We start from the raw sequence: 71,796 nt of genomic DNA on the forward strand, positions 1-71,796 counted from the left end.
GCAGAATCATTCAGGAGAGTGAAGATGAGGGCTGAAGAAGAGTTGTGAGGATCTCATATTACTGAGACACGGCGAGACAAAACGGCAAGGTGAAATTCAGCGTCTGTAAGTGAAAAGTAACTCATCCTGGGAGAAACTGTCACACAAAGAGAAACTGAGAGAGCTGGGATTGTTTACCCTGGAGAAGAGAAAGCTCAGGGTGGATCTTAGCAAAGTGTATTGATACCTGATGGAAGTGAGTAAAGAAGATACAGCCAGACTCTTCTCAGCAGTGCACAGTGACAGGACAAGTGGCAATGGGCACAAATTAAAATGCAAGAAATTCTGTCCTTCCATTCTGTGATTTTGTTTAAAAAATATCCTGAAAGTACATTTGTAATGAAGAGGACTGCCCTTGCTGTTACCACTCCAGAATGAATGAGAGAGCAGGATTTCAAACAGAAAATACAGGTTACAATGTAGGAGAAAAAGGACAGAAATAAATAAGCAAAGGAAGGAAGTAGAAAAAATTGTAATACATTGTTCTATGAAAACACCAGCTCAGGGCTAACTGGTGACCAATAAAACAAATAGACTGTTAGAAAATATTAGAAAACACTCATAGAATAAACCAGAAAACACCCCATTCTCAGCCCTAGGGGCACTCATTTTTTGTGTGCTTTGTGTAGTCCTAGTCTGCTCATCTGAAAAAGGATACAGCAGGAAAGCACTGTGCAGCAAAGTGGAAACAGGATAATTAAAATTGTAATGGCTTCCGTATGAGGAATGATTAAATAGATCACGATTCCTCCGGCTGATAAAATTAAAACTATAGGAGGATATGATGGAGATCTACAAAACCCATGTGTGGCATAGACTAAGCAAATAGGCAGTTGCTCACGGTGGTGTCTAATCTGAGAAGGGAAATCAAATGAAGGCAGCAGGCGGAAAGTATGAAACAAAAATAAGGATGGTATGTAGTTAACCTGTGCAACTCTCTGCCACAGGAGGCTCTATATGTTATTTTGGGTTCAAAATACATGGAAGAGAAATTTTCTTCTATGAAGAGAAATATTGCTACTATGTAAGAGAAATAAAGCTATTACATATGAAGACACTGTCACTATGGGCTCAAAAAGCCCTGGGTCATAAACGGCTGAAGTCTGCAGTAACATTCTGAGCAAGCACCGTTATATGCTTGTCTCGTTCGTACGCTGTTGCCTGGGGAAAGCTACTCACTGTCACTGGTGACAGACGGACTTTGCTCTGCGGTGATAAAACTGGTTGCCACAGTAGGCCTTGATTTGCCCCCATTTCGATTTACATTTCTGCGTGTGTCCTGGTTTCATTAAACCATGACAGTGTGCATTTCTTCCAGTGGTTGTTACAGATTTAATACAGGCTGTTGTTTGGCTTACTTGGCAATCCCGCCTTGATACCATGTCTCTGTCCTTTGCCCACCAGATCCTCTGATTTATCAGGATTGCTTCACACAATGTTGTGCAAAGGGCGAGATACTGATGACAGCAGTTACTTAATCCACCCCGTCCCATTCTAACAGCTAATCCTGCAGGCACATGCAATCTAATGCTAGATGAGGTAGGTTATCCCTTCAGAGGGGATTATAGACAAGATGGTCTCACAGTAGGGAAGGGGTTATTCCTTCCCTTCCCCCCTTAACATTAACCATGCTCAGTATTGAAAGCAACTGGAGAAGGAGAAATGAATGTCCTTTATTAAATGCAAAGTCACTCCATTCCAGATTTTCCCTCCTTGAAATGATCATTTAAAGTACACCCTCTTTGGAAATGGGAACAGTTCTTTCAGAACAGCTGCTTTCTGAGAAGGAACTTGGGTTGCCTTGCTTGTGAGAAATACAGATTTTGCTAAAACAGAAAGGTGCTGCATGCAGATGCATGCCTACTGTGTGTCCTTTAGCAAATTTATTCATAAAACACATAAAACACATCTTTAGCTCTCCCACCAGGAAGTGGGAAGTGGCCTTTGAAAAACTGAGGAAATAGCAAGCTTTGGAAATGTATTACTACTTTTTATTTCATTGAGACTGAGAGGAAAGACTTCCTATCAACCTGGTCTGCCAAATATTCTGTGATTTTTTTCTGTCTTCTAATCTCAGTGGTAGATACATTATGTACTATGCTGCACTGGATACAAATATACTTGTCATGAAAAAACCACAATTCACAGCACCCACTGTTCAGTATGTTCAAGAAGTGCACATGAAATGCAACTGTGCAAAAACTCTAATGTCCAAACTTTGTTGTTCTTACTGTGCTCTTTGAAAACTGTTGTCTCACCCTTTTCATTGTTGATGTGCAGTAGATGATAGAAGTACTTCAAATATCAAAGCTGTTTTCTTGTTATTTAAAATGTAATTAATGTTTTGTAAGGAATCCAATAATCCTAAACAGGAATCTGTATCATTATTGTTTACATATTTCAATGGTTGCTTTAGAGACATTTAAAAAAGAGTGTTTAGGCCATCCAGTCTTAAAAGCTGTCCTTAGTTTAAAGGTTCATGACACGATGCAGAAAGATAAGCTGTCATTTTTAAGACTACTGCTTGCATTAGTTGGGATTAAATGATTAATCAATTTATCTGAACAACATTCGATGTAAGTAGGAGGTGGCTAACCGTTTTCACCATTTTCCAGCGGAGAAGTAAGATGTGGCATCTCTTGAGTGTTTCAAAGCATGCAAGTAAGTTTTTCGTATTATCTTGCAAGCAAATTACTCTAGCACAAAATCAAGAATCTCCTCATGATCTCCTCTTGATCATGAACTGATCAAGACTCAGTTAATGACCTTCGAAATACATGTTGGTGTTCTCCGAAAAATACTGGTGTATCACTCTCATATACAAACATAGCTTTTTTAGTGGCTGAAACGCTCTCTTTCTTGTTGTTCTTCCCCAGATAGCTGATTCCTGTCTGTTACAACCACAATGCTGGGCGTAATCCACTTTTTTTAAACTGTGTTGTCTATAAGCAGTGTATTTTAATTGCCCAGAGCCAACGGACTTATAGTCTTAAATCCCCCTTACTGTTCACAGAAACCGAGCAGGCACTGCGAGGATCAACAGATGGGAGTGCCCAGTGCTGCTGCCGCTGGAAGCAGGGAAAGAAACATTATTATGTAGTTGCTTCATAAAAATAGGCTGAATTCTTTAGAAAAGGAGTGGTCAGCCTCAGCAGGATCATTTACATTGTGGTGTGGTCCCCAGAGAAATCCTGCCCAGAGTACTGGGACTTATGCAGCACTTTCACTGCTTGCTATTAGTTGCTGAATGTGAAATCATATGGATGTGATGAGTGTGTTTAAGGATGTCACACAGAAAAGGAACCTCTCTGAATCTGACACACATGCTGATAGTCGCTTTTACAAACTTTGCAAATTACTGCATGAAGAAGACAAAAAGAATGAGCATGTGTCCATGTGTCATTTCTGCTAGGAGGGACTGGTGAGCTTAGCGATCATGCTTGTTTCACTGTGAATCACAACTCCTGACTCACTGCCATGACAACGTATGGGTCAGCCTTGTAATCTGGAAATGGGAGAGCAGGATTAGTCTTTGTAACACAAGACCTGTAGATTGCTGTCAATTTCTCTCTGAAGTGGCTGAACTTCTCATCTTCTGCTGAACATTGTACATAGATGGCATAACTGAGAAAATCTTTGAAAGTACCAGTGAATTAAGGACTTTGACACCTGGAAACAAGCATCCTCCTGAGACTTTTGTGTACCTAAACAACCTAAACATAACCTATACATTTCAAGGCCTCTTTTTACTTGTGATGGCATTGGTGAAGGGAGAGAGAGGAGGATAGCCATACAGTTGTATAGTCACCCTCCCATCACGAATTTCACAGCTCATGCTGAACTAGGCAGTGCTGGCAGGGAAAACAAACCTTTTGCTCCCTTGGCATGTCAGGCCTTGCTATTTCTGCAGTCTTCTGCAGCAAATACCATTATCCCCATGTTTAAGCTGTGGAAGCTGAGGCAGATGGTTCAAGTGAACTTACCAAAGGCTCCCAGGTGCCTTTCAGACACAGAATGAGACTGAGGAAGCCTTTTTGTTGTTTATTCCAGGTTGTGTCTCACCTTACTGACTCATTACTGACACACTCATCTCTGTTGCTAAGGTTATGCTGCAGCTAGTTCAGCAGGAATGGATGGAGGTCCCTCTAGCCTCTACTTGCTCCCAGTGGCTGCCTAAGGGCACCAGACTATGCAACTGGTCTAGGATTCCCTGAGGACACATGAAGTGCAATGGCCCTTTTATTAAAGAGCTTAACCCTAAGGGAGGGACTCTAAATAATTCCTCATCTTTTGAGAAAGATAATCACAGTTATTCAGTCCCAATGACCTGTTTTCGTGGTCAAGGATACAACCAAGTCTATAACACAGTGGACAGGGAATTTTGATGCTGAGAATACAGGAGCTATCATTGTTAAGATGTTTTTCCTTCTTTGTTACATCCCTGAAGTAATCAAAACCTCGGGAACACTGATCACATGAGATGGAGCTGACATTTTTCTACTTCTTCAAGCACTGTATCAGGCCAGGAACCAGGCAGCCTTCATGCAAGACTGCAAAGGCACGAAGGGAAACTCTGAAGTGCAAATTTAATCTCTTTCTCTATATATACATCTCCATACGTGGCAGGAAGGTGCCTTGGAACCAGTTATGCTAGTTTTCTACCATCAGACTGCTTCCCTTAGAAAGGTATAAAAATAAGAAAAGTATACGCATTATTATTTACAAATATTATATGCGGACAAGTTGATCTGCTTGGTGCTATTCTGCCAGAAATTCAGAGATCACTGAAAAGAAGCTGTTATGGCTTAACCCTCCCACATCTGAGGCTGGGATCACATAGGACAGTAAACGATAAAAAGAAAAAAAAACCTCCAGCCTTCTTAAAGAAAGGGATTGGGTTAGTTGTCACGAGTAACCAAGGACTCCTGATGACCAGTGAAAAGCAGGCAAGAAAACACGCAGACACCTGTGAATCACAGCAGGCTAGATGTCTCTTCCAACATAGAGATGGCTTCACTGAAGAAACCCTACAAAAGCTTGATAAAAAATAAGTACATATTTTGCCCTGATTGTTGTGTGTCTTTCAGTGAATAAATAATACTCTCATTTTGAACGAGCTAGGTCTGAGCTACTTTAATTTACAGAATCACAGAATGTTAGGGGTTGGAAGGGACCTTGAAAGATCATCTAGTCCAACACCCTGCCAGAGCAGGACCACCTAGAGTAGGTCACACAGGAACACGTCCAGGCAGGTTTTGAATGTCTCCAGAGACGGAGACTCCACAACCTCCCTGAGCAGCCTGTTCCAGGGCTCTGTCACCCTCGCAGTGAAAAAGTTTTTCCTGACGTTAATGTGGAACATCCTGTGCTCCAGCTTGCACCCGTTGCCCCTTGTCTTGTCATTGGCCATCCCTGAGAAAAACCTGGCTCCATCCTCCTGACACTCGCCCTTTACGTATTTTTAAACATTAATGAGGTCACCCCTCAGTCTCCTCTTCTCCAAGCTAAAGAGACCCAGATCACTACCACTGGCTCCCGTAACAGGGATGAAAAATACACAACATGGGCTGGCTTTCCAGAGTTAAAAGAGATACACAGACAGCAAACAGGCTGACTGCAGCAGCCATATCCAATCTCAGAGCGAGAGGACTACATAGTCCCACCTGAAGGAGGACAACACGGAGAAACACCTATTCTCAAAAGGCATGATCAGGAAGGTCTAAAGCACCACATCCATAAGCATGAGCTATGGGACTGTTCATTTAGGACAGGTTTTGCCTCCTTTCTTGTGTCTGCTTATCATTAAGGTCAAGGATCTGAATGCCATCTTGGCCAACCCTTCATTCTGAGTGAGGTATAGAATTATAACCTGAATCAGGACTAATATCCATATTGAATAGCTTGAGTCTATGGCTACAATGGAAAAAAATCAAATCCCAGGATACAAACACTCTCTGACTTCAAGAGATTCAGTATCCTTAGTAGAATACTTGTCTGTTTGGGTCTACCTTCCAAATTCAAATTCTCATCCTGTTCCACACTAAGATCCCATAGCTTCTACACATTTCAACAAAAACTACAGAGTACAGACATACTGCTTTCTTGTATAACTGCAAAGCACAATCCAAACCATAAAAACTAAGTCACACCTTCAACAAATCTCAGATTATTACTAATAAGCAGGAACAGTCTTGGTGTAAACACAGACAGCCATTTGCACATGTTTAATTATGGAATATGCCTCCACAATTTAATAGCATAATTATTGTTGTTGTACTCATCCTGGGAGTTAGTTTTCTGAGGTAAAAGAGGCAGGAGAGCAGATCCTGAGAGTGAAAGGAGAAAGGCACTAGGGATGTTTACCACACAAACACAAAAGAACGGTTTCTGTGTTGACCCTGTAACTCAGTTGAAGGCAACCGCCCAGCAAAATCAGGGCTCTGCTAGAACTGTGCCCTCTGCAGCCAGCATTCTGACAAAAACCAGTGGTCTCACAAGTACACCTGCCTTGTGCAAACTGCGGACAGGGCTTGATCTCTTTCGTTCTGTGTGACTACAGAAGAGCCTGAGGCCATTTGTGTGTGTTAGAGTCAGGCTGTGGAGGTGAACAGAGGCTGCCTAGCTGGCCCACGGACTGTAGCACAGGCCCAGGGCAATTTCAGATCCACATCACGTATGCACTTGAATCATTTGAAAAGAGTTGCAGTTGCTAACATGTGTTCTGAAGTAGGTTTTGACCCACAACAGCAGGTTAGCTGAATGGGTTATAAAGACGCTTTCTTGCTGCAATCAGTTTTAGAAGAACATTAGGGCTTTTAATGGAGGATGGAGGATTCTGCTGGCATAAAGGTACATAGTGTCACATTATCAACTGGCCTACACTGCTTGCCATAGAGCGGTTTGTGATCAAACGAGCGCATTTTTTTGGCGGTGGGTTCCTGACTAGCTGTTCTTCACCTCGAGAGGTGGCCGCTCGCTCTGCTTCAGCACAGGGAGCTGGCTAGCTACCCGTGCGCGGCTGAAGCCTTCTCCTTCCCCTCTGCCGTGTCAGCCGGTTTCTTTTCTCCGCCGACCCCGGTTCCTGACGCCAACCAAAACTGAAAACCCAAGAGCAGCCCCCACTCCCCCGAGGCCTGGCAAGGACCGGACCTCGCCTCGGCGGAGCCGGCTCCCCTCAGCCCGCGGCCCTCAGCCCGTGCCCTGCCGCGCAGGCGCCCACACACACACCGCCCCCAGTGCGCACGCGCCCACTGACACCATAAGCGGACCCTTCCCCGCCCTCCGTAAACAAGCGCCGAGCAGTTCCGCTCCCATCCCTCTGCGCATGCGCCACTCGCAGGGGCGGTGGTGTTTTTCTCCCTCTCACCCCGCCGCTGGCACACCTGAGGCTCCTGAGGCGCATGCGCGGGGCAGGAGGCGAGGGGGCGAGTGAAAAGGGGTGGCCGGTCGCGCAGGCGCAGGCGGTGCGGCCGCAGCTGCGCAGGGAGCGTCGATCGGGGTCGGGCTCGGGGTCGGGCTGGGCTGGGCTGGGCAGGGCCGGGCCGGGCGCGGTGACGGGATGGACGAGGACGTGCTGACTACCCTGAAGATCCTCATCATCGGCGAAAGCGGCGTCGGCAAGTCCAGGTGAGGGGGCGCCCGCCTCCCTAGCCTCTCAAGCCACGATGTGAGGCACTGGTCGGGCCCGGCCTAGTCCCCCGCGGCGCCGCGTTGGACAACCCCACCTGTGCCTTGGCGGCCGTCAGGCCTGGGCGCGGCCTGCGCCAAGGAGGGCTAGGCCCCGCGGGGGAGCTTCCTCGCCCCTTCTTGGCAAGCTCTCCTGCAGGCGAGAGGCTGCCCCTGCTCGGGCTGCCTGCCTCTTCCGCAGCCGCCCCCCAGCCGCCGGCGCCGCGGCGGGGAGGGGAGAGCCGGTGTCTGCCTGACCCAGTTGGAAACTGAGACGGAGCAGAGCTCTGCCGGCCTGGCCAGGGGAGTCTGGGCCTCCCTGTGTCCTATGCAGCCTTATGTCGTATGAAGATAAGTGTGCTTGTACAGCTTCATAGCACTTTGGGGTTAATCTGGCCCATAGTACGTACATATAGATTGACAAATGACCCAGCATTCGGGTGTAGGGGGGAATGACAGGGTATATAAGGTAGACAGTGAAGTAGCTCTACCACTGTTTTTTCTGCTGACCGATTATACTCCTGTACTCAAGACTGACACCTCCCCCCGCCCCCCCATCCCCTGGCCCTTTCATGGCTTTTGTCTAAGCTACCTTTTTTCTCTTTTAGTACTTCTTTCTTTAACTTTTTTTTTGTTAGTGCAGTAGATCTTAATAAAGGAAGTGGGATATAAATGCAGGAGGACATCTGGGAAACTACCACACTAGTTGTGTTAGATTTGATGTTTTTATGGCAGTAATCCAAGTCTTCTGCTGTGACCCTAAATAACATAAGTTGCTAATGAGAAAAACCATATTTGTTAAAAATCTGTCAGTCACTCCTTTGAGTTAGCTACTGAATTGATAATCTAGTACAGTAGGACTCTGGTGACAGACATGATCTGAGCAAATTTATTTTAGTTGAGGTCACGTCTTTTATATGTGGCCGTACGTAAGAATTTTTGGTGAGACAGATGGTGTGCACAGTGTTTTTGTATACCTACTTATGTGCTTATTTCTTCACATCAGAAAAGTTGTTCAAAGAGACTTTATGTGGAGAAAATAAAATTGCTAAAATAACACTAAAGTTGTTCAGGTACAGAAATTTAATATTGAACTATTCCTGAATTTGTGTCACTTTCCTATTGCTTGAATAGGAAAGGTTAGATGTTAAACTTGTATTAGCATGGTGGAGTACGTGGTTGGAGTCCTGACTTCTTAAACCTGGTCCCTGTGAGTGTGCTGTACTTTGTAGAAGAGAATATCTGCATATGAAAGAAAGGTGGGGAAAGTAGAAGTTGGCTGGGCTTAGCACTCAAGACTTGTAAACTGATGTGTTTATTCTGGTGGCAGTATGAGGGTTCCATTTTTTTGCCTGTTTTGAGTCAGACCAGTTTTGGTTGTAACTAAAACTAGCTGCTTTTAAGTAGGATCCTGGTACAACTGTCTGAAGGTAAAAGTAAAAAATGGTGTGCTGACAATTTTTTTTTTAATTTTAATTATTCTGTGGTAAATAAAGCTACCATTTGGTTTTGGGGTTCTGGAGTAAAGGGCATGAGGAAAAGGTTGGTCTATGGTTAACTTCTCAGTGGTCACCCAGCCTTACTGAAGTGAAGGAACTTCAGTAGTCACTTTTCTGTCAGTGCAGGACTGTGTCCAAATGCTAAAAAAGACTTGGCTGCTAAATTCGCATGCAAAAAAAAAAAGAGGGGAGGAAAAAAACCGGGGGGGGGGGGGGGGGGGGGGGGCAACCAAAAAATAAATAGGGCTTTGTTTTTTGTTTTGTTTCTTTAGCCTGGAAGTGAATAGAAGCTATCAGTCATAGCAAACAACTGCCTGCCACATGGTAATAAACACTTGCCACAGATGCGTGAGACTGGTGATTTTAAAAACTGTATACTGAGAATCTTTGTTTCTTCCAAAATGCATACATTTGGCACAAGTGTAGTGGCATTATGGGCACTTCTTCAAGGGACCCTACTGCTACAGTGTGATGTGCTGGTGTATCTTAGCTGTAGCTGTTCTACTGGTAGCAAATGTATCCAACAGGATGGGGGAAATATGTGTGAAAATCCGTATATACAAAAAGATACAAAACTGTAAAGCAATAGCGAGCTAATTTACACTCAAACTTCTGTGTCTTTATTTCTGATGGGTGCAGTCCTTACTGTTCTGCTGTGTGCTCAGTTCAAGGAATTACTTCTGGGGTGAAAAGCTGCCTTGGAATTTTCTTCTTAAGCTTGCAGAAATACTGTGTGAGGCAATCTTAAACCAAAAAGCCAAATCTTACTTTTGTACTGAATTCTGGAAGAACAAAAGTAGAATAAGATAGAAGTAGAACTTTGAGGAGGCCATGCGACTGTTCAGGCAACTGATTTGACAACTTGTGTGGTACTTCGTTTTCAAAGAGACGTACTTGGTAATGGATGCAGAGAAGAGGCCTGGGCTTTTCTAGCAGAGCGTGTCTGCTGCATTCTTTTTGTTTGGGTTGTGGGTTTTTTTTTTTTGGTGAGAGAGAAATTATGGAAAAATGAGATGTTATTTAGCTATGTGATCTTGCTGTTACTTTCAGACTTGTAATTTACAGGCCTCCAGCAAGCTATGGGTATCCTGCAATAATAGTAACTCTTACTTTTCTTCTGTCCCCATCAGCCTTCTGCTGCGGTTCACAGATGATACGTTCGACCCAGAACTTGCAGCAACAATTGGTAAGTGTGTGCTGACGCTACCTTAGAAAAATTTAGACCAACTTCAGTACAAAATTGTAGTATGATCAGACTTGCCTAACCAGTAGTGAAGTTCAGACACGTCTGCTTATCTGTGAGGAAAGGATGATTTGACACAGTTTTAGCATGCAGTGCTCATTGGTGTAGAGCATTGACTGCACTGGCCTGTAGTTGTCTCCTTTATATGCAAAAATGTGTCCTTGGCTAGGAAAATGGGTATAAATGTCACCCTTCACCATGAAGTTGGAAGTCATGGGTATGGGGAGTGAAAAGCCCTACTGGAACAACCTGCAGTTCACTGTTTGCCAGCATTTCAGGGTAAAATGGAGTGTAAGAGCTACTGTTATGTCCCCTACTGGTTTACCTGTGCAAGATAGCTATCAAGTTGTTTGAATAGTAATACTGCTGTCCAGAACTTATGTTCTACATAATATGATGCTTGGTAACTATCTTGAGAAGACTTAAGACTCCCTTTAGTAGAGGGTGTTAGCTCTTGCAGCTCCTGACAGTAATAGAGTGTACTGGGCTCTGTGTGGCTTCTGCTTTTCATCTACAGGGAGGAAATGACGATGTGACTTTTTCTCTTCTCCTTAGTTATCAGTTTCTTGGCAGCTAGACTTTTGAAAAAATGGAGGAGCAACAAGAATCTAGAGGTGCTGGGAGTAAGGCAGTGATGCATCATTGCTGTGTTGGTATGATGCCTACCAACAGTGAAGTCAGTCGTGCTGGAGGAGCGTGACCCAGAATGCAGGATATACCATGTAGATATCTGTCAAAGGAAGGAAAATGAAACTTCCAAGAATGCGATGCAGCTCTGTGCCAGATTAATAACTGAAGTAATGGAAAATAGAGATGACTTTTCCACGCAACATTTCAATTTGCATTTTTTTTTCTCTGTAGGAAGGTTTCTGGCTAAGGACTTGTATCAGATGTTTTCTTTGAGTTTGGCTGTTGGTAAACAAAGGCAGCTCTTTCTGATTGGTTAAGAAATATATAAATTGATCTGTTTTTCATTAATTTTAATAAGATACAGGAGTACTGTTTCATATAAAGCACTGAGCAACCAAGGGGAGGAACATGGCCTATATTTGTTCGTTTCATTACTCGTAAGAAATGCACTTCTGCAGGTAGCCCTACCTCAGTTCATGAGGGAGGATAGGGTGGAAGGAAACAGGAATGGAACGGACCAGGTGGTGACACATGATGACACTCTTGTGTCAGGTTCTAACCTAAATAGTTTGGGCACTGTATACTTCAAATCATGTTACTTTCTTGGTATGTCGGCCATGTGGGCCAGGAAGTCAGTGCAGAATAGCTGCTTCAACTTTCATGGTGTTTTGGATGCCAGTAGGCTAGTTTGGTCTCAGTGTGGGCATTTTTATTGTTTTTTTTGTGGGTTTTTTCTTAATTGGGGTGTTTTTTCATTCTGTTGTTCATATATAATACTCTTTACCAATGTCAAAACCTGACATCAGTGCACTATTTGAGAAACGAAGGAATTGTTTCCTGAAGTAATTCTTGCTGTTTGGGATTTGTCAAAATTCACAACAGTGTGTGTAGTAGCTAATTGTTTGCTGTTAAATAGCAGCAACTCCAGGTTTACTACTTGCAGGTCCTACCCTGCTCTGTTTCTGATGTGGAAAAGGAGGAAGAGTACTCAATGTGAGTGTTACTTCACATAGAGTTTGAGATCTGAAACAAATATACTAATCTGGAATGAACGTGATCCTTTGGCAGGAAGAGAAGTTTCTAGAGACTGAGCAAATTGTGGCCTAGATTGCCCTAAGTTTTAAGCCCCTTTAGCTGATGTTTGTAGTAGTGTTGTGCAGTAGAGCTACTGTGACCCCAACTGGAAGTCCTGTAATCTGGTGTGTGGAGCACTCATGGGATAACAGATTCTTTTCTTATTTTCTTTTTTCTCCCACTTAACTAGAGAGGGAACAGAATTTGGGTTGTTCTTATTTGTTTTCTTGTTTCCTTTTTTTAAAACTACTAGGCTGTGGCAGTGCCATTTTTCTGGTGAATGTATTGCTGAGAAGCAACGTGCAAGCTTTAAATTCAGGGCAGGATTTGTTGTTCATATAGATAATGTACTTGGAGTGAGTTCTTAGAGATAACTGTTTCCTGCTGCATGAAGACAGATCCTAGATGCCAAATTCAGGTACTCACAAGATGGTGAAATGCCAAAACACTTTGTGAATCTCATCCTGGATTTCTTTTTGTACAGATTAAACACTTACTTCATTTTCAGTTTGGGGATGGAAGAGGTTTTTAGATAATTTTGAGGCTTTCCTGTTGAGATTGCAGCGTATGGCACTTTTCCAAAGCAAATGGATTGACCACAAAGAATGTTGCCTTTCAACGTCATCTACATACTGACAGCAGCACTGCTTAAAGTGACTATATTTGTTTATTTGGATGAGAAAGTGAAGAGATAACATGTGGTATGTTTAGAGAAAAACAAAGCAACAAAACAAACAATGACTGCACACAAAACTGCAGCACTGGGGAAAGCCTTGGCTGCAGCACAACTGGTCCGTTGCAATGACCTGTACCTTATCTTTGTAGTTTGCACAAACCTACTGGGTGCAATTTAAATGAAACTAAACTGTTGCTTTATGGGTGTGTTTTCTTCAGCATTTTGTAAAAATCCTGTGATACTCTCAGAAGAATATGCCTTGGGCAAATATTTTGCATTCAGTAGCTTCAGTTGATTTAACCGTGTTTTATTCAACCTAGCAGATTGCAAGTCCTCCTTGCATTTTCCTGAGGCTGACGTGCTCACTGGGCTTCATCACATGGATCTTATCAGACTATGTATACAGAAGTATTTTCTGCTGTCCTTACTGCTTGCTCTTTGTATGGGAGATTGTAGATAAGTGTTCAGTGCAATCCCTATTTCATAAGTGATGTATTGCACAGATCTGGTATCTTGACTTTTTAGCCTTCCTGCACTTGGAGTCCTCCAACTCATGAGCTGTCCAACTGTGTCTACAGTTACAGGTTTTGATGTTGGACTAATGGATGAAAGAATGCGCTGTGAGCTGTTGGACATCCTGGCTGACCCATGGTGATTTTTGTAGTTTAGGGAAAGAAATACGCAGTTACAGTGGGAGAAGAGATTCTGTTAGTGTAGAAGTTACTGGTGAGTGCTGAAAAATTGGTGGGACAGAATGTTCTGTAGGATCAATTTGAGTCAAATTGCTAGTGCAGCAGTCCTCTATGAACCAGCTAAACGTCTAAGACCTGGTGTTTAAAACAAAGTTAATAGTGACTGTTCCTTTCTGTGAACATAACTCTAGAATAATCTACCATCCTTGCACGTGGCATGGAGCATTGTAATACTGCCAAGTTAGGGATTAAGAGTCTTCGTCCCTGAAAAAAAATGGAGTTCTGTTCGGTTACTGCAAAAGTTAATGTACTTTAGCAAAATTTTGCTTGAAATATAGAGTATGGGCTTCTTCCAGTGCAGAATGTAGTCCGAAAAATCACTCGATGCTTAGGGGACACTAGTGAGCTGAAATCTGTGAAACAGTGGAATGAAAATTGTGTGTGTTCTTTTAACGTAAAGCTCTTTTAAACCTCAGTTGCAGTGAAGTCGTAAATCTGTTTGCAATGTGCGGTTTCTTAAATATCCGATATACCCTCTGTGACTTACTTTGTAAGTTGAACGTATTTTGGCAGCTGTTTGCACTTGTTTGTCATCTGTGTGGCTTTGGGAATACAAGTGCAGCACATCATGAGGCCCTGCTTAAACATTTTGTGTTAGAACAGTTAAAACAAATTCTTGTAGCAAGTATGATGACTACCATTTTAAATCAAAGTGCAAAAAATTTGCTGTTTGTATAAAGGTATCAAAGCTCCACAGTACTACTTCATTTCAGGGCTGCTGCCTGGTGGGGAGTGAGAGTCGCTCCAAAATAATTGAAATGTACTTCCAGTTACTTGGTACTGGTAACCCAAGGAGTAAATTACAGCAAAATGGGTCATAACTGTACTGTATACTCTCAAACTGCTGTATGTTGCTCTCTTACATTTGTACAGTCATTAACATCTTGTCCTCCTTGGCTTGAGTTTGCCTTTGGGCAAGTGATAGGCTGCTAATTCCTATGTATTTAAAAGAGAAAAAAAAGAGAGGGGGGAGAAGAGTTGCTGGAAGTTGAAGTAGATGACTTACCAACAGCCGAACTGTTACTGTGTTGTCTGGTTTTTTGTTTGTTTTTTTTTTTTTTTCTTGGTCGCTGAGCATGGTATCGGTGAGTCCCTGATGTTGCTGGAATCCCCGTAAGAGATATACTGTGTGTTCAAATAATCTGAAGCTTATCTGACATGTTTGTTAGAGCAATTACTGTCGTCTAATGTTGTTTCTCACAGGATAGCAATCATGTAGTAGATGAGCCTCTGTCTGTATCTGTTTACTTCCATGTGATTGCCTTTATGGGACTTGGTCAGATTGATTGAGATGGGGAACCAGAGCAAATAGTTGTCTGAATGCAATTTCCTTCTGTATTTTGAAAGTCTGTTGTTCCTAAAGACCATGGATGTACTCAAGGAGAAGACATGTATGAGTAATGAACAGAAAGTTAATCCATTTGAATTATAAACTTGAATATTTGTACTGGAATATGTGCTTTGATAAAGGAAGTGTAGTATTTGCCTTACTTCCATAAAATCTTTTGAGCCAATGGCTTAAAAAGCCATTAGGCTTTTGCAAAAGCCTGTCAGCAACAAAACCTTGAGTTATGAGCAAGTTCATGAATAGCTAATGAAACTTACTCTTTCTGCTTCTGTCAAAACATAGCTTGTTTTGTGAGTTGAATTTTGTTTTTCCTTTTCTCTTTACTTTCTCATACAAAAATAGCTGTAGTATGTTTGAAAAACTCTAAAATACTTTTCCTCCTCTAGGTGTGGACTTCAAGGTAAAAACTATTTCAGTTGATGGAAACAAAGCTAAACTGGCAATATGGGTAAGTCGCTCCTAAGTTCTTAAATGTATTGCTTTGCTTTAGGAGTAGTGGTGGCTTGTGTAATGTGCTGTTTGTATAGAATCCTTTTCTGTTTAACAAGGCAGTGATTTGGAGGAGTGGGAAGCTAATACTGAACTATTTAGAAGGTGGATGAGCTGTGGGACAGCTGGCTAATGGGGCAAGACTATTACCCGTGAGCTGCTTCTGCAGCACTGATTCCAGGTCTGGTTGGAGTAAGAGTAGAGAAAAGGAGGAATAAAATGGTACTGAATCAATTGGATTTTAAAACAGTGAGTGTGGCCATTCCTAGATGTTTTTTTAATGAGTAATTTATTGTTTAATTTCTAAAGAGTTAGCCCTCACTAATCTGAGACTTCCCTGTATACATTGTTCTTGTCTGTACTTGTCAGGTTTTAAAAGGGTACACTTCTTAAATGTTTTAGGCAAAATTTAGTAGTGTGATAATAGGTTAAGAATTACTGTTGCATGCTCCATTTATGCTCAAACGTTGCCTTGTTAAAGCAATTTTTAGCCTGAAAACTTAGTAGCCCTTGTACAAAGACTTTCATAGGCTCAAGGTCAGGGTTATTTGTAGCAGATGCAGCTGAAAGAGGGACAGGCAGCGTTTGTAATCTTAGCTGTAGGATGTTCAACATCTACTCTAGTTAAAAGTAGAACTTCTAAATGCATGGCAAGTGAAGAAAGTGCTTCCAAGCTTTTTTTAAAACATTCTCCATTCTGCAAACCAGCCTCCACACTTGTGTGACTTGAAGCACCTTTTGAGTATTTAGACCCGGTTGTGACTTCTTGTAGCAAGCAAGAAGAAAACCTTGTTTCTCATATAAGCAAGATACCTGACCTTTACTTCCTTGGGAAGTAGTAGTGGAATGTGAAATATATATTGCAATACTTCTGTGGCTTTGAGGGTGTTTAATATCTAGACTAACAAACAGGACTTATGTCTTAGTGTGACAAGAGTAATCATCCCTAAAAAAAGAAAAAAAAAAAAAAAGGGTTTGACAAGGAAAATGACTGCAACAATTTGACAGACAAATAGACATGTAAGGAGGAAAACCAGGCTGATAGCAGAATGTTGAGTGATCATGGGTTGGAAAATGTTACATAGGACTAATTTAGGGTTTATATTCTTTCATATTGGTAAATATGAAGAAATAATTCTGAAGTAAACTGGGGAAAAAAAGAAGCTTATAAAGGTGTTTCATGACAAAACCAGTTTGAGATGTATGAGATTGACTGAGCAACTTGTAGAATGTTGGAAGTCCAGTTCAGTTATTCAGGTTCTCTGGCAGGGAACCATTTTGAATCCACAGTGTTTCATGTGTCACTTCTAACCTGGGGTAACTTGGATGAAGTTATTTAAATCTTCTGTGCATCAAGTCTGCAATGAGTGTGCACTATAACTTAATCTCTCGTTAGAAAACAGCATTTTGATATTTGTTTTTTTGCAGACCTGTTGACACTTTAAATTTGAGGATGTAAATTCAACTTTACTTAAAACCAGAAAAAATTCTGACTTAATGACAGAGCAGATGCAGAAATAGCATGTTAAATGCATTTGTCCTGGCACTGAATCAAATTTAGTTGGACCGGGGTGACTGAATAGAGGGAACTAGTTTTGTTGCCATGGGTTTTGATGCTCGTTACAAAATCTTAGTTAGTACTGCAGCTGTGCTTCTTTCTTGCTGGTTGTTGCCATACTAGCTGCAGAACAAATCCTTCTGCAGAAATGGCTGTCTTATTGTTTATATAGTCCGGTTATTCAGTACACCTAACAGTTTAAAGGTTTCCCAGGTCAGCTGATGTAAAATCTCAAAGATAGTGTGCAGCAAAATAGCAGGGGAGGGTATAAAGTCAGTTAATCTGGTAGTTGAATATACTATGAATTTTGGTTTGTGTGTTCATTAGAAGCAGAATACCTGCTAGCTAAACTAGATTCTGCTCAAATTCTGAATAATGGAACTTTCTGAATGGGTTTTTAGGATACTGCAGGTCAGGAGCGGTTCAGAACATTAACACCCAGTTACTACAGAGGTGCACAAGGTGTCATCCTAGGTAAGTATAGCTTTGCATGCTATTTTGAAGAGGTTTGTGGTTTTCTCATGCATTGGAATTACACAAACTTATATAACCTTTCTGTAATATCTAATTGATATTAAATATTGTTGTATCTGTGTTGAACAACTTAGATTTGATGTCTGACCTCTTTCCCATGTCGTCGGTCTCACCAGCCTGAGAACCACTAATTTTTGCATGAGATTAAAAGCTACTGCTATTTGAAGGGATAACTTGGAGCTGTCCCTGTGCTGCTAGGAATTTGCCTCTTACTACTTTTGTTTTTTTTTGCCTGTGCTTACTAAGGCCAGAGGGGGGGAAAAAAAAAAAAGATTTTTTTCTTCTCATTGTATTCTTCCTGTATCAGTAGGTATACAGCTTTTTTTTTTTTCTTCTCTTGTGTTCTTTTTTCATCACGAAAGTGATTCAAATACTGTGGCTGGAATTTTTTGCTCTTTGCATCTCCATACTGATGGGATGTTACACAGAATCACTTAGAAAAGACGAGCTGGGAGCATAAAAAGCATCAGTCTGTGTGGGAGAAACACAGGCCGAAACCCATAATTGCAATTTCACAGGGAAGTCTCTCTTGCCTTTGTTTCCTGTATCGAAACCTGTTAACTACGCACTGAGCTCTGCAGTTCTGCTTCTCCACTGCTAGAAGTGAGGAGCTAACTAAAGTAAGGGCAGGGGAGTAAGTTTGTTTTGTTTGTTTGTTTTGAAGTTCCTTCTGACTTGAGAGATTCTTGCTAAAATATTGTTCCAGTTAAATTGTTTAACCTGGAATAACCTCTGTCATGAGACTTGCTGGTAGGTTTTGGGTTGTATGTGCTGTTTCCCAAGTCTGAGTTGCGTTATCTTCCTGCTATGGGGAGACGCTGTCAAGGCATGTCTTGTCAGGGCACTTAGTTGCTGGCACTGAACCTGCCACTTACTGTTCGAAGCTGAAAAAGTAAGCAAACACTGTTTGGGAGCTAGAAAGTTCTGTTGTTGAGATTTGCACTCCCATTTTGTTTAATAATCTTCTCCTGACTATTTCTCTGTTAAATGACTTCCTAAAATTAAGGTTGTTCATGCAAGCCAAGCTATGGATTTGATTGAAATCAACTGTTTATACTTGTCTGCACATGGGATATGAGAATGACCGAAAAAATACTTTCATAGCTTGAAATGGTAGCTATTAGATAGATAGTTGTTGGATAGTGGATTTTAGTTTAACAAAGTCTGCTTTTGTCTGCCCTTTCTGCTTCTAGTGTGGCTTACTACTTCTATTCCACACAAATGCTAAATAGTTTGAAACACTAAAATGCTTAAAATTCAGTAGTTCACTGGTATTTGTGAGGATTTGCTGATCAGTTTACTTTTTTAGCTAAATCAGTAGCATAGTGATGTTAAGTCTTAATTATCACTAACAGTACAGAAGGTCATGCCATCCTCTTTGCATATCTTCTATGTAGTGATGTTAAGTATCCTACAACAGGTCTGGTTGTAGAGTTCTTTGCAGAATGATAGTCTCTAGCCTGTAAGCTAGGATTTCTCGATGATAAATTAGTCTGAGAAGAGTAGGTGACTGAATCTTAACTTGCTCTGCATTAGTATCATCAGTGATTTGAGCTGGTTTTTACCAATGATTGTCTCGCTGTGGTAAGTAAATTGGAATATTTGTGACTTCTTCAGTTTTCTAATTCAAAAAGCCATAATTTTTGCTCCTTTTGTAATGTAAGCTGTATTTCTTGGATAAATATTGTGAAAATAATATTGCTAATATCTTTCAGTTTATGATGTCACGAGAAGAGATACTTTTGTCAAGCTGGATAACTGGTTAAATGAACTGGAAACATACTGCACAAGGAATGACATAGTGAAAATGCTAGTTGGAAACAAGATCGATAAGGTAAACTGAATTCAACTGCAGTGAGTAATCTGGTGTATTTTGTTAATAATGAATATTAATGGTATGTCTTATTATAGGAAAACCGTGAAGTTGACAGAAATGAAGGTCTCAAATTTGCAAGAAAACATTCCATGTTGTTCATAGGTATGTTGTAGATGTTTGCAGGGGGTCTTACTTGGTTTTTGTTACATAATGAAAAGTACCACTTCTGTAGGACTGATAGTCCTTACGTGTACAATCCAGTTAATGGTATTTCTCAGCTGCAGTAGGTACAAAGATAATGGGTATTCCCATTTTTTTAAAAATTGTCCCTAAATATGTCCAGATACCTAGTCTGACTGTGGATGAGTGTACTGAAATTCATAAGGATTAAGGGCGGAATAGAGGCTCTACTGTAGTCTGACGAAACCGGTTTAGGTTTGGGGTTTTGTCTGATTTCTTTTCCCAGCCAACTTGCTAAATTAATAACAGAAGCAAAATGAAAGAGGTAAAACTGGTACTAGTGGCCAGCTTTCAGTATGGCAAAAGAGCTGGTACTTGACAGAAGTCTGTATTAGAACTGGGATGTAAAAATAGGTAGGAATATAATTAACGTATAAATGGTGAATGGGATTGAATAACCACGTAATCATGACTGGAGCAAGTATGTTGGTCTCGTCTTACTGCAAAATGAGATGGCTCTTGTAGGCAAAGTCTTGTAGTGATAACGAAGTGGGTGAAGTGATTCTTTATGTGTAAGTTTATTACATGTTTCATTTAAGGATCATCAGGGGTTACTTTATAGGATGACTCAAATAGCAAAGCAGTTCACTAACATGTCCTGTGCTTAGACTTAGGCTCGTCATCTCTCTCTGACTAATGACATATCTTTGCCTAGTACCTAGCTGTGTTTCTTTTTGGCTACAGTGTCAGATGTGGAAATAAAAGTTCAAAGTTGAGGCACAAGCTGTTAAGTGTATGGAAGATGAAAAGAAACATGAAAATGAAATTATAACTAAATATATATGGATCTGCATGCTACATACGCAAAGTATCTGCATGGCTGTGTAGAAGAAAGGGCAAGCCCTGGCAGGGCTGAACAGTTCTAGACGGTATCTGTTACTGTGATAATACACCCTGTGAGCAAATTTCTTGGGCTTAGCCAAAGTAAGCTCCTGAGTGAACTTACCTAGAATTCTGCTAACTGCAGAAGAAATGAGATCCCTTACTGCTTCTTATCAGATGAGTTGTATTGTGGAGGCTGACCCAGACTCCTACAGTACGGGTCCTTGCTTCTTAAGGTGGGGTGGTACTGCAGTTCTGACAAATGTGCAGAACTGAAATATGGAACAGAACCAGGTTTATCAGAAATCTTAAGTTAGTAGAACCCTTCTTCCCTCTTACTGAAGTGCTTTCCACAGAAAAATAAAATGAAGCTGTAGTCGTCTCCATATATTCTAGTGACATTCAACTTGCAAGCCTTTCTGTTAGAGTCTTTTCAGGTGCTGCCTTACGTGGTGACAGAAACCTGCATACCTGCTATGTTGTTCTAGAATATATTGTAGAAGCTATAAGTGTAGGTCGTAGGTTGAGACTTAACTGAAAGAGAAATACTGAACAAATTGCTGAAAGCTATGCTAACGCTTGACTTTTTGCATCCCTTCTCCAGAGGCAAGTGCAAAAACATGCGATGGTGTACAGTGTGCCTTTGAAGAACTTGTTGAAAAAATCATTCAGACTCCTGGACTGTGGGAGAGTGAGAGCCAAAACAGAGGTGTAAAGTTATCAAACAAGGAAGAAGGATATGGAGGAGGAGGAACATGTGGTGGATATTGTTCTATGTTATAAACTTTGGGAAGCTTATTCTTTGCTTATTTAAACAGATAGTGACATCTTTCGGTACATAAATTCATTAAATGCTATTTTTAGGGACCTTGCAGTTTGCACATATTTGTTTTGTATCATGGCAGTGAACACTTGTAGGAGAAATGTTCTGCAGCTTTCCCAGTTTGAAAATGTTATGGTAAGCATGCCCAGTTTGCAATCTTCAGGTTTTTATAAGTAGCATAAATAATGTGCAAGAACAAACGCACTACAAGTTTTATGACTATACATTTATCATGTAGCTATTCTAAACAAATCCTTCTAATAGAAACACATTTTACTGCATTGTCTGCTCTTTGTCTTATTTTTAAATACTCCTGAAATTATAGAACTATAGTGTGCACAGATCTTGAAAACAGTGTGAGCTATAAATGTTGCATTTCATCTCTTCTAGTAAATGCTTTTTTTTATGGTATTAAAACCAGTAAGATTATCCAGTTCTTAGACAAATCTGCTCAATTTTTGTCTTTCAGCAGAGCTGTCTAAAATACAAATTGACACTGGCCATAGTTGGTATCAGCACCTTCTTGAAGAGATGCTTTGAAAGCTTCCTTTGCAAAGCTGGGGGTTGCCCTTTTTTCTTTTTAATCATCACTTCAGTTGATGGCTTAACTGGAGTTTTAATTCTGTGATATTTATATACTAAATTTGTGGTACTCTTGCACTCTAGGTTTTTATGATGCAGTCTACTCTAGACTTGCTGTAGAAAGTCTTCATTATTGGCAAGGGGTCTGAATGACATTTTTGTTCTTTCATTGTGAATCCATTTGCCACACTTCAGAACGGATGCCTAATTTTCCTAAACGTTTGTAATAAAGTTTATCTCAAACTGTAGCTCACTGTGGCTGTGAAGATCTCTATCACATGTCTGCTTTGTGCGGCTACTTGTTCAGAAATAAAAACTTCCTGTCACGGACACTAAATGGGAAGCTATATGGCTTCTTGATCTCTGTATGGAAAAACACTATTGCCATGAGTATTCACTTGAATTTACTGTATCAAAGCCAATGGTTTGTTTCAGAAGACTTGTATAGACTAATAAATTTTTTTCCACAGTATTCAACTTTTCTAACTTCTTGCTGTTGTAGAGTTGTATATTTTCTAGCACATACAGTTAAAACAAGGTCACTTCTCAAGGACTAATTATTTCTGTAGGACAAGACAAGGATGCTGTGTTGTGGTGTTTGTTTTTTTTTTTAAAATAGTGACTATAGTGCAATTGGTAACTGAACTATTGGGCTGTTTCTTGTAAATATAGTGATCGGTAGTACCTTTTATTACTGCAGGGTTTTGTCTAAATGTCAACATACGTGATCTGTATTTTGCAGCAGGTCTTAGCTGCTTCTGTTAAAATATACTTTATTCTTCACAAGGAAACTTTGTTTTCTATTGTTTTACACTTGCTAGAAAACAATACCAAAGTTTGAAGACTTAACCATGCTAGTTGTTTTTACCAATTATTGTAGCTATAGTATTGTTAATGCAGTAGGATAATTTAAATATGTAAATGTATTAATATTAAAGATACATACATATTGCATTAAAATGCTAGATTTGTGTTACCATTTCATGCAGAATGTGGGCAGAGCAAATCTTGTTTGTTATCATTGAGGTCAAAGGATTTTGGATTTTGTGGCCTAGCAGTAGAGGAAACTTGTAGGAGCTTTAAAACTCTGAATAAATTATTTTAGTGTTATTTCAGTAATATTGGGCAAGTATCATAATGCTGGCAGGTGCCTGTAATTTATTTCCATACCTATTTTCCCCCTAGTCTGAGTGCATCCTGATGTTGAAAAAAGGTTTAAAGTTTGGTTTCTCACAAAAGGTCCTTTTGTCACAGCACCTGGATTCGCCTTCCATTCTGTCTTTGTCAGAGCAGACAGCTCTGGTCAAAGGGAGGAACTGCAGGGTACGCTGAATAGCGGGCGTTCTGCAAAAAATCAAGTTGTTTGCTCCTCCTTCCCCTGCAAAACTTTTCTGGGGCAAGGAGTATCCTGAAATGGCAGTTTTAGCGAGACTGAGAGCAGTTAGACAGCGGGTTTTTACTTTTTAAAAAAAACCAGATGTTTTCTAATTGACTGGCAACTAGCTTTTCAGTCTTCATCTTTTAAGCACGGTTGACTGTCCCTGAGGAATGGCTTTCCTAGAGTCTTGCCTCCTTTCTGCAGTGCTCTTGTCAAGAAGCTGTGTACTGAAGGGGTGGGTTCCTGTGCTTCCCTTATGTGTTAGAGCAAATTTAGCATCAATTACTCTTACTGGATACATTATTTTTGTAATCCTTTCTCTTCAATCTCCTTTTTTTTGGGGGGGTGGCGGTGGGGGGTGTAGGAGAGCTGCCATCTGTTCCCATACTTTGAAAGTTTTTACTCCCTTGTTGGAGGTCAGGATTGTATCACCATTATCTCCAAATGCACTTTCACTGTTGCAGCTGTAATGCAAGCCTATCTAAAGCTATTGCAAGCTGTACCGTAACTTCTGCTTGATCCTGGTTTAAGCCTGTGTCTATGTGGAACACTGAGTGTTGCAGTCAGAAGTATGCCCAAGAGATCCTTTGGTCTACCTCAGTAGGTAGCTGAGGGGTAATGGCGATAGCTATTGTTTGCTCTTCATCACGTAATGACAGCGTGCCCATTTCCATGGCAGAGAGTTTTATAAGAAAATACTAAACCAGAATGAGATAACGGAGAAATCTTACATGATATGAAAGACTGTGAAAACTGAAGTTGTTTCGAGTTCATTTACTCTGTAGTCAGTATTTTTAATATTGACTAGCACTTAAGTACTGGTGACTGGCAGAGGTTTTCTGTGGTCTTTACAGTAGCTTGGAGGAATATGGCACAGCAGTTGCATCTTCTTGAACTTACACTTGAGGATATTATTAAGTGTTACAGTTTTGTCTTAGATTTCTTCTTCCATTGGTTTAAAAAGGGAGGTGGGACAGGCTTCTGGTGGAGATTTCAAGATATTTTTTTTATTATTATTTATTCTTGCTACTGGGGCTTTTATCCAAAGTACAGCATCGCTTTTCTTGTTCTCCTACTGCAATAATGAGATCAGCATCTGGCTCAAAGTAAGTCCTAACAAAATGAAAACGTGAGTTCGTTAAGTCCCCAAGCAAAACCAGTGACTGCCTCATCAGCCTTGGCAGAACTTCAGGAAACAGTGATGTTCTTGCTGCCATCACATACCACAGTGGTAACCGCTCTGTATGCTTAATTTTGTTGGTTCCCTTTTTGGCCAGTAACCTGATACATCGTGAACTACAATAATCCTTCTAATCTTGCCCCATAGTTTAGTGTAATAATTCCATGTCATAAGGCTGAACTGGATGCATTTTTTCAAACTCTTGTAAAACTTGGGCAGCCTGTGTTGTGATCAGCACGTGTTACCGCTATTTAGCTGCTGGAGGATTGATAGAAATGTTCAAGATGCTGCAGCCAGCCTGTATGTGCTATCTTGTTGGAAGCTCCTGTAGTAGTTTGCAGTGTCTTGCTGTCCTTCATGAAGGTGTCAATAAGCAACATTAGTACGAGCAGGGCTTTTTCATATTACCAGGTAGATCACTGACTGGTTTTCAGAGCTAGTTGAGCCTTCAAGGGCGCCTTCAAGGACACCTTCAAGGTGTTTTTCCTGGTCACTTCCCAACAGCATTAGATTTTGGGAAAGAAGAGAGAAACTCTCCTTTAAAATGGTTCAAAGTCTTGTAAGGTTTCCACATACCTAGCTCGTGAGTACCTGTGGCACCTTAATTAAAAGCTGGTGAAGGATTATGCTGGCAAAAAACTGTGAAGGTGTGTTTCCAAACCACTGCGTGCTTGCATTCTGTGGCTGATTTTAATGCAGGAGTAAGAAGTTTTGTCCTTGTGCCTAAGTAACATCCAGTCCTTTCTGTTGGAGTTAAAATGGTCATGGTGATTAACTACTGAAAAGTTGTTTCCTCATGCTACTAATTTCTTTAGCATCTATGCACATTTTACGTACAATGATAGCAAAATTCCTAGTGAAGTTTCTAGAGTTCCTGGGCTCTAATTCTTTATTTTAGAAACTTAAAAAAACCTCGGAAGAAGCCTTAAGACAGAAGTGTCAAATCATGATTGGAAGGAAACATTTCTGGTGTTTTCTGTGTATGATCAGCTCTGGATTTACTTGGTTATGTGAACAAGTCCAGTTGGATTTTTTTGACAGGAGTGTTTGGTTCCCAGTTCTTAATGCTTGTCAGGCTGGACTTTCTGATCTGAAGAGTGTGGCTATCAAGAAGTTCATGATGGCATCAAACTTGTTCTTTAACATAGCTGATCTGGAGCTTCTTATCACTGCTTAGGATTAGGAGCAAAGCCATAAACTGGGGTTCAGGGAAGAGCAGTAGCAGCTGCCCAAACTGTGAAGGCAGTTTTAATAATATATAATACATTTAATGTATAATACATTATATACACAAAATATAAAATACAATTATTATATAATACACATTATAGTAAGCATATTTAATGTACTAGCAACTTTTTATTAATATACTTTATTAAAATATATAATCAACATATAAACATGATATATATTGATGCTTCATATTGGTTAGAGATTATATATAATTTCTGAACTTCAGCGTCAAACATAATGAATTATTTTAGTTCAGGGTAGGTATCATGAAGATACAAAGCCTGTAGGCAGGTGTCATCCAGAAGATCAGAAGGAAGGATGCCTATGGAAGCAAGAGTTGGGCTTTATATACTGATAGTGCCTGAGCTTGGTATGAAGTCAAAGCTGGACTTCTAGATTAATTGGATGCTCAGGGTGCCAGAGGTCAGAGATCACATCTGCCTACATGTGCTTTCGCTTAGATTTTTCTCTGACCGGTATGCTGAACACAGGATGGTTGAGGTTGGAAGGGGGCTTTGGAGGTCATATGGTCCACCCTCCTTGCTCAAGCAGGGCTACATAGAGGCGGTTGTGCCAGGACCATGTCCAGATGGCTTCTGAGTGTCCCCAAGGAGGGTGACTCTACAACCTCCCTGGGCAACCTCTGCTGGTCCTCTGTCACCCTCAGAGTGAAAAAGTGCTTCCTGATACTCAACTGGAAACTCCTGGTTTTTGCCTGGATCTGCCTCTTTGCACCCTCCCTTCAGGTATTTATATACATTGATCAGATCCCCCCTGAGCATTCTGTTCTCCAGGCTGAACAGGCCCAGCTCCCTCAGCCTTTCCTCATGGGAGAGATGCTCCAGTCACTTTGTCATCTTTGTGGCACTTCCTTGGACTCTCCAGTATGTCCATGTCTCTCTTGTGCTGGGGAGCCCAGAACTGGATGCAGTGCTCCAGGTGTGGCCTCACCAGTGCTGAGGAGAGGGTGAAGATCACTATCCTCAACCTGCTGGCAATGCTGCTCCTAATGCAGCCCAGGAGGCTGTTGGCTGCCTTGTTGCAAGGGCATGTTGCTGGCTTAAATTCACTTGGTATCTGCCTGAACCCCCAGGTCCTTTTCTGCCAACCTACTTCCCAGCTGGGTCGCCCCTGGCATGTACTGGTGCCTGGGGTTGTTCCTCCTCAGGGGCAGGACTTGGCAATTCCCCATGTTGGACTTCATGAGGTTTCTGTTGGCCCTTAAAAGGGAACCTGTCCCTGGGTGGGCTCAAACCACCAACCTTTCAGTTAACAGCCGAACACGCTGGCCCCTTGCGCCACAGAGACTGTTATGCACTGTTTTTCTTCAGAAGAGATGGATTCCTGGTCATGTTTGATAAGTGCTGATGGTGGTGGCTGTGACAGACAGTACTGCTGGCACATTACTGCAACGAACCTGATCTGTTACTGTGTCAGAATGTCATAAGAGATGGGGAGAGGGGAAAAAAGGCTATTACCTCCTGTGAGGTGTGAAAGATGAGATTTTTTTGGTGTGAAGAGGTAGCTATTCCTCACCACTTACCTCCCTCAGGAGAGGAGGGCTTGTGGTCATGTTGTGCCAGGCCATCTGCTAGTACGTCAGAGCTGGGTTAACAGCACACATTTCTCTAGTCAAAGCTTCAGAAAGGCCCCACAGTACCCATGTGCTTTTTGTGCTCATGGGCATGGCTGTAAGAAGTCTGAAAACCTGTGACTGTGAACATTAATGCAGTTAAAGCACAACACAGGTATGCTTCAGAACATGGATTGAGACGCTGACTGCGGAATTCCCACTGCATCTGGGAACTGGGGGTTGGAGATGAGAGAGTTCTTGGGCAGGTCTTATCAAACAATGAAGGTATCATGGTGAAATTTGCATTTTTAATTTTTTTTTTAAGTTTCATAGGTGAACTACCTCAAAGAAGGCACTGATAACTTGTTGGTAGTGGGCATATGTACTTTTTGCTGTCATTCACCAGTCCAGAAAAGATGAAGCATTTTACTTTGTGTGCTCTTGTGTATTGATGGAAATCAAGGGATATGAAATACTGAAACATGACAGGAGCTGAGTTCCGTTCAGCTACTGAATCTGTACCTGTTTTATTTCTAGTTTCCTGACAGAAGGAAACTGTCTGTTTTAACATCTTTTTTTGTTGTTCAGTTGGGAAAGAAAATACAGCAAAATGTTGGCTTGAGAATGACTGAATTGCTTTTAAAAGTTAGGAAGCTTAATCTCTGCAAGGTTGCTGTTTGGAGTGCTCCTGACTTGTTGGCAAAGTGCTCCTGTAACTGAGCTGCGTAAGCATAGGAAGACGTGTTGGTGGCTGTTTTAGAAGGAGTTTGAGCAGTTTTCTTTTGGAGGGGTAGGAACTGGTGGGTAGAGGAAAACGTACATTCAGTAGCAGCAGCAGCAGCAGCTAGCCTCTCCTGGTAGGGAGTTTGACAGAGAGCAGCTTCCTTTCCCTTTCTTTGGCATTTTGAGCTGTACTGTAAGGAGGTCTACGCCGTGTGCCTCAGAGCTGTGGAGCAGGTCTGTCCCATGTGTGCTGGGGTCTTGCTCCACCGGCTGCTCCCCTCAGGAGCTAATGGGGGTGGTACTCAGCTCCTGTCTGGCCTGCATGCCCTGGTGTCCTTCCCCTGGGATCCCTGGCACGAGGGAAAGGTACAGATCCAGGTTTCATCCTGAGCTGGAATGGGAGGGTAGCTGGGCCTGTGAGCTAAAACGTCCTCAGGGGTGGTGGAGTGTACATGTAGTCATAGGGAACATAGGGAGGAGTCCAGAAAGCTGCAGGGCCAAACTTGCCCAGTACAGGGCCTTATGTTTTTTTGTGAAGTGTTAATAATGGTGGCCCAGTTTCCAACATAATCTGTTGGAGTACTGACGGCATTCGAGCTTTGGGAATAAAATGTTTCAATTAACAAATTGCTGGTTTTCAAGACTGCAGGCATTACTTACACAGGCTTTTCTGTAACTTACAGCGTTTGAGCCAAAGCTTGTAGGAGAGGGAAGGCTTACTAAATTAACAATCCTAGTTGGAAGAGACAAGTGTTAAGGCACACAGGTCCTTTTTCAGGTCTGTGAAGTGGCTGTAATAATGCTATTATCATAGGATATTGCTGTTTCTTGGTGTGAACCAGATGTAACAGTACCCTTTTTTGTCAGGTCTGAATGCCTGTGCCTCCCTCTCTCTATGTATGTGGCAATCCAGGTAGAAAGATGGTAAATGAATAAGACTGTGAAAAGCATCAATAGACTGTTAACATGGCACAGAGGTGGGAGGCAGTTCAGGTACCGGTGGCAGTCTGGCTGAAGCAACACGGAGCTCGATAGTTGGGCATACCCCTCCAGAAAGCAGGCTGCAGGGTCTTCTCTGGTTTGGTGCTGCAGGAAGCATGTTTGGGACTGGACCCGATCCGGCTGTAAGGTTTGACTGACCTTACTCTGGGGACAGGAGCATCTTCCTACCATGCTATTTCTTTCTCCTAGGATTGCACGCTGGCTGGCAAGTGGGATGAGGGAAATGTCTGCGTTTCACAGGCAAGTGTGACAAAATACAATGGACTGGCTAACAGATTTCTATGGACTGAGCCAGCAGGTGAGTTCAACTCTGGGAATATCCTGCCTGCTTCTCTTCTCCCTTTAAACAGTGAGAAAAACCCATCTTTTGATTTTGTCATTTCCTTTTGCCTAGAGAGGGGAGACAAACTGAGGCTGGAGCAATCAAAAAGAAGGGCAATGAAGTTTCCCCTGTAAGTTGCAGGTAGACAGCAGTGGTACCTGAAGGCCTCCAATGATAGGCTTCCTTTTTCTCTTGTGCTCCTCAAATATGAGTAGCAGACTTCTGAGCTTGGTGGAAGTTATTTGCTGTGTATTTCACAGTAGTAGACAGAAGCAATAAAAGCATTGAAATGCATTTGTCATGCCCTCCAGAGAAGTCAAAATTATTTAACAGTTTTAATACATCCTTTTTTTGCAGACTAAGTCTGCAAAAACAGAGCAGGAAAGGACTTTAAGACACCACAGTAGTCTTCCCCTCTACCCTAATAAAGGATCAAGTACACTCAAACAATTCATGTATTTAAAATATTCTTACAAGAAACCCAACAATGAAGATTTTATTGCCTCCACAGACGACCTCTTCTACTGGTTTTGGAGCCTTAATAATGTAAAGCTTGTCCTTCTGTTTAACCTTTATTTCCTTTCCTGTAACGAGAGTGTGTTTCCTTCGCTGGGGCTTCTACTGAAACCTGTGTTTGCCAGGTGATGCCTGTGTGCCTAATGGAACCAAGCTGAACATTGTTTTATTTATGACATGTAAAATAAAGAAGCAGTTGCAGTTTGTGCTGGACAGGAAAGCTGCTCATTGTAAAGTGATGCCTTTTAATTTTTTATTTTTCTTTCTGGGCAAGACAGTACAGAACTAGCAATGTAATCTCTCTCCAAGCCTGTACCTTTTTTTTTTTTTTTTTTTAATGCATCAGCATCTGTGGAAATGAACTATATCAAAAAGCTTAGTTCTCGGCGTGGCTCTGAGGAAAGCAGCTTGACTGCTCTATGTGTCTCTCTATTGTATTCAGGAAAAGCCCTCTAAGGCTTTTTTTTGTTCACTAAAACCTGAGTTTTTAGTTTAATGACCTTGTGGTAGTCCACATATTTCAGAATGTCTGTTTGCGGTTTGGTCTCCTACATGAGTCTTAAAAAGCTGTGATGTTGTTCGTAGCCTCTCCTGAGCTGAGGCAAATCCTCAGGGATGATCGGCCCTGCTTGTGCCCTGCTGCAGTGCGGCAGGAATCAAGTCAGGGGACTTGGAAATGCATGAAAACACATTAAAGGAAAACAAAGGCTGAAGAGCCCCTGATTTTTCTGGCAGATGTTTGAGTGTTTTTCCTGTCTATAAGTAAATCATATAATTGACAATTGTTTCAGTTCAGTTATTTAAATTCATGTTTTCTCGTTTGCTCTCTGCTTATGCTTCTGTCTCGACCCAGGCCTGTGCTTGATGGCTCCATGCGCTTTCCTGCCACGTTCAGCCCTGGCAGCGCTGTGCGACTGAAATCTTTTAGAGTGGCTGCTATTACTATGTTAGCGACCACATGTAAGTGATTAACATTGGTGTGGTTTCGCTATACTTAGTGGAAAATTCTAGGTCTAATGTTAATTTAGTAATAAAAGATTAGATTGGAAGTATTTTAGGGATGTCTTATAGGCATGGCTGAAAATGAGAAAGGAAGAAATTACATGGGTCTGAGACAGAAATGTAGTTTAATGGTAGCTTATCCTAAAGGATACTGTGATATTTTGTAATTACTTGCAAACACTCACTGTCTGCATAGCAAGAAGTATTACTTTGGTATCTCTAATAGAGGAACTATTAAATAAAGCGGTTGCTATCTGTTAGCGAGGGGTTCTGTACCTTCTGAATATTTTGCTGCTCGACTCACTCTCTAGAAATGTGCACCATGTTGAAGAGGAAAGCTGTCTTCTCTCACAGAAGAGACAGAAATCCATTCTGCACTATCAGAGCTAACAGTGACAGTAGAGAGGCTGAAAAAGAAGTGCTCTGCAGCTTGACCTACACCTATAGTGCAGGCAAAGTTTTCTGCGTCCATTCTTGCGAGTAGGATGCACTCTTTATTCCCCTTGATCGCTAGATATTTTTACAGCATAACCAATATGGGGAAGTGAGGGAACAAACTGGGGTGGGGTGGGGAATGGAAAAGTAGGCCTGTGAATGTTAGAGAGAATCTGCTCCTTTCTGCCTCCCACCAGCCCCAAGCTGCTTGCAAGACAGATTGACATGAAGGTCCCTCTTTAGGACTACAGAACTGTAGAACACATTGGGCTGGAAGAGACCCCCAAAGGCCATCTAGTCCAACCCCCCTGCTGTAAGCAGGGACATCTTTAGCTAGATCAGGTTGCCCAGAGCCCCGTCAAGCCTGACTTTGAATGTCTCCAGGGACGGGGCCTCCACCACCTCTCTGGGCAAACTGTTCCAGTGCTTTACCACCCTTATGGTAAAGAACTTCTTCCTAATATCCAATCTAAATCTACCCGTTTCTAATTTAAAACCATTGCCCCTCGTCCTATCATTGCTCAAATGTATGTGTGCATCATATGAAAAATGATACCTAATCATGTGTAAAATATCTTTAAGATGTGAGAGTTTGTGTGTGTTCTCGTGCTCTGTAACCTCTACCTCTCTTGCAGACTCTCCTGTAGGCTTTGCAAGGGTTAGATGAGTTTGCCACCAAGCAGAAATCTTTCCTCCAGAGCTTTTCTCTTTAAAATGACCTATTGAAAAATTCCCCCTTTGCCTGTGCACAACTGATTTTTATGAAGTCCTGTTGAATCTCCTAATCCTGTTTTGGTCTTTTGGTGCAATTTACTTTTATCCCAAAACCCAGCTCTCCAAATTTGCCAAAGAAAACAGCAGGCACTATAGAAAGACCATTTTAAACGAAGCTGTTTGGAGGATCCTGTTAGGAAAGGAAAAAAAAAAAAACGAAAAAAGGCAATGTGTCTTTCGTATATGTATGTATATATATATATATATGTTAAAATGCTCTGATTAGAAACTAAGTGGACCCTTGAAACCACAATCTCTTTCCTTACTGAAATTTTATATTTCTCAGTTAATAAGGGGGCCGTGAAAGTGCTGGAATTTTTCTTTAAAGACCAATGTGAATGTTATAATAAGCTATTTTCAGGCATAATGAAGAAATGCTGCTAAACGAGACTTTCCAAGCTGATATGAGAGAAAGAAGATAGTATATTTGTCTTGGGCACCTGCAGCTATCCATTACTGTAGCATGTGAGCTCTCTGCCGTCATTAGCCCTCTTCAGTGCTTTTAGATAGCCTTGCTGAGTCACTACAAGATGGGGTTTGATTTCTGTAGAAGCATTTAGGTGGCAAACTCCCTTTGAGTATTTGGGCACAAATTAGTTGTGTAAAAACCTGCAGCTTGAACTAACATGCCTGAGTTCCCACACAGTGTCCTCGACCCCAACCAGTTCTTTCCCCCTAGTTCAGTAGTTGTATCTTCCCCATAAGTAGTTTGGTGATGTTCTGCATAAGCTTCATTTAGGTGCACTGGGAGTACGGGGAAATGGCGATTATGGCCTGACCCAGGAGCCATTACTTTGTGTACCCAAGGCTGGCAGTGTGCTGTTGCTCTAGCACTATGGCTTTGGGTAAGAGAGGACAAAGTTATGCTTCCTCTGGATTAGAGCAGATTTCAGTTATGGTTTTGCTCGTGGAAAGAACGATGCACAGAGGATGTGCTGGATATACATGCTCTTCCAATGCGCTCATCAATGCACTACCAAATGACTCTGATGCCTCTGCAGGGTGTTTTCTTTGCCCTTCTTCTGAGCAGTCTGTCAAAGTTTGGGATTTTTTGACTGTCACTAGCGGTGACTTAAAATTTTTACGAACTCTTGATGAAAATGGAGTGCCTCCAGTGCTGTGCCCGTGTTACTGTCCAGGGTTCCTGGCTGTCACTAAACGTTTCTCACAAGGTAAATCTATTGAGCATGGGATCTATGGATGTGGGCTTTTTCTTTAGACTATCTGATCATGATGTGTCAAACTCCTAAAATCTGCATAATTTTCCTCACTGCTTACTTTGTGTTTGCCCCAAAGAAGGAAAGCAGATTTTCCCGAGACCCATTTCCAATAAATGGTGTTTAAAAATGTTTAGTTCTGCAGTTATTCTACCTTCTGGCTAATTTTATTTGAAGACTTACGCTTTTGACTCAACATGTTGCCGTTTGTCCCTCACTCAACCCATTTCGTGCAGTTACGTGCAACTCTGAAGGCTGTAAAAGCCTTTAGCAATCCTTTCCATCCCTGGTGTACTACTTCTCTCTGGTTTGTGTCTCCTAGCCGCACAGTGATTAAAATAAGCTTTCATTTTTTATTAATTGCATACTGTATCATCTTTCTACTACATTGACTGGGATTAATGTCTATACAGCTCCAGATCTTCCCACTTGCCTTTTTGGATACTGATATAGGACCATAACTTCTCTACTGCATGGAATTTCAGTAGAATTCAGTATTTATTAGACATAGCTATCAAATGACCAGACATCATCTCAGTGAACTTTTGCAGGATTCTTGGATGCAAGTTACCTAAATCTAGCTAATATAGCTTAAAAATCTAGGGACTAAGAGCTGTTTATTCTCAGTTGGAATTCTTTAACATTCTCTCTAGCTGTTAATAGATTGGAAACTCTTTCACAGGGAGGAGGAAAAGGAATTGCTCAGGCCAGGTCAGATAAAAGGAAGTGGCTGACCAGTGATTTGTACTTTACCCAAGAAGGGCTGGGGAGCTCGGGCTTGCTGGTAGCAGGTCAGTGTTAGCTGCTGTGGGAAGTGAGGAGAACACTTGGCTTCTCTCATGCATTTATCCTGACTCTCATGCTGACCATACTCCTTCCAAAAATATTTTTGATTTAAATGTTCAAGCTGAATATCTTGTCTAGGTCACAACACAAGTTGTAAACTTGCAGAAGTCCCACATTCATACAAATACAGTGTCTTGGTCTTGCTGACCACTTTCTTTTCACAGGCAGTCTGCATCTGAAGTCTTGTTTTTCTGTCATGCAGTAACACAGAGGCTTGTGAAGGGATTTCCCTTTCAGATCAAAGGCAAAATCTCTTAGCAAAGCTCCCTGACATTCTGCAAATGCAGCTCTTTGTGCCTTACAGATGGAGAAATTGAACCCTTGTGTATGTGCTGGCTTCAGGCTTAAGCTGGCATATTTTCATTTATCTTAGTAAGCATGTTAAAAATCACACCTTTAGTTAAGATAGTTCAAGCTGGCCATGTAGAGAAGGCCAGAGGTGGATCACACAGAATGACTGCCTTAAGACTGGGCAAAAGTGATGACTTTATCCTGTAGTGGCTGAATGGCTCCAGCTGGCTTTTGTTGTATCATACAAGAAAGCCCTGTCTGTCTGAGGCAGTGTCAGAATTAACAGCCTGGCTGGTTTGTTCCCTTTCTCAGTACACTAACCGTCTGACTTCCTGGATGCTCTGAAAATTACTATAAAATCATAGGTGAGAACGTAACTTCCACAAAGAATAACTTGCCACAATAGGCAGATCTTTGCAAAGCAAGGAAATCCTTTTAAAGAAAAAATAGTTATTAATCACAAAATAAACCAAGGGGGATGGAGAAATGGAGCAAGGGAGGAACAGCAGAATTGTTTTTTAGACCAAGTGCTTTTCAAGGTCTCTTCCATAAGATGGCAGCAGCTTATTTTGTGAACTGGACTGGGAGATTGATGTGAAAGGGTATCTGCTGGAAGCCCTACAAAACAGGCATGCAGTCTTCATAGGCTTTTGCTTGGTACACATCTCTTCTGACTGTCCCAATATTGATCTGTTTGGAACCTTACTTTATATGCTAAACCATCTTCTGTTGTTTTGTTACAGTGGTCGTTTTATTTTTTCCAAATACAAGTACAGATCTGAACAGGCAAACTCCACAAGAGAGTTGTTAACATCAAATGTCACTTTTGCCTTTGCAGGGGTTGAGTGCAGGATGTAGGGAGAGTGAGATGGTTGTTTGGCCTGTTAGGGGTTTTAAGTGTTTCACTTTGTGTGGTTGTTTTGTTAATAACTACCCAAAGCAATTTGAGTTTTCTGAGCAAAAGAGGTAGAAAAACAGTTGGAATTTTCTCTCTTCAAAAAAATGGAGATCTGTTTCATGACACTGAACTGTTTCAGTGGAATCAAACACCCATTTTCTTTTGAAGAGGGAGATAGGGGAGAGAGGAGAATTTTTTTTTTCCTAACAGCAGTGAAAGGAAAAACATTTGAAAGGAATTACTTTGTGGAGTCTTATGACATAAAGGATTTTATATTTCAACTATTTTCACTTTCCCTTTTAAATGTTTTCCATATTTTCAGTGACACTCGCAGTGACATGTGCAACATATTTATGCAGTTTGACTGTCTCCTATTCTTTGATGTGTTCTTCTCTGTGGATGAGTGTCAGACATTTATCCCGGTAGTACCAAATACTTAAGAGTCATCAACTGCTGTGATACCCTCTAATAGAAGATGCTGTTTAAGTGCAAATTATGGATAATTTTCTCACTGTTTGTGCTTATTCTGAATAGCTGGATAACACGGGAGGAGCTAAAAGTAGCCTACTTTTGGCTTTCCCTGGTTCTTACACGTACTGGCTAATGTTAGTCGTCTGGTTTTGTTCCCTGTGGCTTATTCGTATCCAATCTGTCAAGTGCATGGGGGTCATGGTAACAAAGCTGTAAACTTGAAGAGTGGAAGGAATAAGACTCTGTGGTATTTACCTTCCATTAGTTTTAAATTAAACTGTTCGACTTCAGTGAGTCTGATCTCTGTGTTGGTGGACCGTTACAGTACAGCCCAAACGGGGTCTGTCACAAGCTGCTTCTGACATTGCTCCTCTGTCCTCTAATTCAGACTCTGGCTTGGTGAGGACCCCAGGGCTGGATCTTGTCTGGAAGTGAATGGGCCAAACACCGCAAGTGTGAGTGGTTTCCACAGACATGCTGGGAAAGAGATGCAACCAAATTGCTGATGACAAGAGTCTGATAGTTTTAATGCCGGGGGAGAATGTGAAGATTTAGAGGCTGAGAGCATCTCTTTCTTAGCTATTGGACCTGCTTTTCTGCTGAAAACAGCAGCTGAGATGAGTTGCTTTAGCCTCTTTTCCTTTCTCCGAATTGTGCCCCAATTGAACTAGGAAAAGAAGGACTTTCAGCTCTCAAATTCTGGCCAGTGGTGAAGTTTAAAGTCTTCGAAAAAGTTATGCTTGGCAAGAAGTGCAGTATTTTAAGGGGTCATTTTATTGTTACTGGTGTGCAGTGTGTGCACTGCCTGATTTATACCAAGGAGACCCCTGGAATGTGTGTCCTGGTGACTTCTTTTTTTCTTTCCAATTAACTTTAAAGAAATATAGAGAGAGATGAAAGCAAATTATTTGAACAACATTTAAAATGTTTTATTTATTCTAGAAAGGTTCACATTCTTTCCAAGAGTCCCCTTTCTTCCACTTTCAGAATGGAGCCTTTTTCACCTCAAATTATTTGTATTATGATAGCATCCAGAGACTCTGGTCAGGATGGCTCCAGAGGGCTTGGGGAAACAAACTGGGTGAAATGAAGAGGAAAAGTAAATGAGAGCAGTTCAGAGCGTATAGGGAACACTGAGTGTGCAAGGTCAGCTTGTGGCACTGAGCATGGAAACAGATCAACAAAGAGCTGGAGCCTGGATGGGGAGGACCAAGTTCGAAGTAAAGTGTCTGGTTTATTCAGTTTAGGTGGAGTGGATGAGGCTGAGAGGGTTGACCCAACATCTAGCTGAGTGTTAGCCTAAGAATGGGGTTTTCTATGGCCACATAATGTGCTTCTGTTTTTCTTTTGTGCAAAGTTTTGTTACAGAACCAGTTAATGGCAATAATTTTGGTTAGTAGCTAATTCCTTGGAGCAAATGACTTAAGTCAATTGTGTATCAGATGTTACCACATATTACTTTGTTCTGGTGTTTAGCCACAAATAACTCATGACAATATTTTTGTATTATAATACACCATGATTTACTCCTAGCAGGTATGTAATTCCTAAGAGACAGAGTGGCATTCAGCCTATATGTTCTTCAGTCTGCTCTATATTGAATCCAACACAATGGGTGCAGCTGAATGATTTAATGTCATCCTGAAAGAATTCACACAGGCTACTGAAAAAGAAAACAGGACATGGAAATAAATTGTAACTAAATGTGTTCTTAAATACAGGGCTACAATGCATGCAGAGGTTGTATAATGCTGTCCCCCGCTGAACTTTTTTCAATGGTCTTGGAGCCTTACCCTCCTGTGGGAAGAGAAAAAACCAAAAAGGCATCCTGTAGGGTAAATTCCACTAAACAGTAAATTCTGTGAAATGTTTCTTTCGTGTTGGACAGGTGGAAGTTCAGGATTCCAGGACAGTTCAGGAGAAATATGAGATTTATATCAAGCATGAAGGTATTCTGTTTATTGACACACTCGTTTAAGTAAGGGGGAAAAATCCGAGAAATCCAAGAAATCTAGTAAAATCTCTCTACTAGGTGGAGGTAATTTAGGGCGTCTTCAAGCCTGTGTGTATCAAAACAAACAGTTTGCTAGTTCCCTGGTTGTTCACAGGCTGGAGGAAAAACAAAGTTGTGGAGCTGATCAGTGGCTTTTGAATAGGTTGGTCTGCAGCGGTATATGCCAGAGCTGGCACTTGGTACAAATATAACTGTTCTTGTGGCAAGATCCTGACGTGACACTAGCACTAGGTGCTGGCTTGTGTTACAGCAAAATCAATAGAAATTCAGTGTGTCTCTCGATAAGCCAAATTATCTGCTGGTCAAATAAAGGGTTGATGCTTGTTTCATTAGGGTAGAGAAATAGCTTACACAGTCACCTCTGGCTTGCACCACTTTTAGCAAACTGACTTTGTTTTGACTTTGGTGGGGTTGTGTCTTAAAATTGTCAGTTTTCGACTCAGAGAGGCTATTTACTTTTTATTTACTGGAGAAACCATGTGATTCCTTGCATTAGGATGTTCATTAATTCTACTCTGTTTTAACTATGTCAGAAACCTACTAAAAAGGGTTCAGAAAATTTCCAGGCCAGACATCTCAGTGTACTTTAGACAATTTATTTTATCCTACTTCTAGCTTATTTTATTTAAACTTATACTTGAATGCTTTCCTGAATGCGAGCCTAAATAAATCACTTTTATTTTTAAAACAATGGAAGTAACTTCAACCAATACTCAGAAGGATATTGCTGAGCAAGTGTAATGCTTGCTATATGACTTTGTGTGCTGCTCTTGAAACAGTACCTATGGCAACTGTAAATCAGATTTTTTGGTACAATTGTCCCCAGCGCTGCAATAGGATCTGCCAGTTAGGAAGCTTACAGCCCCTGAATCCCTCTGAACACTGGGGGAGCTTCATGTGAGCTTGAGGATCTGTGCTGGGCGAATGTTGTTGCAAATCGGAGGCTGCAGTGTTGAAAGTGGAGTGACAAGATAGAGTTTAGAAAATGCAAGTCCTCTTGCTGCATCTCCTGCCCAGGGGAATGACGTCTTTATGGCTGCAAGGGTTTAAGCAGCTTGCGGTTTACTAGTCTTCTAATTTTTAGTTAAAAGCTAGTTAAAAATGAATTAAAGAGACAAAACACATACAGAAGTTTTCCTTACCCCAGTGCATTGGTACAGGCTGATGCCATTTACCTGAAAGTGCCTGTTCTTGGAGAAACCGGTACCAATAAAATACGTACCAGTAAGAAGCCAATTTATGTACCAGAAATGACTACATGTGTTACATAATTAGAATACCTGCCCCAACTTCTGAAACCTATCACTGCTGGGCCTGCTTTTAATCTAGCATCGTCTCGTCAGCTTATGAGATGAAATGTAGCTGGGGAGTGTTATGAGAACCAGATGGAGAGCGTGGCTGGAGGGCTGGCAGGGATGGAGGCTACCTTGGCCTGCTCTGAGCCAAGCGCACTGTGTACCTTTGAGTGATACCTTAATCCATGATAAAGACAGACAGCTCACTTTTCCAAAATCAAAACCATATTCATCAATGGTAGCCTCTTTCCAACACGGCACAGGCTGCTGCTCAGAGAGATGCAGTCTGGAACAGCTTGATACAGGAAGAACTAGATGGCTACACATGGATAAGATAAAATCATTCAGCTACCTAATAAATAAATTTGAAAGATATTCTAAGATGATACAAATTCAAGTACTAACTTGATTTATTACCCCAGAGAGACGTTTGCTCCACCTTTCAGTCATTGAATCCTGATTTATGGTACACATTTTTAGGCGGGATTTTTTTTTTTTTTTAAGAAAGAAAACCTTTAAAATATAGTTGGTTGACCAAGATCACTCTGCCCATCTAGCTTCATGCTGCTTAAATTAATACAACTCGTTCAAAAAGGTAGTTGAATGGATGGGCTTTTAAGTCAGCAAGGATTCAGTTTTGATAACTAAATGTTATTCCTACATGGTAAAATACCAGTAGAAGTAAAGTCAATAAACTCTAAAGGCAAATATATTAAAGAATTCTTATGCATCATGATTTTCCTCTTGCCATCGAGGGAAAAGATTGTATTTTATACAGGAACTGAGATGTTTCCCTTTCTGTAGGCCTGTGTGGATTTAGCTAAAGCACCAACTAAGAGAAACAAGAGTTTCATAAAGAAAGCCTTGTTGATAATTGTAGAGTGGTTGTAAGCGTATGTTCATAGCCTTTATTTTTCTTGTTCAGAACTTTATTATGGATCTTTACGTTTCAAATTACTCTTGATACTTTGCATGTGTGAGACAGATTTTAGGTAAATAAACATAACATTATTTTGGGACAATACTTCAAATATTTATTTTAAAGGGCGTGTCCTCTTTTTGACCACATATGACTCTTATAAATCTATGAGCTATCTATTCTAAACCAGATTATCAGATTGTAAACAGGATGGGATGGAGCTAAAGGGAGAAATAAATACTGTTTCTAGTCAACAGTTCTAGTTCTAGCGAATTGCCCTTACATTAAGCAGGTATAAATTATGTATTGATTGTTCAAAGCTTTCATCGTGGTTGGAGTTATAAAAATTAACCATAAAAACATTGTGTTAATTTGCCAAATCATAGGCTATGTTTATGTTTGCAGAAAGGTAAGAATCCTTGACAGACATCTTTTGAACAAGCTGTTCCATTTTTTATCATGGGCATATTCCATTAGGAGTAGAAATTGGCTGAGGAAACTGTGAAATTTAGTTTACCAAGGTCTGTCTACAAAGATAAAATATCTTTTTGGCTAGGATTTTGCCTGTTGCTTTTTTAATACCTCTTGAACTCCAATGGTGTCATTTTTGTAATGTAGCCCTGCACATGTGAACAATTTGGTGGTAGTAGTAACCTTCAAATGTAAGGCATTCACTGATCTGGAAGAAAAACTTTAACTCGTGCAACCTCTTTTCTTTCCAGGTAATGTTCTCCTTGGTAAACAATTTGTATTAAACCCATAGTGTCCTCAATACTAAGAATACGACTGATGCAAGCCTGTACTTTGTGTTATATACTGTAGCATTTCAACCATTGTGTGTGTTAGTGAATTATTTTCACAAACCATTGATTCAAAAGGCTGTGGGCTTCAGAACAGCATGTTTTAAAACATTGAAGGCTTAACAAAAGACCCTCAATCCGCCAGAAGAGTGTGATCTTATGGGCACAGTTTGCAGCGCTGCTGCTTACAGCATTTGATGGATATCCAGATATAAGCTCCATAGATTTTTCTTTGCTGTAATTTATGTCCACTTTTTGCTGGAACTGGTAGAAAAATTAATCATAACAGTCCTTTTTTTCATATTTAAAAGTTTAAAATTGCAGGAGAGCCAGGTCTTAAGCTGTATTCCCTCTGTTTTGAACTGGTAGTATCTCCATTTGTATAAAACACCATGAATTTCTCTGATTTATTCTTTTAGTCAGGAAAGGAGAAAAACATTCAAAGCCTGTTGTAAGTTATGACAAATAAAATTACCTATTTCTTACATGCTGAAAAGCCAAGAACCTATAGTCTGGCTTGTTCAGATGTGTTCTCTCCAAAGGTGTTTTGCTGCTCCTTATTCATGCTTCATTTGGGATTCCAGCCATTTAAAGAATGTTATCCTACTAGCATATACAATGCATTTATTTTATTGCACATACTTACTTTGTTATTTAATGCCACCCAGAGTTTTCAAGGTGGTTTAGAGCATAAGCAAGAGAGCAGTATCAACTATTAACAACTATGTACAACTTAAACCAGACCTGATACAGTAAAGGGAAAAACATTAATCACAAGATGCTTGAGTGTCAGCAGTGGAACTTGCCCTTGCATGGTAAGACAAATCATATGGGCGGATACAGCTTTGTTTTGGCCTGAGTCCTCAGTATGCCTTGAGCAGCAGGTGGCCTTCTGGTAATGCTGCACCGAGGAAGGTGGTGGCAGAGCATCTCTGGAAGGGAGGCTCATACCCAAACCAGGTGATGGGCAGAAGGAAGGAAGGGATGATGCCCTGTGACAGAAGATCTATTAATGGGCAGAGGCACAGTCTTGGGAATAAGTTACGCTTAAACTTGAGGCAGTGCAGAAAGGGGAGCTGTGAATAGCATTGGGTGTGGAGACTTGTAGAATCAGAGCTAAAACAGGTCTAATTTTTTATTTGTAGCTGCACTGCCTGTGCCTCCAAGTGATGTTTTACGTGGCTTAAGGCAATGCTGAAAGGAGGACGTGGTGAGGATGTGGGTGAGTTAACAGTCTTGTCTGAGTCAACGTTCTCCACCTGTCATTTGCTTCATATACAATATATTTCAGTGTGAAGAGCCCAGCTACAGTGAATTGTTCCACAAAGAAGAAAGCTAAGCTTTTCACCATCTAATCAATATTTCCTGAAGAGGTGCCAATGTCTACTGAGCAGAATTATGATATTTCTGCCATAAATCATGTCATTTCTGACCCTAAACCTTCCATGCCCAGATGTCCTCTCTCCTGACAAATGACACTTAGAACAGGAATATTAGCATTTAGGACAGGGACAGTGTGTGCTACAAAGCACGCACTTGAGTGCTCTGCTGATATTAACCTCTCAGTTACTCATGGCAAAAATTTTTGAGAAATTCAGAATGCCTCAGTACACATGTCAGATTCCTGGATTTTGACCAAGAGGGTATTATAAACAATGAACAGCAGCTATCTGCTGTAGCTAACTACTATCTTGGATGCAGATTAGTTTGTGCACACAGGCATATACAAAGTCTAGATTTCTCTTGAAAACACTTGGTGTTTTTCTAACTAGCTAAATGAATAAGCATATGATCTTTCAGGAGCTGGCAGAACAGCATCTAGTTCTTGTTACCCTCTTTGTTTCTTTTGACCCTTTGGCTCTCACCATAATTGAAGACAACTGCTCTGGCTACTCAGCTCAGCATCTGAAAGATGAAGTTATACATCTTCCAGACGTGGCACCCAGTTGCCAGCACATTTCTTACCCTCTGGTATGCTTTGGGCCTGTGCTTTGGCCTCAGAGCTGTATACCTGTCTCTGAGACTGCTGCTGCTGCTCTTTCAGCCACGGCGCGTAGTACTGGACTCCCATGTTGCTCTGTAACACTGTGCAAAGGGAAAAGAATGGGGAATGCTGTGAGAGACAGTTACATGGAGCTAACAGTAACCTTATTTCTTTTGCAATCATACCCAGAGCAATCCAGTTATTTCAAATCTTATGCCCAGCAATTTTCTGTTACATAGATTTGAGCTGAAGAGTACTATCTGCCATCATGCCGTGGTTCAGAGTACCTGTGTATTTCTGTAACAGCAGCAGTTGATTTTCTATTCTATTTTAAGTAGAATGGTATTACCAGAAAATTGTTAACATTTGCATAGAGAAGGTTAACTCTTTTAAGTGGCTTCATGCCTTTAAGTAGGAATGTAACCACTCCAGTATAGCACTTTGTCCACAGAGAGGAAAAATAACCCTTCAAAACCCTGGCGCCAGTTCCACGTTAGAGCTAAATTACTGTAGCAGATTGAAATGACAAGACCCACATTTTTAAATGAGCATGTAAAGGAGGCATGTGCCCAGATTGGCACGGGACAGGAATCCTAATTAGCACATATGCCTTGGGATTTGTGCATACACACAAAACCAGTTAAAAAATAATCTGGCAAAGAATATATAATGCAAGACTGAAGTATGAATTTAATCTTATACCAGTGGTGTGTGAGAAGACCTAAGCAGGCTTTAAGTATTCAGTGTTTTCTTTAATAGGCAGTACCAGGACAGCTGAGGACAGCTCATCAGAAATGACCAAGGAAACCTGTTATGGCATGTATATATAGAGTATACAAGGTCTAGAATATTTATACATAAATATACTCTAGAGTAGAGGCCTCTTAGTTGTCCTTTGTAGATTTCTAGATGCAATGCAAGAGATTCAACAGCCTGCACTTATTGGGCAGCTCCTCTCCTGTCTCAGCAGGTGACACATGGGATGTCATTTTGTCCTGGACTGCAGCAGTGCAGTACATAGAATCATAGAATGGTTTGGGTTGGAAGAGACCTTAAAGACCATCTAGTTCCAACCCCCTGCCATGGGCAGGGACACCTCCCACTAGACCAGGTTGCTCCAAGCCCCATCCAACCTGGCCTTGAACACTGCCAGGGAGGGGGCAGCCACAGCTTCTTCAGGCAACCCGTGCCAGTGTCTCAGCACCCTCACAGTTAAGAAGTTCTTCCTAATATCTAATCTAAATCTACCTCTTTCAGTTTGAAACCATTACCCCTCATCCTGTCACCACACTGCGCGATCAAGTGTCCCTCCCCTTCCTGTAGGCCCCCTTTAAGTATTGGAAGGCCGCTAGAAGGTCTCCCTGGAAAATTCCGTTCTCCAGGCTGAACAACCCCAACTCTCTCAACCTGTCCTCAGAGGGGAGGTGCTCCAGCCCCCTGAGCATCTTCGTGGCCTCCTCTAGACCCACTCAAGCAGGTCCATGTCTTTCTCATGCTGGGGGCCCCAGAGCTGGATGCAGCACTGCAGGTGGGGTCTCACCAGAGCAGAAGGGGAGAATCCCCTCCCTCGACCTGCTGGCCATGCTGCTCTTGATGCAGCTGAGGATGCAACTGGCTTTCTGGGCTGTGAGCGCACATTGCTGGTGGTTCATATTCAGTTTTTCATCCACCAACATAATTTGAAACATTTCTTGTTTTTCTCCATTTCAAGTGATGTGTCCAGTAGTGTTGCTTCATGAACAGCTCTTTAGGGGCCTGTTAGGCACAGCCAGCCCCATGATGCTTTCCTGCATGCTCAATGGGAGAAACTGGGTAGCCTCAGTGAGGCTGAGGCAGGCTGTGCTCAGCTGAGGACACAGTATCCTGCTACACACCGGGGAGTTTTCTTCATAACTAGTAAATTCAGGCTTTGTAAAATTATTTCTTTTGCCAGACATGAAAAAAACCCACCTGTTTGAACTGTGGAGATCTGGTTGTCCTGGAGCACTGGGTGTGCAGCAGAGCACAGTGACAGTTAAGGCTGTGTGATCAAAGGGAGAGGCTGAGGCTGGCACTGGTGCCGTGCTGAAGACCCACCTCTGCCACCACAGCCAGCCTTAGGCTGTGATGAGTGCAGCAGTTATTTGGGCTGCAAGGTCAGTGGTGAGGCTGGCTGTACTGCAGCCTCAAGTACTAATTAGTGTCTTATAGCTTGGTTCAGAACCGCAATGTCTTGCTTCCACTCTGGTTTCGCATGATAGCTTTATATACTTGAAACTTTGATAATTGGCCAAGTTGAAAACTTACTTTAAGGTGAAATCCATGTATTTCTTAATGAAAAGGTTGTGTTTGAATAGTCCTAACGTCAGGCTTTCTGACAGCATTATGCTTTATTGTTATGGTAGCTGACTTAAATATGATGTCACTGTGAAAAAATCATATGTGTGATTTAGCAGAAAACTATAAATAGAGGATTAGGACTCCAGCAATCTGTGTGTAAGCACAGATGAAGTGACTGACCCTGATCCAGAGACCTTTCAGTTAGGCAAAGTGAAGAGCTGTACTCAGCTGCTCAGACCCTGCTTATATATCATACTTTTGCCTTTTTTTTTCTTCTATTTTGGGGAAAGTTGCACAGAAAATCTTTGCTGTTTGTTGTGTGTGTATATATACTCACTTCCAGCCCAATTGTGTGTGTATATACATATACTCACTTCCAGCCCAATTGCTGGCAGTGTTACAATGCACCAAATAATCAGTTTTTTAAAAGTTGGTTTTAAAGATGATATTAAAAAAAAAAAAGTAATTGTGGGGTGGCTTTTCCAATAACATCTTGAAATTGTAATTCTGCAGTGTTGTCTCTGAGCCATTAATGAAATCCATATTGCAGGGATGGCCTTGAAGTACTTGAAGTAATGGTGGAAGGAAAAAGCAGCTGTATTTGCTATCCTGTGTTTTTCATTATGTTCTCTCTTCTTTTTGTTTTGAGGTATATTTTCAGGAGAAAACAACCTCCCTGGGGCTGGTCTGCTGCAGAGCGCAGGTTGAGTGCCTTATTCTGGCTCTCCGAGGGGTGTCAGTTGTGACACTGCAACCTGTTAAGCAAAACCCTGAGGTGCTCAGAAGGGAGGAGCAGCTTTTTCTGTGGGTGAAAGTTCTGGCACGAGTATTTGGCTGAACAACTGTGAGTATATTACCAAAAAACCAACCCAACCAGCAAGATAGTGCCAGAGTTAGCCTAATGATCCAAGCATTTTACATAGCTGATGACTAGGACAGGTTTATCCTCTCTCAAAATGACACATTGGAATAGTATTAGCTAACTGTCTGTAGCCTGGTTGGGGCATCTCCTTCCAGACACGTAATTGTTACTGTCACCTCTCATGCTGTATGGTATGCAAGGCTAATGCCTATGAATTTTGCCCGTATGCTTTTTAAGAGCACTGGAGGCAGTCAGCCTTGAATTCTGAACAAATAATGATGTCTCAATTAATAATGAACTGAAAAGGCACAAAATTAAAGCATGTGTTAGACTGCATACATTAGCTAGATGGTTTCAACAAGCTGTCAGCCAGTATATGTAAGAAAAGTAAAGCTACTATGGTAGAGACAAAGAGATTCCACCTAGATAACTAATGCCCAACTCATCTTTGATCAGGCTTGCAAAACTGGATTAATTGTGCTTTTTCCTTACTTCATGCAACCAGTGGCTGTTTACAGTCATTGTGGTGGAGCAGAGGGTTGGAGATCACATGGACAAGAGACCCCCAGAGAAGAGTTTAATACCATTCAGCTTTCTATAGTATGCAAACAAATCTTCCCCCTAATGAAAGACTACAAAATCGAAAGAGAATTATTAGACGTCAGCAGCATTTTAAAAGGGTCAAAATAATATAGGCCTGTCACTGCTTGATCTTTGGCTCTCTAGTAACTAATTCCTCCCAACCTGAATCTGCACATTTGTAATGCACAATGTTTTACTTCACATTAAAGTAAGAGTGTTTATTTATGCAGTTTCATTTCCAATAAAAGCTATGCTTTACAGTGCACTATACAGAGTGACAGCGGTGCACTGAATTGCAAGGTCACGCCATAGATCATATGCGCTCTGCCAAACACCCAGTAAGGAATTTTGAAGTAAGCTGTAGTAAGGGGCTGAGCGGTGAGCAGAGCCAGAAACAATACAGGTTAGAAAAATGTTTGGTTTATTTAGTGAAAAAAGAAAGGGTTTGACTTATTAGGGAGGCCTTTCCTACTGTATTCATTCTGGGTCCAGGTCTTGGAAAGAACGTTTGGGATGGAACTTCCTCTAGTTGACCCTAATCTGTCCTCAGAGCCTCAGGTGTCTTCCTCTAAACTGAGGGATACTGGCTGTGTTTGAAGATCTAACTAGCAGTTTATGCTCTGCACTGTTACATTACCAGACTCTTGCCTTTTTCCATAATGTAGATGAGGATACGTGTCTGGTGAAAGGTGGGGAAGTGTCATCTTCCTAGATTAGGTGTGTGCTACTGTGCAGCTGAAAGTAGTGGGTCTAAGTAGCAGTGCCTTATTCCAGATGTTTGCAAGGGTAATTTGTCCTGCAGGGGAAAAATTTACCCTAGGGCAGGGAGGGTGACAGAGGTAACACTGTACAAAGCAACAACTGCATGAGTTTGTGCATTATCTGTGTGTGACAAACAATTTGAAGATAACTTATTGAATGTCTAGAAGGCCAAGAAGCGTCAAAGCCAGCATGACAAATAACTTCTGTTTAGGAGGAGTACATTTTGCAGGCCCTATTTCAGATGTGGGACAAGAGAAACAGCACTAATGGTGAAAGCAGAGAGCTGCAAGAGGAATTATTACCACACCCACACAAAACATGAGATCAAAGCAAAATTTCAGTATTGAATAGGCTGTTCTCAAGACATGGTTGATGAGCTGCACCCAAAGTTCTGAGGCACCTATAATGAACTGGCCTCCCAACACAATCAAAGCTGAGCAACAACGCTTGCGGTATTCCTCAACAGACACAGCTGGATATTATTTTGGGAATATAACGTTGGTGGGGTTGTACTGCCTGAGGTGGGCACACTCTGGACAGCACAGAGATGGTGGTGCCATTTTAGAAATCTCTCTTTTGACTTGGGCTCTACCAGGTTATTCCCTGCAGAAGAAAGAAATTGGTGATGGAATGAAGATAATCCTTGGTGCAGTCCCAGTTACTTATTTATTTATTTAAATGCAGAGAAAGCACAGGAAACTCTTTCAGGAACTGGCAGCGGAAGACATCTCCAAGTCCTTCTGTTCACTGACTTTGGCAGAACTCCCTGCTTCCTCAGACCTACTTTTTAGGGCTCTTGTAGCAGTGATTCTCTGACTGGAGGTTCGGTTTGCTATTGCCTCTTTTTGTCTCTGCCAGGCAATCACATCCCTCTGGGTGGCTGTTATTGTCAGATGTCATTGCAACGTAAGATTGATGGTCCTGAGGCCCTTGCCCCACTGTTCTCAGTACAAATCACCACTCTGAATTCTGTTGGTGGTCTCATCCATGGGACTGAGTACTTGCACTTAATGCAAGTGTTCCTGATGCGTTTTCCTGAATAGTCATAATTTTCAGATGAATTAAGGTCAATCAAGACCCAAAGATGGAAAACTGGGGTAGAGACAATCAGAATAGGGTATTAAAGGGTTGGTAATGGAAGTCCAAAATGATAGAGAAGTGATGGGGATGCGTTTCTATATGTGGGTCCATAAAGGAGCTGAGTGGCTTCTATGGTTGACCTGGAGGAAGTCTGGTTCTTCCACGCTGAACTTCAGTGAACCCAATCAGTGGACCAAGCTGAGGAGCTTTCATAAAAATATGTTCTCCCTCACCCTTTCTTGTTATTGTACTTCTTCACACAGGCTGCACATTATGTCTATAAGCTTCTAAACAGAGCAGGATCTCTGGGGTGTTACAGCAGGTCAGTCCCTCATTCTGTCTAGCCAACAGATATCTCCACTCCTCTTGCAGCTGCAGTAGTTGTCTTCTGTCCAAAGTCCTTCAGTCTCATCATGCATAAAACTACTGTTTTCTGCCCAGCTTAAGGGAACTTTGCAGTGCCATGGCTTTTGTAGTGAGTGTTGCTGCCAACAGTCTGGTTCAAACTTTATTGACAGCTTTTCATTGAGTCTGTCACGTTAGTTGTTGTCCTTGTTCCAGCCTGCCAGATGACTGAGGACCACAGTATCAAGTCAGATAAGTCACACCTTTGCTGTTTTAGCTCAGTCATTCTCTGGCAGATCATCACTGTACCCACCAAGATTTTACAGGAAATAGTGTTTACAGCTTAACACACTGAAAACATAATCTGTGCTGTCTGGCAACACAAGAAGCTATTAAGAAAGGGCAACCACTGTTGCAGAGCTGGAGTCTCAGACCCATGCTGAGAAATAGCTGCATTTCTCTCCTGGGCCAGATAGGCAGGCTGTGACATTGCTCATGGGCAGTGCCCCTGAGCACCCCACTGCTGAGCTGTCTGTTAATGTGTGACCTATACAGATTAAGGCTGATGTTAGGAGAAGCTGAATTCTAGTCCGATTTCAAAAGCAGTTGAAAAGTTATTGTTGATGGGCTTGTCAGCATGTACAAGGCAGTGGCTGAACTTGCTGCTTCATTTGGAGCTGTGCTCTTGCACAATGTGTAAAGACAGTAAACATTACTTCCCTGTGGGACACCAGTCTGTGTACTGGTTAGGGAGCCACTGGGTGGCTCTTGCTACTAGAAGCTTCCTTTTGAGGAAGACTTTCTGTGGACCAATTCATGTTTTTGTCAGTGGTTACTGCTGAAATTTCAATAACTCCTCAGTAAGTGAAGAAAAAGTGGATCTGACTAAAACAGAATAGATTGTTTTTATTGAATTCTTCTTTAATTAAAGCTCTTACTGCTTTCTTGCTGTTTTGGTATCACAGTTTAGATTTTTACATTGAATGACAGGAGAAGGGAGAAAAAAGGAAATGTTTATTTAATTCATAGTATAGAATGTAATGACAAGAGATTGTTTCCATACGTACTGTTTTTCTTGACCTTTTAACATTTGGAAATGTCAGGAAATACCATTACTGTAGGTCTATCCAGCTTTAATGCTACAATAACTTTATAGCTATTCACAAGGGAAATTATTATATGTTGCCTGAAACAGTGAAGGTGTATGTGAGCATACACACAGATCTCTTTTTCTTCCTCCCTGCCAAATAGATCTCTGTGGCTGCATGCAGTCTCTATTAAAAATGCAACTTTTCTGTCCCTGTAATCTTGCTTTGCTTTCAAACCTGCCAGATTTACTGAGGCAGCAAAGATGTATGTTTCTGGGAAGTTTAAAGAAACTTAAAATAGTGTAGAATGGATTTTAATTTACTGTGATTAGACAATGGCCACAATTGCACAAGTTTTCTCAAACACAGATATTAACCGGTTGGGTTTTTTCTGGCTTTGTTCTATTTTGAGGGGCCTGTTAAGATTCAGAGAGGTTCAGAAGGTAGTACTTTGATCTGTGCTCGTCATCTTGCCATTTGCACTGAGGAATAGGTTCCAGTCATGACTTTGACACTTAATCAGCAAAACCCTCCCATGTTTTTGGGACTTAAGTGATGCTTTCCCTGGCTGTATTGGCAGTGTAGCACACACCGTGTTGTGTCATGTGTCGTGTCATGGAACAGCCCTGGGTGCAGCCGAGTGGCAGGAGGATGCCGTTACCTTGGACAGCACCAGGCGAGCCTCTGGTGTATTACTGTCCCCTCACCTACAACTGAAACCAAAATCCAGAGACCCAAGAGAAAATGATTGACAGCAAACACACTGCTTGTGAGATTCTGGCCTAGAAGTTGAACCTTCAGGGGTTTGAGAGGGATGGGGATTTTGTCCTTTGGTTAGAAAAATAAGAACACAGTAGGTGATGGGAACGAATCTTTCTCCTCAAAAAAAGTATCAACACATCTCCTCTATTGGCTGAGATCAAGCTCACAGCTGAAGTTTGTATGGGTTGTTCCAAAGAATATATGAAAAAGATTTAGATTTTGACACAGTTTATTGAGATTTATTTGTATATAGTCTTTTAACTATATATATTATAGTTACATATTTTTATATGTTTTATAACATACAGAATATATATTGTATATATTTAATAAATATATATCATTCACACAGAGTAATCTGACTACATTATTTCTTCCTTTGTAATTCATTTGTATGATATCAGTATTGCCAAATGTTAGCTTCCAGATATACTGAACAATAGGCTGATTTTATGTGTTTCAGTCATAATTTGCAAAATGTTTTTTTGAAACTGTGGATAGTATTCAAAACATTGACCTGTAATGGATTATCCTGATAATGATTTAAACTGCTTCATTTTTTTATTCATTACATCAGTTAGAGAAAAATCTAAATTAGCTTTAGGAAGTGTCAAAATAAAAAAAATATCTTTAGTGGTTTTATACATATGTATGCATGCATGTATATCTGGATAAATGTTTGTATGTGGGGATACACACACAAATACATATATGGGATTCAGCTCTACGCTTGATCTCAACCAGAAGATATTTCTGCTACTTGTGGATAGCCAGTTTTCACGGTCTTTGTTTCCAAAATTTGCAAAATTGTAAACTATGTCTGACAATTAGGGCTGGTATTCTCATGTCGTCTCTAGGTTAGTATCTTGCATGTACTTTATTACTTTGACTATGTAATAGTTTATGATCTTTAATTACAAACTCAGAAACTGTTGTGTGTGTGAATACACATGCTTCATTTAGAGGTGTAACATGCTTCCACATTATTACATATGATTGCTGGCAGTATCTATTTTCTTTCTGACACCTTTCCCATCTATGTTTTAAGAATAACTTTACATTTTTGGCAGATTTCTGATTAATACAATTAAGCACAAAATGGTCTTTATACATCTGATCATCAACTTAGTGGTGACCTACTTTGAGATGAGATTTTGTACAAGTTTTTCTGGACTATTTTGCATCTGTAAAGGACAGATTTATTGGCCCAGGTTGTTGCTGCTAGTGCCTAAAGCAGAAACACTTCTTCAGTGTGTTGGCCAGTTGAGAGTCCCCACATGCTAGGACTGGAGTGATTCCCAGGCTGGCCCACAGGTGGGAGAAACTGCCTAATGCAAGATGACCTAAAGGGAAACTAGATAAAATAATTGCTTGGTATAGATGTCTGTTATTCCTTGTGAGAGAAGCTAAAAGGTGGGGTAACCCTCTGGAGCACTCCAAATCAGACAGGCAAAATTTGAAGTTGGGTCTTTTATAACGTAAGCCAGTTGACTACTGGGCTACAGACAGGGAAAGGGAGGAAAAGAAGACAAACCCACCTTCTCCTCTCTTCTGGGAGCCAGTCGATGATGCTTTCTTCCACATGTGCCCGTGTTGCCAAGTAAATTGCCAGGTGTTGCAGTATGTTTAATCACAAATTGGACCCTGTTTCACTCAATCCAAATCAAGGGGTTCGTTTTCCTCTGCAGTCTGCCAATTTGAGCGCCTGCTTAGCCCAAGGTGTGTTTGGTATTGCCAGCCATATTTACAGGCTTGTTCCTCAGTTTCTGTAAAACTGTGCCTGACTAAGAGCTTTGTAGTTATATTGCTTTAATTGCATAGAACAAGTACACATCAAACAGCAGGTATAGGGGTGAAGTCACCTAAGTGAGGTAGCAGTAGCCTTCGAAGAGTCACAAAAGCTAATACCTTTGAGGTAGTGAGCCCTTGGTTTTGCAAAAATGTTAGCAAAGCCTCCAGCTGGCTACAGTGGCAGGTACTACAAGTCAGTAATCCAAAATGAGGTATCAGTCATTAAACATGAGGCTTACTCCCTGCTCACCTGCACTCCCTTTGCTAGTGGAAAAAGCAAATACCGCCTTTTCGGCAGAAGCTTTTGTCAAGATCTGACGGTCTTCAGGCACAAGCACTAGGTGCTAAAAGGGAAAAATGTGCGTGATTTGATGCATATAGATTAGCAATGAGCACAGTGCTGAAAATTCCTGGCTGTGGGTCAGTTTAGCATAACATTTGGACAACATTTCCCTGAACTGAAGTTTGTTTGTCTGGAAATCCAAACTGGTGATAACAATTAGTTGTTCCCTTTTCTTCTGCCTTTAATTAGGAATCTGTAGAGGAAGGGGGTGGGTGGAGGGGAGAAAATGAAAAACAATGAATAATTTTCAAATCTCTCAGAAGGTGAAGGTCAATTTATATTTAAGCTGTGGCTTATGTTTGATTCATATTTGATCTGAGCCACCATACACCCCTCAGACTTTAATACAGCCTGGCAATCAGACGTTCCAGGGCTGCGTTTTTCCCATTACTTGCCAGACAGCAGCCGGGTGGCTCCCTGCAGAAGGCTGTAAGGAATGGAGAAAGATGGGAGTTCATCAGTGACTACTAAAGGATCAAAGAGGGGGAAGTTGGGTGGTTTCATACAGTTAATCTCTTATGGTAAATGATTTTATATTGCTCAAAGTCCATCTCTGGTGCAGTCCATTTTTACTGCTTTTCTAAATGCCTTGACTTGTTCAGAAATGCACAGTGAAAGGCTTTCATCCCAGCCCATTCAACTTAAAAAATGGAAAACAAAATCCCTTTAATCCCTCCTTGGATCAGCCTGCACAATGAAGTAGCCAAACTGGTAGTCACAGTATTGCTATGGTGCTCAGGCTGCTGCAGTTCCTACACCTCGTCCCTCTCGGATCACTAGTGTGATCAGTCATTCTCTATTAGGTGGAAAAGCTCAGAAAATAAGAAGAATAAAAATGTTAAATGTGCTGTGGAATTTCATTCCACTTCTATAATGAGCTTAGCAAACCCTAAAGCAGAGAATACATAATTTTAAACCAGTTTTTAAATAGCTTTTTTGCCATCTCTCTTAGAAAAGGAGCAGAGCCAGCTGACGATACTTTTTCAGGAGCAGAAGCAGCACCTTCTGACCCACAAGGAGCACTGCCCCTGGCTTCTCCTGCTGTTGCTTGGAGTGCGGTGAGCTGCACCTTGTGGGATCAGGACCTCTCAGGGCATGGTAAGGAAGCTTACTTACATTGCAATGGTGGCAACACAAGAATCCCTGTTAAGTGGGCGTGGAGGCAGCCAGCTGGGCCTTGCAAATGAACTGGCTCCTTTTTACTGGAGAACGACATTGCACAGCAGTAACTATAGTTTCAATAATTCCTCCACCATCTTCAGTTTCATTTAATTCCCTCTTAACAGATGTCTGCCTTGAAGGAGAAAAGGAGAAAAGAGCTTTTATATTACGGGATATTTTAGGGGCACCTTAAACAATGGCTGTAAAGTAGAGGAAGAGGATTGCAACCGAACACCATCACATCTCTCTCCAGAGTACTTCTCTTTGTTCCTAATCTCGTTTGACTGGTAACTCCTCAACAGAGCAACAAGAAAAGCATTCAAACCATCCCATCAATCCAGCACAGATTTTTGACACAGGCCAGTCCAATTAGACTATTACGGGTGGCCAAAAGAAGATCCCCAAGCTCTTGATAATCACACGAAAAAAGTACTGAATTGTCATGTTGTAGTGAGTGATTTGAAGCTGAAAGCAAGAAAGTTTCTGTTCTCAGTTTCTGTCTAGAAAAGCAGACAACACGGAAAGGATCTGCTGCTCTTGATTTAGAAAAAATAGAGCTGGAAATGAAACAGATGAAACCATTAGTTTATTTCACTTGAAAGCTTCTGCTTTGAGGAGAGCTATGCCATATTGTTCTGTACAAGGACACCAGATTAATCATTTTTTCTCTCACTCACCTTTTATAGTGATGCTGCACAAATGCTATCAAGCTGACAGAGAAAATTGTAAGTATACTGCGTCTGCAATTTAGCAGCATTAATCACAAAAATTTAGTAGTTTTAGATGGTAGTAGGTCATCCATTAGCTGAAAAGTTGACAGTTGTAGTATAGAAGCCCGAGTTCAGGCTTCATCTTCCTCTTTCAGGTTATCTATTTCTTTCTCAGCAAAAACATCTGGTCATTTCAAAACTGTAATTTTCATACATTTTAGCTAACAGTGGAATGTTGAAAAGCTGTTCTGAAAAACATAGTTCTTTCCTGTGCCAAACCAGTTGGCCTAGAGTTAGCAAATATTGTTATAAATCTTCCCTTTGCTTTTTCAACAGTTCTAAAACTACAGAATGAAATGCTTCATAAAGACTAGCCAGTGGACACAGGTTGGTATGCTGAAGAAGTTGAGCATGCAAAGCCACCAAGACCTCTTGAATGCTGCTTCAGTCACCCCCATGGAGCTTAAGCCCGCAGAACCCCCAAGCTGCGTCCCAACCCCAAACCTTAGATGGGGGATCCTTTTGCTTTCTTTCCCTCCTCCCAAGCACCGCTTAATATAAGGCACTGAGCAGAGTCAGAAAGAAAAACAGAAATCCTACCTCAGTCACATGTCTGCACAATCTCCATTAATATGTGTCAGTGGAGATAGTCTTTCTCACCGCTTGTCCTCCAAATCTTACCCCAGCCTTGTGCATAGAGTCATAAATAGTAGGCTGAGGGATTTCCCCCCATACCTCATTTATTTGCCAAAAAGAAGTAAAAAAACAAAAAAAAAGAGAGAAACAGCAACACAGAAGTTTTTGTCAACCCAAAAGAATTAGCAACATGAAGTAAAAATTTTGGAAGTGTTGAAATAATTTTTTTACCTTTCCAAGCTAGATTTCATCCAGAGGGAACTCAGAAGATCAGAGGTGTGCCAGCTGGTATGCTGGTTTGTCCCACCAAACAACAACCAAGAGCCTGAGAACGGCAAACCAAACTTCTTCTGCCTCCTCTAACAGATATGTAATGACATATGTCAAATACAAGGGGAGGACACTGGAAGTGCTCTACCCCAACTGATCCTATGGCATGTGGCTAGGGTGCACTGCGCACAGACCTGCTTTGGTTTGAAGCCCTGTTCTGAGTTAGGCATAAGGGTGTAAAATCCCACCTCCCCTCCCTATACAAGCCCCCTGGCTTCTGCTCTGGAGACTGGTGCAAGAGAGATACCATCCCCTATCCTGTGTGCATGGATCCGTAGGTGAATCAATGGTATTTTTTTTAAAAACACGTAGGGAAACTGGATGACCCATTCACTCAGGGGCAGGGTTCCTGGTTTGATGAAAATTTAAGAACTATTGAAACTTCGGGTCTGAGCTAAAGCAATTTTTTTTTAATTATCATTCTGGTTTTGTGGTCCTGACGAGGACAGCAGGAATGGAATGTTCTCTGCTACCGAGTCCTGATGTGCTAACATTGCTCATCCAGACCAGCAGCGCTGGGACAAAGCAAGAGGAAAATACTGACTACATGGAATGTCTTCTCAGAGCCGTGACAAAATTTCTGGTCAGAGAGAGGCAGCTGTAGTTCAGAAGAGCCCAGCAGGGCATAATACTTGTCTAACACATGGAGGAGGAAAGTTCAAGTTGCTCATCTGCGCGGCAAATCCCAAACAAGGATCTGACTGCCAGAAGTGCTGGGGTTCACTCACTCTCATGTTCATCATCTGTCATTAGAGCTGTTCTGCTTTGTGTAAGAATTAACCAGAGTAAAGACTAAGATCCAACTGCTAATCTGCAAGTTGAGAGTTTGTCTGTCCATGGATCCATTCACAGCAGCCACTAGCCAGCAAGCAGTAGAAGGAGGCAAAGACTTCAAAACCCTTCATTTAGGAAGGAACAGGGACTTAAATGCATGTCTTCTCCAGAGTAGGTAAACAGCCTCAAAACTGTTGCTCTGGATCAGGGATCTTGCAGGGTCAATTCTTCTGATTCTACATAAAATGTGAAATAACCACCTTTTCATCCTGAGAAGGACATCTTTAGATCTCCCCAAAGTAATAGATGCTTGGGAACCTGAGCAGCAGTTTTTGTGGTCACAGAAGATAGGAACCAGTCATACATAGGAAGAAGAACCATGCAGAAAAGTTCTCTCTGGCCCCTTCTGCTGGTCCTGAATGTGATGCCAAGCAGCCTGGTACCTTAGCCACTGGCCTGGGATTCTCAGCAGACCAGGAGGAGATCACTCTTGCAATCAGAGTACAGCACAAGCAACAAAGGTTGCCTGTTTCTTAACCCTGATATTATGATTTGCTTTCAGGCAGATCCCCTTAGCTCAGCCTTAAAACTATCAAGCAGGCAGATAATACCCACCCTTAGAGGGACCAAGAAATACAGGTACAGAAAGAAAGGTGTGAATCCCAGATGTTGTCTGGACAAGCTTCCAGGCTCATGTTTCAGTAGAGCCCATGTGGAAAAACACTTATTTCCAAGTCCTTCAGCCAGTCATGGCAAAATTGCAGACTAGCTCCTTATGAGCCGATGCCTCCTGTTGTTTGCTGTCCGGGAATATGGAAGCACGTTAATTTTCTAATGGAAACCAATTGAGCAATGCTGTTTGCCTGCCTCCAGTCCAGGATTCTCAACACACTGATAATGATATAGGAGAAGGACTTCTTACCCTTCATGTCTTCTCAGCCTAAGTTCATGAAGCCTGTACAAACCACTGTAAAATGCTATTTTGCTGGTATGGTGGTGTTTTATTGCAAAACTACACAGATGGTGACTTTGCAAGTGTAAGTTAGGTAGGAACCAGTTTTTTGTTACCTAAACCACACTTCTACATCCTGAAACAGACTACCTTGCAGGTCTGACCATGTAGAAGGGGGACAGGTATTCTGTAAGACATCTGTTACCCAGTCTCCCCCAAAGTATGCTCCAGTCCCTCCACTCTGAAGGCTACTGCTCAAGGCAGTGGCAAAGTTATTTCAATACCATGAAGAGATTTGGGTTTGTTTTAGCTTGCCACAAATTTAATTCCCTTCTATCTGAACTACTTACCCTGTTCTTTCTCACTGCTGGGCTTTCTGCCTGGGCATGTTTACCTAAAGCATGCTGATGTGGCTATTAGTTATTTTGTAAGAAAAAGTGTTCTCCAGCTCATCCATCTTGCCTCTACCTTTGTTATCTGTAGCCACCAAGGCTTCCCTTCTCCTTCCACAAACTGGTCTTTTATAATTAATGTTTCTGCATGCTCTATAACTAGAAGACCTGTATTGAATTTTAGAAGCTGCATTTGGGAAGCATAGACTTTCCCCCACCCCTTTTCCAGTGGCTGTAACCAGTGGCCCATTTATAGCTGTGTCTGTGCTGAAGTGCTGTGCTCTGCATTAGCCCCTTCTGGGTTGGGAGCAGGGGTTTCCTGGACAGCATTCAGGGCTGGCAATCACACAGGCTGTGACTGCAAAAGCCAAGGAGCAAAAATTTAGAAAGCTACTTAACAAAGGGATTGCATATGTGCCGCTCGACCTGAAGAATGAACAATTACTTTCCTGACTGGTCTAAAAGGGGGCTGCTTTATTTCAGTATCAGAAAAGAGATTCTGGCTTTCTCCCCAGCTGCGGGCAGAGCAATCCTTCATTAGTGATGCTATGTGGAGACTTGTATCAGCCTCGGAGCAAGCTCAGCTCCTTCACCTTCTTAAGCATGTCCTGGTTCATTATCATTTTCTCCTAACTCTCTCCATGAGCATAAAATGGCTCTTGCTGTCAGTAAGGCAGAGCAGGGGAAGACAAGAGCGCTTCCTTGCATCCCAGCACTGTCAGCCAAGATGATCCAGGGAGGGTTGCCTCATGCGTTGCAAGGGAGGGCTTGTCACTCCTTTCTCCTACTTTTTCAGCTATGGCTCTTCTGTTGGCCCTCCATAAGGTGCAAACCAGAAAACTATCCCACCCACATGGGCAGAAGGCACAAACCAAAATCTATGAATCTCAAGGCAAGGAAGCGAAATCCTCCTTTTCACTACGTTTAAATATGACACTTTAAGATGTGTTGCTGCTTCTCCCCTTCCAACTTTCTCTGCTGCTAAGGGCAGCATATCACGGACAGCAGGACGCCCAAGGGAAAGAGGCTTCAAATTCCAGCCAGACCTTAGCATGAGCTAGGAGACCCCTCTTTGTTTGGTACATCCTTCACCTCTGAACCCCTTGCAGCAGCAAGTATCTCTTATATGGCTAATGCCCTGTGATGGGGTGTTGTTTATGGCCAAACCTTCAAGAGATACTACTGTAATACACGCCAGTGCGAAGGGGCCTGTGGTGCCTGACAAAATTCTGGAAGAATATTTTCTCTGCAAGGGATATCAGAAGTGGTGGAAACAGTACAGAAAGGACTGGAGGCTGAAGGGCAAAAACCAGATGAAGTCTTGCATTCAGATAGTGCTGCAGCCCTTGCAATGAGCTCAGATTGCTTACAAGGCATTCTGTGCAAACTGTTTATAAAGGCCCAAGGTTTAAATTATGGTGGTGTCAGTAACCATTGAAGTTTGCTGCACTGGAAGTATTTTATGCTTGTAAAATTCACCTTCTGCTCCAATACTATTGAAAGAATCTCAGAAATAAAAAGAAAAGTTAGCTTACTTTTTTCTTTTGGTTTTATCCCCCTGCACCCCAAAAAGGGGAAAAAAAAAGTCAAAGATATTCTGAAAAGAGCTTCAGTTTCATAATTACACTTTTACTCATAAAGTGACATTTTCTGTAGTAGTTAGGACAGGCTGTGCCATCCAGAGACTTTCTCTCCATGCTTTCTATGGGGATCTGATCATTTTTCCTTACAATTATTCCTAAACATTCCCTAAATGCAGTCAGACACTGTAGAGAACAACTGCACAGAAAATTAAATAAACACCACCACCCCCCCCAGGTAACCCTCTCAGCAGTTGCACCATAGCCCAGACAGTTTCATACAGAAGAAAGAAAAGGTTAGATAAGCATTTAGGAACAAGTAGTATTTGCACCATGATAAAAAAGATACACAATGCCCTCCCACCACCCCCCGCCGACCATGAAGAAATTGTTAGTTATCTCTGCTGAATGGTATTAAGCCCAAACTGGAACTTTCATGTTGTTTTCTTCAGGCAGAATCACCCACCAGAGGATTTAATTGGTATTTGAGCCTTGCTGGGGGGGGCTTAAAGGGCTGACCCTGCAGCACTGTGTTTTTATTAGACCAACATAGTGGATTCACTGTTGCTCAAGACTTAGTTTTATCCCACTCAGAACTGCTTGGGGCAGGAAACTTCAGGTCTGGTTTCATGGCAGTTTCCGAAAGGCAGAACTCGATTTGCTGTCTGGGGCTACTCCCAAGCTATACAGCAGCACAGTCAGACTCGGAGCCCCTTAATGCGAGGAACATAGAGATGCTTTCCAATATTGGTTCTCAGGTACTTGCCCTCTCCTGTCTAACAAAAATAGTGTTGTGTTTCAATTGACTTGACCTCTTTTTGTACAGCTCAAAAGCAAGCCTTCATCTTAACTTGGGTTTCCCCGGGTAACAAACAAGACCTTCAGAAAGTAAACATTTGTAATTATCCTCAGCCGCCACTGGATGTCAGTGATTGCTGGACTTTAGCAGTGGTTTTCGTTAAGAAAAAGAAAGCGTAGCATTTTCAGACCTGCCTGAGCCACAGGCAGGACTAGAACCAGGCAGTGCAAGTGCAACCAGATGGTGGGGCAGCCAAGCTGAGGACCAGATGTGCTGATTTGTCTCAGGCTGCATACTTGCCTTTGCACTGAGACATGCTTGTATGCAATCGTTTGCAAAAATGTATTCTAAGATGGAGAAGAGACTGGTGAAAAAGAGGTGCTCTTTTGGCTGCTAGACATGTTAGAGTTTAATGGTCTCCATTTGATCTGCTCAGTTTCAGGTTTACGAAGGCATTTCAGAAGCTGTAATCTGGAAATGTGGCATTGGCACAAAGACACAAGGAACCCATTGAGAACGAAAGGGCCATTTGTTCATGCTTGGTGACTTTCCAGAGCAGAGCGAAGGAGGGCAGGAGGCATGACAGAGCAGCACAAAATCTTACCAGGCACCCTGTGATCTTCGCAGGCATGGACAGCAAAGGTATGTGGTAGCTTGTGTGTGCTGGATGCAATCAGTGTTGGTGACTCCAAACTAAGCAGATCTGTTCTTACACAGGAGTTGGTCACAGAAGCAATACTCTCCACTATACTTTTAAGGACATGCTGGATGCTTCCCCTATAGATTGCTGAATCTGTAACTGGGGAAAAAATATGTAAATGGAAACACTTGAAGACTGATCTGTTAACATGCTATAGCAACCTTCAAGAATGCAGACAAAAACCTGTAGAAGCAAACTGGATGGCAGGAGGGAGGGAAGGAAGGTTAACATGCTCAATTTGGTCTTCTTCCACAGTTAAAATGTGAGGAATGTACACAAGCACATGAATGATAAAGTAAATAACGACATTGCACTGCAGAAGGCAGTTGCAGTGAGCAGCTTCCCGTTGGTGTGGGGAGCTCAGAAGAGGCTGTCAGCCCAGGCGGGGCTCTACTGCTGGGCCCATCCTCTCTGTGGCATTTGCTGTCTCGCAGGGAAGGAGCAGGCTGCTGGCACTGGTTGGGACACTTTGCTGGGAGCAGGGCACACGGGCTTCCCACCCTTCTCTTGCAAGGAGCTGCCAGGGACAGGACGGGACCCTCCTCCCAGAGCTGCTCCCTGTCTCCTGCTCCCATTCTCTCCTCCCTCCATCTCTCCTTCCTAGACCCCCATCCCTACCTTGTTCTCACAAGAGTTGCTCTATTTCAGCAAAAGAAGTAGAGCAAACCTCCCAGCAGGTTGACGACACAGTGCTGCTAGACAGCCCTGCGTGCTCGCAGATGACTGCGTCTAATTCCCTCCAGCCAGTGATGCTACTGAAGTCAGGTCCTCTAGTCCCCAGCAGAATGCTCTAACCACTAGGCTAGGTAGGAGCATCAGGCGTCATATCACTGGACACATTTTAAGGAAAGGACTTTTCATGATTTTCTACTAAAGCATGATCTGGGATGTGCATATGCTCTGAGAGCAAACTGCATCCTCTGGGAATTTAGGAAGAGAAAAACCTCAAGCCCTGCATCCCAAGTAGGTTTAGGCATAAGGTAGGATGCTGGCCTATGATGTTTCCAAACATGTGTTCCTTTGGATACCAAAAAAATAAGTGGGGGCTGAAGAGGGGACTTAGACACTATGAGAGTCACCTCTTAACAAAGCCAGCTGCCACTATGAAGATCAGGGAGGGATTCTACCATGAGTGCCAAGTATGGTGAATAGCCCACATCCTGTCTCAGCAGCCTCCAGGCATTTTGACACAATCAGGTACGGAAGTTTCACAGTTGTTCCTATACTACAGAGAACCACTTCTTGTGTCAGCTTTGAGGTATACTACATCTGGGACTGCAGGCAAAGAACAACATGAGGCAAGAAGAGAAGCTGAAGGAATTTTAGCTCTTTACAGCTCCACCCGAGCAGCTGCTTTACCCTCAGGTGGTGGCTCTGCACCGTACTGCGGTTACCAGCCACATCCTACAGCGCAACAGAGCAGTCATGGGGAAGCTGAGCCTGCTCCCCTCCGTCCTCCTGCCGTTGCAGCACATCTATAGCTTTGCCTGCAGTATGCGCAATGCCCGTGGGACACGTGGCATGGTGGGATCCTGCGGGCAGGTTCAAGGAGCCCAGTACTAGGGCAGGGTGGGGTCTTGCTCTTGGCCCTGTGTGCTACCCCGTTGGAAAGCCAGCTCAGGCAGTGCTGCCTGACGCTGCTGTCACTCAAGGGAAGGAGGTCCCAGGACAGGCCTTACACTCCTGCTCTACTTGCAGAGATGATGTTCTTTCTGTTAATTGTAGCTCATGCTGAAAGGACACTTAAAGGCCTGTTACAGAGGAAACCACTGGGGGTACCTGATGTGGGGTAAATAAATCTTTGATAACTTACTAGGAAAACAGGAATAGAGGGTAAAGGTCCGTTGCTCAAAGCCTGTTACAGAAAATAAAGACTTCTTTCACTCTATTGTTAATGTAAGTATCGAGACAGTCCTCCCATTCTAGAGGGGCCCATAGGCAACGGGGCAGTACCAGGCTTCACCCCACCCTCCCTTGATACCGTGTCTTTGATGCTGTCATTAGTAAGTGCTTTCATTAAATAAGAAACTCTTTGGATTATTTGCTGCAATCACATGCTCAAAATTGCTTGTTTTACTACTAAAAAGGAGTCCTTGTCCTAGCTGTCATCATCTTGCTTGTGAATCAGATTTAGCCTGATGGTCGTGGGATGTGAATGAATGTGGGGCTTGATTTCAGTGCTGCCTCTGCAGACCTTTGTAGCCATGAGAAAACACTTCTGCACTGATGGCCAACCCTCTCCCACACCAGGTACTGCAATCACAGCAAAATCAGTGGGGACACATAGACTTCCAGTCTGCCATGCACAGGTTGTGACTGCTTTGCCTTGAAAAGATAGCTGTAACAAATGAAGCAATTTTCTTTCATGAGCGTATGCTTTCTGCTTTAATTTTTTGTGAGCACTATTTTATATTTTCATATATATCCAGAGGCACATTTTAAAAGTCCCTTGGAAAAATGACACACATACTTTATTTCAGATTCAGTAATTTTATGTCACGCTACACAGAAACTTCAGTACTTTATGGCAACTGTATTTCTCTGGATGCATTTACCATTGTTATTAGTAGGCTAGGAAAAGAAGAGTGAAGAAAGCTGGCAGGTGTAAGGCTAAGAGGAACACATTTCAGAAGGTCTTTTTCAGATTACCAGGCGAAGTTGTTATATAAACCCTAATCTTCAAGATGAAAAAGTCAGCATGAAAAAATTTTTCTCTCTTCTCCTCCAACCTCCCCCAAATAGCCCATTGTGGTAATTACTGCCTTTAACCTTGCAGTTGGAGACCTCTAACAAAGGGCAGCAGATTAATTTTAGATCTATCTACTCTGTCCTATCCAACAGCTCATAAAAAGCAAGGTTCCCTTTGAAAGCTCTTGTGTTCCCCAGCTCTTGGGCAGTTTTAGGAGGCAATATAACAAAAAGGGCTAGGAGCACCTGTGCTATTTGAGCAGTGATCGAGCCAGGGTTTTGGATATGTTTGACTCATAACAAGAAACATGCCCTAAACCAAGCCAGAGACCCTAGGTTTAGCCTGATTCTCCACATAAACCAATCTCACAATCACACAGCCACCCAAGCACCTTCCAGCCCAGGTGGCAACACAGGTTTCCTGCCGCAGCCTGACCCTTAGAGCAGTGCCAGAGGAGCTGGAGCAGGCAGGCCTGCAGCATTCACACAACAGCTGATTTATTATCCTCTGGGCACACACGCATGACTTCCATTGCTAATAATAGATGCTGCTCAAACAATGAGGGAGAACAGACTCCCAAACTGCTGCTGACATTCGCTTGCCTTCTGATCACTGTATCCCGTGTGCCTCTGTTGGTCTCCATCACACCCCGCTTAAGCGCTTTGCAGTCATTATAGGCTTGATTCTCCACTGCTTCTCACCTTGTGCAGACATTTGCACCTATGTAAAGTGAGTGCAAAGTGAGTTTATATCTACTTTGCACAGGTGTAAATGATTACACATCCATGGAAGCTAAGACTCTATATCAAAGCTGCTCTGGCTAGAAATTGCATCTCTGTTGAATCATAAAGAATTCGTAGAGAGCAGGTGATACAATTACTCAGTAGGGGAGAATTATGCCATGGAGAGAGAGTCTTTTTGTTTTAGCATGAGCTTGCCACATCTTATAGCACACAACCATAGTTCTCAGTCGCAATGGTAATACATGACTTTGGATCTGATATTTTTTAAAGCAGCTCTGATATTTGGTGGTGTGTTACAGGGGAAGGCAGGTGAACCTGGGAATAAAATATGGCTAAAAGAGTTTATTGAAATAATATCATTGGCTTGAAAGAATTTCTAGGTAACATAGTTACTGCTGTCACACAGATACATGTCATCTCATTTTGGAAAAGGACAGGTTCCTGCCCTGTCTCTGTTAGTGCTGCAAGAAACAGGGTTTGACAGTTATTTTTGCTGGGAAAAAAGTGAGTGGTAGTTCTATTAGCAACCAGTTGATTTTATAATGTAGATTAATTGGTTTGAGGAAATCTGACATTGAGTAATGTAGGTAAAGAGGGTCTTTTAGAAGACAATGTTATAAATAAGACTGCTGAATGCTTACATGCAAAGTTCATGTATGTTAATGATATTCTCAAAATGTTTAAGAAAAAAATAAAAGTATTAGCTTTTTGACCTGAGTGGTCACAGCTCATAGTCCTGTATGTAGGTTCTGTTAGGGAGAGAAATTGTTCACTAAATAACATGGTTTTTGAGGCTAGCCTCTTTATTCACAGTGATCATCCAAAGTTTTTTTCTCCTCAACACTGGAGGAATTGAACAGCAAGGTGTTGGCTTTCTGCACATAGTTCCTTGTCCCTTTTGCAGGACACTCGGCCAAAGAATTGCTTTATTATTTGAGCTTTTCACCAAGCTTGTTGGGTCAAGATACTTAAATTCTTGCTCTTCTGTTACATTCTGTCCATACTTCAGGCACTCAAATTTCACAAAATAAGACCAAAAGAGACTTGTCTCTCCATATACACGTGTAGCGATTTCCACGTTTCATACGGAAGCTGCTGATGTTGAGTTCCACAAAAGGACTTAACTCCTTCCAGTTGAAAGGCAGCAGCTACATTTAATCCATAAAAACACCTTTGTTTCATTCTCACCTACATTATAAGTCTACAATGGTGGTAGTCTAAACAGTATGTTCTAGCCAAAAAGAAAAATGGTATCTATTGTAATTGTATTTTAAATATTGTTAAATAATAATTTATTACATAATTATACAATGCCCTCTTGTCAGAGCATTTTCATTTTGCTATTCCAAAATTATTTTATTCCCATCCAAGCAGTAGTGAAGATATATAAATAAAATTTTTACCCCAACATGTACTTCAGTAATACAATACACCATCTCAGAGACCTGAAACTATTGCTGCAGTCAGGACACTTTCAAATCCTTTATGTTGCTGTAGCAATACTGTCTCTAAACTATCAGTTCAGTATCTGTTAGCATCTGTTTCCTATGTGAAAGGCGTTTTAAAACTCAGAAAAGCAAACTTTTGAATGGTCACAGGAGCCTTTGCAACTCCACAAACGCTAAACTGTGTTCTGTGACTATTGCAATGGTTTTCTGTCACAAGCTCACCCAAGCTAGCTAGTGTTGTGTGGTATCTGCAAGCTTAGAAGTAAACCTCTTGCTAGGAATGAAGTCCTCCCTGATCCTGCGCAGCCAGGAGGAGCGGCTGTTTCTGGACCACTCCACTGTCATTGTGTCAGCAGAATTTCCTCCTTTACTACCCATCTGCCCAAAGTGAACTTCTTTTTTATTAGGAAATACTCTCTTTCTTTGAAGTTTTATTGCAGCCTGGTAAACTTAAACTTGTCTCAGACCATCTGTAAATGCACCAGGTAGGGGCCATGGCATTTGATGGGTGCAGCAGAACTGCAGCACTGAGGAGCCAGAGGAGATGACCCCCTCAGGGTATGTCACGACTCCCAGGGTGGAACATCTACAAGATGGATGCACCAGTGTCATGTGGAGATACTTAAAAGCAGCTTGACTGTGTCTCTGCAGGGCTGTGCTTTAGGTATAACCTCTTGATCCATGGCAGAGGGTAAGCAGCCATATCCAGTGGCCACTGAGGGCTTCTGCCACTGTGAAGTAGAATCTCTATTGAGGTCCACAACTGACTGTCAAGTCCAGAGTGGAAAACTAGGCTGCAGTGGTCCTTGCAGCCTTGAACAAGATGTGGGGCTGACCTCCTTCCTCTGAACAACCAATGGAGCCCAAGGTGATGTGAGAACACGGTCTTGATTTCCTGAAATTCCCAGCTTCCCAGAATATCTCCTGCACTTGGCTTCAGTTAAGCTCTGTGGCCACCTTTCTATATTTTAGTCCTGTGCTGCTGTGGCAACAAGAGGGAGGACAACTCTAGGAAAGGTTTGTAAGCCATCCTCAGCACCAAATACCAAGCTCCCTGCATTTATCTCCACTTGTTTTCCCCTGCTAGTTTTCTTCTATATATTCACTACATCTGTTTACTTTGTTGTGCTTTCTGGCCCTCATTCCCTTTTCCCGCACTTTTGTTTGCTCCTTGTCAGAAATGCCTAGCACACAAGGGGAAACAGATTCCTGCTTCAAATATACCAACACTTGAGCAACTAAAATCCCTTTGAGATCCTAGGTCTCAAAACAGGTTTCAGCCTCTGGGAAGTGATTTCTTTGGCTGGAAAGCTCCCATGGCATGTAATTTATAACGGTGCCATTCCCTGTTCTCTGCAAACCAGTTGTCTACAAATCATTTTGCTCACCTGTGCCACATATTTATAAAGATTTTTCACAGGCAGGGTCTGTAAGACATGGTTTCCTGGCACTTACTCAGCTATTAGGCATAATGAAATCCAAACTGTTTATTAGCTCATCCACTATCTCGGCTATCCAGAAATCTAGCTCAAATTCCAGATGTCCAATTTGCAAACCCAACTTTCCGACGAATGCATGTTTCCCTGTCACTGTCTCCATTTGAGACCAATTAGTTGGTTCACTTTTGGACAGTCTACTACTTACTGTTTTTAGCATGTCTGCTTTATTAATGGTTATTCTTGATGCAGGGTCCACTTTTCCCATGCGTTTCATAGATATCAGTGGATGATTTGTAGCCAGTATCCTCCTTCTGTTGTTCAACTGTGAGGATCTAAACAAAAACCTGGGGCCCCATTTGTGTGCCTCTGGGCTTCACTGATGTAATGTGGTGTCCTTACAACTCTCAGACTGGGAAAGAGGGTTTTTACTAGGCTCTTGTGACGTTTTGTTCTGGCCCAGCCTCCCATTATAACAAGTTGATGTTTTATAGCGAACTTTTTCACTGTACCAGCACTTAACTCAACTGCTTTATTTAGTTTTTGCATTATTGCCAACTTCTCTTGTTTTACAAACCAAATCTATCACTTTTTCTGATTGTTCAAAAATGCCACAGACCAGACTACAGTCACCTTTTCCATTTGACATATCTGTGCTTAGGGGCTCATGGCAATTAATGTCCATCTTTCTTGCTAGCAGCTGCTTCCTTTCCTGGTTGGCTGCTGCAGAGAAAAATTCAAACGGTGGGGCAAATTCCCCAAGCCGTTGAGGTGTCTGATTTCCTTTTGCTGATCTGGCCCTGAAAGCTGAAGTCCAGCTAAATGTGTATAAGTTGTTCCACTACCCATTTATCCTGGGAGTCCTTGTTTGCACCAGATTATGCCAAGAACAGGTCTTGTCTGGTCCTCAGCCAGGCCAGAGGACTCAGCTTTCCCTGTGCTGCTAATTCTCTGATTTGGCTCTTTCTGCCTCATGGCTGCCTGTGCACCACATCTCAACAGCTCCTGCAAACTTGGAGCACTTGGTTGTCTGTCATGGACTGCTCTGTAGTATGGACAAAGGCTGGCTGCTGGAAACCTATTCCCCTTCCTAGCCACTTGCTTGGGTGAGACAGTGAGCAGAGCCAAGAAGCCTGTCAGTGAGATTTCCTTCAAAGAAATCAAGTTTTGCATTATTTCAACTGGACAATCTCTCCTTTCCTTGATTGGCCTCAGAGGGTTACAAATGGAGTAGAAAATAGTTTTACTGAGGTCATTTGGCTAACCCACTTGTGCAGCCAGGTGGCTGAGTGAGGTCTGCTCTGACCTCTGCCCCTTTCATAGCTTTCCCAACACAGTTTCTGAGATCTGTCGTTCCTTGCTGCTGCTCAGGTCTATCAGCAGGTTTTGGGTTGTCAAGACACGTTTGAGTCTCCTTGGCTCAATGGAAATCCTCCTCGTTCAGAGCAGACAGGTCTCTGCTTCCATCTATGGGGCTTCCCAGCCTGGCTAGACACTGTGTAGCTGTTGCTCCAAAAGCAATTCTGTCTCCACCTACAAATCATCTCTCTACCATTAACAAGAAACTTCTGGATGGTTCTTCCTTCTTTATTTGATGCTTTCTTCTTCAATGATGCCTCACACTGCTGGCTGTAGATCAAGGGAGACCTTTTTGCTGGGGAGGGGCTTGAATGAACTCAAATGTGCTGAGAGCCATCCCATTCCAGCATCACATCAGCAATGCAGGTAACATTGACAGCCACATGGCTGACATGGGACAGCTCTGTCCTTCCGCCTCTTGGCACTGCAGAGTCAAGAGGGTGGAGAGGGAGAGGAGCACTGGGGAGAGAAGGAAGCAGGAGCACCGCAGAGGGTGAGATGGAGGAGGGATGGAGGCAGAGCAAGGACTTTGGTTGCCCTCAGGCTCTGCAGTATGCATCTGCAGACCAGATGTAGCCTGTGAGCTCCATGCTTCCCACTTGGCTTTTAGATTTGCTTCCACCATGGTTGATTTTGGTGGCATCTCCATCACCTTGTCTCTCTTGAGCCTGTGGATATACGGCTTCTCCAAAATCTGGAGTGCTGTGGGCTGTTGATTAGGAGATGAAGGTGATGATCGAGCCAGGCTACTTTATTATGGTTCTCTGTACATGGAATGTGCAATGTGCTGTGTCCCCAGACACAGGAGGAATTAGGAGCTGTTTTTTCATGTTACAATTGTCTTTTAATCAGCTTAGCCAAAATCTCTCTCCTCCCCCACCCTGCCTCTGTTCTTGGAGCCATAATACTAATGTTTGTTTAGGCTGTGTCCTTGGCTTCTCTGATCTGCTCTGCCTTCTTTCCATAAACACACAAAACCAATAATCAGTGAGATACGAGACACCTGTAAGTAGAGGTAATTTATTTGTATTATTTATGCAGGAATGCATGTCTCTGCGTGGAGGCTACTTTGTTTTTTCTGGTTCCACAAAGCATCTTGAAAGCTTTTGTTTCTTGTATTTATCTCAAAGGAATTGTGACTCTTACATTCCTCCTTGACTCCTCTGAGGACAATCTCAGTGCTCGCCTGCCTGTGCAATTGGAGTCTTACTTTAAAGAAAAGGCAGGTTTGTGGTTTTGTAGGTTATTATCAGCCATTTAGCCTCAGTGTCACTGATTCGCTTTAGCACTAACTAAAAGGGCACAAGATTGCTACAAAGTCAAGTATCTTCATGGTGACCTTAGCCTAGTCCAGTTAGATTGATATCTGCAGACAAACCACTGCCCTAGCTGGGAACTATATTTGGACCATTAACAGAAAGTCACAATAATGTGTAGGTCTGAGGGAAGGAGTATCCTCCTTTGCCTGCCTGAGACAGTTTAGCACATCACCATCAGAAGGCAGCTCAGCGGCTTGTTGTGCCTGCTGTGGACAGCGAATGGAGTCTTCAAACTTAAGAACAGTGGATCAAGGTACTTCTGCCAACGCTAAATTCAATCATTAGGAAAAAAGTACTCACTGGGGACCTGTTCAAGTGTGATGCAAAGCAGCATGGGTGGGGAAGAGAGGTAGGGAACCAAAAAGTGGCTGGACCAAAGCTCTGATTTTGTAATTCAAATGGAATGAGCTCAAATCCTTTGAAGGTTGTCCATTTGAAAACATTTCTGCTAACTTTTTTCCTCACATCAATTTGCTTATAGATTAATTTTTATAAGCTTTCCATGGGGGAAAATTGATAATGTGACCCAAAATATTTCTCTTCCAAAAATGGCTGAGTTACAGTGGAAAAAAGCAGTTCAGCCACATAAAGATGTGATAGTTACAAAAGCAATGTGAGGGACTTGCACAGCTCTCCACCTGCAGCAGCTAATTAAGAAGCAGCGACTGAAGCCAGGTCTTTCCCCTTCCTCGGAAAGGACTGCTTCCTGTCCGCCGGCACAGCAAGATTTGGGGCTTGCTTCTCGGATTATCCGCTGCCTCCAGCAGACAGCCATCATGGGGGAGAGATAAAAGCCCTTTCCCAACGATGACTGCTCTTTTCTGGAGGCAGCAAATAATTGTGGGGTTGCAGCTAGGTAAGCAATCAAAGCAGCATCAGTTCTAAGGAAAGGTATTTGTACAGCCAAATAAACTGGTCCAGCACACACATCGGTGCTGTTGTGTTAGGTCGTCTACTTCCATGTGGAGGGATGAAGCTGGAGCAGCTTGTCCTTGGCCATGGCTTTCTGGGACTCAGTTCCTCCGTCACTGTCCAGGGCAACCATAGGGTACCGTGTACTGCAAGACCTTTCAACATCTCTGGGCATTGTCAATGGCCACCTCTCACCAACTCCCCTCCACCCCTCGCTGCCCCTCTGTGCCCTGCCTATACCCTGGGACTCCCCAGGATCAGGCAAAGCGGATGCTGAAATCTCCACTGAAGACTGGATAGTCACCAGTGGTGGGGTGCCAGCCACGCACCTTGTCTCATTGCCTGGGGTACATGCCAAAATAAGCCATCTCAGAAGGACCTGGATCTTCTAGCTGGGACCACAGGCTCTTTTGGGGTTCATGTTTGTGGTTTCATTTTTGTAATGATTGATGCATGCTCTATATTTCTTTTATAGACAGTGGTAGTGAGCAACATTTAATGAAGTGCAGACAGAGAGCCAAATGCTGGATTCAGGGACTGCAAGTGCAGAAATGAGGAGCTGTGTGGCCCTCTTTAACTTTTCACTTTATCTCCATAGGCACATGCTGGTGCCTCGTATTTGTTCCCCACATGCCTTTAAGATCCAAGCCAGAACAGGTCTGCATGTCTTTCCCCTTCTCTTGCTATGTCATATGTCTCAAGCTCACTGAATATGGAGTATGGTTCATCTTCTCAACTCATTTCTCAGCCAGGGTGACCTAAAATGGCTGAGCTGAAAACACTTTCTAGTTCTAAACACACCAAAACTTTGAGGAAGGTATTCTAGTCCCAGGAGGAAGGCTGTCTGCTCCTTCCTGCCCTGCCCTGAATGTTAATACTCTCCCTTGCTTCTGTGGCTAGCAGTCCTTAGATGGCTGCTTCTCCTTGTTGGTTCAAGCTGAGCAGTGCGGGCAATTCTCTGCCACGGGGTGCTGGGCATGTCCCGTCCAAGGGACAGTAGAGAGCTGGGCAGAGCAGCCAGTGTGCGGCTGTGATCATAGTGGTGCTGGAAACAGCCTGCTGCTGCTGTGCTGTAGCTGTTATGCATCTTTAAGAGCAGGGTTTCACTTGGTGACTGACCTAAATGTGGGTTTCTGATGGTAGGTGTCCGCGGGTGTCTGAGGTAGAGGGGAGGTGGGGGCAGCTCAGCAAGGAAATTGTGCTTTAGGGGGGCAGAATTCCTCTGCATGCTCTGCTGGCAGTTTCGATATCTCTGTCAT

At 42.2% G+C, this 71,796-nt stretch overlaps 1 protein-coding gene and 1 non-coding gene across 3 annotated transcripts; one reads left to right on the forward strand and one right to left on the reverse strand.

Annotated features, from left to right (window-relative positions):
• Positions 1 to 7,571: 7,571 nt before the first annotated feature.
• RAB18 (RAB18, member RAS oncogene family) lies at positions 7,572 to 22,262 on the forward strand. Of its 2 annotated transcripts, XM_009946518.2 has the most exons (7): positions 7,572 to 7,665; positions 10,334 to 10,389; positions 15,313 to 15,374; positions 17,375 to 17,447; positions 19,223 to 19,341; positions 19,419 to 19,485; positions 20,990 to 22,262. In XM_009946518.2, exons 1-7 carry the CDS (start codon positions 7,598 to 7,600, stop codon positions 21,166 to 21,168), a joined length of 624 nt encoding a protein of 207 aa, XP_009944820.2. In that variant the 5' UTR covers positions 7,572 to 7,597; the 3' UTR covers positions 21,169 to 22,262. The 2 variants fall into 2 exon arrangements, with proteins under 2 accessions (XP_009944820.2, XP_086322771.1); XM_086466645.1 differs by lacking the exons at positions 17,375 to 17,447; positions 19,223 to 19,341.
• A 4,553-nt stretch (positions 22,263 to 26,815) lies between these two features.
• On the reverse strand, positions 26,816 to 26,889 carry TRNAN-GUU (transfer RNA asparagine (anticodon GUU)). The gene has a single exon. It is a non-coding gene; the product is annotated as a tRNA-Asn (tRNA).
• Between the last annotated feature and the right edge of the window lie 44,907 nt (positions 26,890 to 71,796).

Source organism: Leptosomus discolor, chromosome 6 (assembly GCF_034619465.1).
Source record: "Leptosomus discolor isolate bLepDis1 chromosome 6, bLepDis1.hap2, whole genome shotgun sequence".
NCBI lineage: Eukaryota > Metazoa > Chordata > Aves > Leptosomiformes > Leptosomidae > Leptosomus > Leptosomus discolor.

Bases quoted from the DNA above. Each gene is read 5' to 3' on its own strand.
- RAB18 (XM_009946518.2), top strand. From the start codon at position 7,598: ATGGACGAGGACGTGCTGACTACCCTGAAGATCCTCATCATCGGCGAA. The intron at 15,375-17,374 runs GTAAGTCGCTCC...ATGGGTTTTTAG, and splicing joins AAGCTAAACTGGCAATATGG to GATACTGCAGGTCAGGAGCG. The intron at 19,342-19,418 runs GTAAACTGAATT...GTCTTATTATAG, and splicing joins TTGGAAACAAGATCGATAAG to GAAAACCGTGAAGTTGACAG.